General features: G+C 38.5%; 1 non-coding gene and 1 pseudogene across 1 annotated transcript; both read right to left on the reverse strand.

The window, feature by feature from the left end:
- Positions 1 to 21096: 21096 nt before the first annotated feature.
- Positions 21097 to 21202, reverse strand: LOC129070046 (U6 spliceosomal RNA). Its single transcript, XR_008529065.1, has one exon. It is a non-coding gene; the product is annotated as a U6 spliceosomal RNA (small nuclear RNA).
- Positions 21203 to 22493: 1291 nt separating this feature from the next.
- On the reverse strand, positions 22494 to 23404 carry LOC129069793 (proteasome subunit alpha type-2-like; annotated as a pseudogene).
- Between the last annotated feature and the right edge of the window lie 48685 nt (positions 23405 to 72089).

Below are 72089 nucleotides of genomic sequence, written 5' to 3' on the forward strand. Positions count from 1 at the left end.
CTTCTGTGTAGCACCATGGATCCTGGTAATCACAGATTAAGGAGCAACATAGTTAATAGGAAGGCCTGATTCTCTGCTAAGTGAACACAAATTAAAAAATAATAACACAGTAGTTGTTGTCTCTGGAGCTATGCGATATGCCATCTTACCTTCTGAGAAGAGAGACCAAAATTTATAAGTAGGATTGACAAAGAGTAGGCTTCATTTTGCTCATTTTTAACTTGGTGAATAAATTCTGCAGTCACATGAGAGTATTGTTAGAATAGCTAATAGCTAATAACAAAAGCCACATTGAACATGGAAATTGGAGACTTGGGTCTTAGTTCCAGTTTCCTGATTTTTGGCTTTTGATCTTTCTCAAACATCTAATCTCTTTGGGCCCCAGTACCTTCAGATGTAAACTGGGTGGATTAAAGTAACCTTATGTCTAAGGGTATTTCCATGTCTAATGCTGAATGATACTCTGATTTTAACAGTTTCAGTATTACTGCTCTGAAATATTCTTTGCTATTTCTGTTTAATTGACTTGTTTTTGTGTGTCTGGGGGGTCAGCTCAATGTGGTCCAATTGGCACTGCTTGGTTTCATGTCCACAGATGTGACTCCTCACTGGGACAGAATTTTTTTTGAATTGAGAAGTGTTATTCATGGCAGTAGATTTTATACAGATAAGGGCACACCAGTTGTCACAATTGAGAGAAAATGTCTCACAATACACGTCCTATTCAGTGTTAATCTCATGTAGGAAGTGCGGAGGTAAACAAGTACTACCTTTGCTGATTCCAAAGTTTTGTGCTGAGATTAGGTTTTGCCAAAAGTGAGGGTTGGGAGTGGAGGGCTGTGCATGAACCCTGAAGGCTGAATGGGTGAGGTGGAGTTTCATGGGAAGTAAAAGCTAAGAAACCAACTTAACCATAATCTCAAGACCTGAAGGCAGGAGTTGCACACAAGTTTTCTGTTTTATTAATTTTTTTTTTTTAGCCCACACAATGTTACTTGGAACAGCCTTTCCTAAAAAAAGCCACCCACCAAACACAACAATAACAACAAAAACAGAGTAAGTTGCCAATGTGGGAAAGTACAGATTTTTGGCTTCTTTTGAAACATCAGACAGTTTGGCAATCCTGAGCGCTGAATTTCAGCATGTCAGTAATGGGCTGGAGGTGCAGTGGCTACCACCTTTAGATGGGGGATCGTGCTCCTGTTTTCCACAATCTTACTACCACACTGAGGCCTAGTGTCATTTGCCATTACTGTTGCCTTGGAATGTTATTTTCATGTAGTAGAGTTAAGGTAAAAAAAAAAAATCCAAACAAACAAAGAAAATCTATTTCTTATATCCATGTCACAACTCAAAGTGAAAAACTAAAGCTAGATTGAGTAGAAAGTGTGTTTCTTATCCCCCGTCTGCTTTATGGGTTGATGCTATATGCCTTTCTCTTACAAATAACTGAGTTTCGAAGCCCTCTTCTAACTTAAGCTTTGTCCTTGACTTAATGGGTGAAGAAAAAAGACCCCCAGCTAAACTAGAGAAGGACAAAGTGTAAAATATTAGTCTAAATGCTCTTCCCACCCCATTATGTGTTCCAGTTGACTATGATGCCTGAATCAGTTTGAAGCAATCAGGGCTAGAATTTTGTGGTTCTTCCCTGTTTTATGGGTGGACGTTGAGGAAGAAAGTAATGTGGGAGTGAAGATTCTTCCTCTGGCCTCTTTTGCCTGGAAGCCAACCCACCAAGTATGCCAAGGAATGCCCTTGTGGTGAATTTGCCAGAGTAGTTACTGTCTACAAGTTAGCTTGCTCTAATGATTTGTGGTTCCCGGTTTAACCTGGAAATCTCTCCAGAGAAATCCTCTGGGGTTTGAGGTTTGCTGTGTCAAATTGTGAGAGCACTGGGAAAACCTGGAAAGATTGCCGCAGTGACTTTTATTTGTTGCTTCTTAGATTAGATCCACAGTAGCTGGTCTGGAGTGATTTTTCACTTCAGGAAGGAAAACCTTAATGATAAACCTAATTAAATATCCAAGTCTTGAGCTATGCTTTTGTTCTTGCATGACCTCTTTACTCTCACCTTTTATGTTCCTCAATTCTTTAATTAATGAGACCATGAAAATTTCAAAGGAACTACACAAATGTGGCACCATTAAAATGCTAGTATAGACATGAAATTGCATTATGAAATTGGGAATAAAGGAAAGTCATAGCACTTACATTGTAAGTGCAATTTTTATCTATTTTATTTTCAACTGCTCATTTATTTTCTCAATAGAAAACAAAATCTGGAGATATCAGGGGTGATATTGTTAAATGGCTATAGAAATTGGCTTGTTTTCTCTGACTCTTGTGCAGGCATGGAAACAGTTCTTGTGTGTGTACATACTGGTAAGAACATGATGGAGCATTTAGGTAGGAAAAAGTCAAGCTCAAGACTCAGATAAACATGCCGACATTTCAGTGCTCAGCTAGTGCTTAGCCTTCTTTGGTTGGGAAACAACATGAGAACAGTCTTTGTTTTTATATTCCAGTTCATTACTGGTGGGACCTCAGCCAACAAGAAAATGCTGCCGGAACAGCTTTAGAATTCAGGCAAAAAAATCACGTCAGTTCTTATTTTAGATGAACTGGTTCAGCCATTTCTCCTTCAGAGGAGCAGGGTGGGTTTCCCCTGGTGAGTGTAATTGAAAGGACTTGCTTCCACTTGAAAGATGTGGTAAACATCTGGCAAAGTGAGGAGAGTTTGGAACTATGTAGAAATCTTGGAAGAGACCAGGAGCCGGAGGCATAACTAACTAGATTCAGGGCCAGGGTCACTAGTTTCATGTCTGCCTCTTCTATTCATTTGACTTTGACCTTAGATGTGACTTGGTTATGTGTTTCCCCGCTGCTGAATTGGAGTGTTGAGGTGATGAGTCACATTTACCACTGGGACAATTCATTGTAAATAACTAAAAAGCACTTTGCAAGCACAGGGTTCTACAGGGACCACATTATGTTAAAAAATCTGGAGAAAGTTTGGAAACGTACAAATTTCAAGGCAGTAGCAACGAACTATAGATTTTGCTACTTAGGAAAACATGTTCTTCCAAATTCCAGGATAACTCCAAGCTTTGGTTATTAAAGTCATTCCATGGCAGCATAAGGAGTGCAGAAGCAGTAGCTAAGACAAAAAATATTAAAAGAAATTTTCACTTATTGATTTGTTCACTTAACATATATTTACTGAGTTCTTTCTATGATCTATGCACTGGATTGGAAATGGTAAATACTTTATTTATTTATTTAAAATCTTTCATAGTAATTAAATAGTAATTAAAGATTTTGTTTATTTATTTAATGTATTTATTAAAGGGAGGGAAAAAGAGAAGGAGAGAAACATTGATTGGTTTTGTCTCACACACCTCCAGCTGGGGACCTGGCCCCCAACCCAGGCAGGTGCCCTGACCGGGAACCAAACCTGCAATTTTTCAGTTTGTGGGAGGATGCCCAACACCCTGAGACACACTGGTCAGAGTGGAAACAATAATTAAATACATATATTCCTTGCCTTTATGAAGCTCCCTCTTTAGTTGACAGAAAATGGTATCCCAATGATATGGGCAAGTAACTTCTTGTGTCTCAATTTTTACGTTTGAAAATTAAGGATCATACTCACTCCCTGAGTTCATTCTGGCATTAAAAGAGGATTTCACATAAAGTACTTAGCACAGTGCCTGAGAACAACGATATATTTGTGGTACTAGAGAGTATCTTTATCGCAAGTATATATTTTTTAAAAAAATCTAGGTCTTTGTACAATTAATTATTGGAGGAATCATTTTTAACGGTTGGAAGACTTCCATAGATAGAGGCAGGTTTGTAAAAAAAAAAAAAAAGAACTAAAAAAAGAGAATTAGACATTTCAGTAGCCTCACACGTATTAAACAATGATAGCCTCACACACAATGTCCAAAGGGGCATTACAGTAAGCTTAAAAACAGAAGCAGAAGAAAGAGAGCTGGGTTCTAGTCTTGGCTGTGCTACAATTAATTAGTGAAGCTTTTGGAAACTCACAATTTGATGGGCTTCAGCTACTTCATCTATAAAATGGACTGGTGGTTATACTTATATTTACAGTCTTTTCTAATTTTAGATTTAATGATTGTAATACATATTTTTAACATTAATACTCAACAAAATACAGAGTTAGTGCTAATTTATTTATTTATTTTTATATCAGTCTTGGCTGTAAGACCTGGCTGTTCCTGACTTTGAATATTTCTTGTCAATCCCTTCTAGTCTGCAGTTTCCTTTGAGAAATCAGCTGACAGTCTTATGGAATCACCCTTATAGGTAACTAACTGCTTTTCTCTTGCTGCTTGTAAGACTCTCTTTATCTTTAGCCTTTGGCCTTTTATTATGATGTTTCTTGGAGTGGGCCTCTTTGCATTCATCTTGTTGGGATTCTTGTGTTTCTTGAACTTTTATGTCTATTTCCTTCACCAAATTAGGGAAGTTTTCTTTCAATATTTTTTCAAATAGATTTCCAATTTCCTGTTCTCTCTCTTCTCCTTCTGGCACCCTTACAATGCCAATGTTGGACCTCTGGCAGTTGTCCCAGAGGCTGCTTTCACTATCCTCATTTTCTTTTTTTTTTTGGATTCTTTTTTTTTCTTCTTATTGTTCTGACTAGATATTTTTTGCTTCCTTATGTTCCAAATCATTGGTTTGATTCTCGGCTTCATCCACTCTACTGTTGTTTCCCTGTAAATTGTTCTTTATTTCGATTAGTGTATCCTTCATTTCTGACTGGGTCTGCTTTATGCTGTTGAGATCCTCATTAAGTTCCTTGAGCATCCTAATAACTAATTGTTTTGAACTCTACATCTAATAGATTGCTTATCTCCATTTCATTTAGCTCTTTTTCTGGAGTTTTGATCTGTTCTATCATTTGGGCCATGTTTGTCTCCTTCTTTTGGCAGCCTCCCTGTGTTTGTTTCTATGTAGTAGTTAGAGTTACTATGACTACATTAAGTTTTTAATTATGACTTCTTTAATTCCACGGTTGTCAGACTTTTATTCAACTCGACTTCTGATGGTTCTGAGTGATGGTTGTTCTATATTTTAGTTGTAATCTTTTTAAAGATTTTATTTATTTATTTTTAGAGAGAGGGGAAGGGCAGGAGAAAGAAAGGGAGAGAAACATCAATGTGTGGTTGCCTCTCACGCACCCCGTCCTGGGGACCTGGCCCACAACCCAGGCATATGCCCTGACTGGGAATCAAACGTGGCAACCCTTTGGTTTGCAGGATGGTGCTCAATCCACTGAACCACACCAGCCAGGGTTAGTTGTAATTTTGATGTGATTGTGCAAGGAGGTGAGTTGTGTTTACCTATGCTGCCATCTTGACTGGAAGTTGCTAATTTCTTTTGGGGGGGGACTAAGACATGGGCCTATGCTAATAAACATCATTTGTGTATATAGGAGAGAATAATTGGAGAAATGAGGAAAAATATTCTAGATTAGACTTATTCCTTGAAAGCAAGTTTAATGTATATCTATATGTGCGTGTATATATGTACATATAACACACATATATAATCAGTGCTGCAGATTACCATGAATGGTGTTACTTATGAAAACTGGTGAGCAAATCAGGCCACTGATTAAGAGTATGTCCAAGCATAGTGGTAAAGTATGAGTAGAATTCTTTAGTAACTGAAATCAATTTTTTAAAAAAGACTTGTCCTCGTGTACTCCTTGGATAAGGAAGACCAGTGGTTTTCACAGAGCAGTTCCTAGACCAGAAACATCAGCATCACTTGGGAACTTGTTACAAATGCAAATTATCAGGCTACACCCTGGACCTATTAAATGAGAAACTCTGAGTGTGGGACCCAGCAATCTGCTTAACAAATCCTCCAAGTGATTCTGATGCATGCTCAAGTTTGAGGCCCACCGAGCAATCTTTTTTTCCAGATAAGTGGCAAAAACTGAGTAAAGAGTAGTAAGAGAAAAATAGGTTGGGGATTAAATCATTCATGTATTTATTAAGCATCTACGACGTGTAAAGTACTCTGCTTGATTCTGTAGGGAGATATTAATATACACTCCGAAATAAAATGAGACAATGTCATAGTTGATATACAGGAGCCTTGTGGAAAAAAGGGGTTGTCAAAGTTAAAATTTGAAAGACATTGCCACTCTTCTTCCTCCAGTCAGCAATGGAGGTACATACTACCTCCAATCTCTGAATCAGAATTTCTGCTGCTTAACCCAACTCAAGACTTCTCATCCAGGAATTAGAAGGTAGTACGCATTTCAGAATTATCCAGAATGTTTTGTTAAAACAAGAAAGCTTCTACCACACCTTGTCTTTTTTTAAAAAATTTAATCTTTATTGTATTTTTCCATTATCATTTAGTCCCCTTATTCCTCCCTTCCCCCAAGCAATCACCACACTGTTGTCCATGTCCATGAGTCCTTTTTCATTTTTGCTCAATCCCTCCATCCTCTAACCTACCCCCACCCAACCAATTAGCTGTCATTTGCTCTCTATGTATGAGTCTGTTTCTGTTTTGTTTTTTTGTTCAGTTTGTTCATTAGATTCCACATATGAGTGAGATCATATGGTATTTGTCTTTCTCTGACTGACTTATTTCACTTAGCATAATGTTCTCCAGGTATATCCATACTGTTGCAAAGGGTAGAATTTTCTTCATTTTTTACAACCAAGTAGAATTCCATTGAGTAAATGTCCCATAGTTGCTTTATTCACCTTGTCTTTGAGAAAGTCTCCTTCCCTTGCGCTGGGATAAGGAAAACAAAAGACAGCTGGACTTGGTAACTTTTAAGTGCCTTAGACCAGGATCAAGTGTGACCTAGGAAAGCAAACTGGAAGGAGAGTTAGGGGTGAAGAGTTTTAAAAGGTAGGTGAAGTGATCTGGGGAATGAGTCCACCTATAGATGAGCATAAACCTCATAGTTCTCAACAATGAAGAAGTAGCCTCTCAGGAACTTTGGCTTGATGGTTAATGTGAATGAGATCTGACTATACATACTACTTTTCTTGCAATGATCTGATCTCTATTGTCTTTTGCTCTCTTGGCCTCTCCGTGAGATAGGTGTGGGTGGGTGCTATTTCCCCATCTCATTCTTAAACAAGAGCACCAGGAAAACCAGCGCCTTTGATTGTAGCAAGCTCAGTGAGTCAACAAATATTAAGTATCTGACATTGCTTTCTGGTATCCTTTTTTGAGGTATGTGTAGGGATGCTCTATCATTTTGTCCAAGAAAACCCAATGAATTAAGGGAAAATTAAGCTTCCATAGCTTGTCTAATATCACTTCGAGGGGTAGTATGAATACAGGTTCACATACTTCTTCTCCTAAGTCCAGTTTACCACCACGACTCATTCTTGCTTTTCTAGGCAGCTCAACCTGCAGCCTGTTAGTGACTGGTTTTGAGGTTGGCGTGTGGTAAGGTAAACCTTCCATTAACCAGGAAAGTTGGTTAAATCAACTTATTAACTGCAGTTCAATCAGAAAAAAAGTTTCAACCCTGCTGTTTAAGTAAGTAAATAGAAAACACTAAGAACAATACAGAGTGCAAATGGTTTTAGAACAAGGGGTAGGAGAGCTGTGCTCTAGCCCTGCCTCTGCCCTCCAGTGACTTTATGATGTGTGACATATCACTTGGACTCTTTTGGCCCCAACTTTCTAATCTAAAAGCAAGAGGGCAATTCCAAGTGATCGTCATGGCTCCTCTAAATGTACTTTTGAGGTTCTGTACTTTCTCTGTGATGACCAGGACATTGCCATCCCAAAGTTAGTTTATGTACAGGTCAGCAGCAATAGATGGAGAAAGAGAAAGAAAATGGGTCAATGTGCTCTGGAAATAAGAGAAACTCAGTGTTACCTTTTGAGGGAAAAGTTGGTATCAGCTTGTTTAAATATATTTTTAGTGTTTAATGTAGTTCAGTATATTTGGTGCAGGTTCACTTTGGTATATTTGCAAATAAGTACATATTTAATATATTTGTAAGACCAGTTATCTTGAGTAGTAAGATAACAGGTGATTCTAATTTTACTCTTTATTGTATGTTTGTGATAACTACATGATGAACATATATTGCTTATATAAGAAAAATAGTTATAAAAAATGAACATTGTGAAAATAAAATCACAGAACTTAAAAGCTGAAAAAGTTCATAGGTCTAGTCTAGGGGTGTCTAACCTGTGGCCCATGGGCTGCATGTGGCCAAAGATGACTTTGAATGCAGCCCAACACAAAATCATAAATTTACTTAAAATGTTATGAGATTTTTTTGTGTGTGATTATGTGTCATAATGTAAGTAATATGTGACCCAAGACAACTCTTCTTCCAGTGTGGTCCAGAGACATCAAAAGGTTGGACATCTCTGGTCCGACCTACTCATTTCAGATCGGAAAAACGAAGGATCAGAGAGTTAAGTGACTTGCTTAAACTCGCTGACTTTTTAAGATGCAGTCCTGGGGCTACCAACAAAGTTCCTAGTTTCTTGGCCTAGTACTTCTTTTATTATAGCACACTTTCATTGTGCTTTTTCTACTTTCTTCTCAAAAAAGAGACAGACAATACAGATAATTGAGCACTCTTGTCATTTAGATTTTGTTAATTATGCCCTGGTAAGCTCCGTGGCTTAGCAGCAGTGATGTTCTGCCCTTCGGGGATGATGTATTGGAACAGAAACTTCCCCAGTAGACTGTGACCACAGTTCATCTGCTGTGCGGTGTGGCAAGGACAACTGCCATGCAGTGTGTCTCTGCTTTGCTGTGCACCTCATAAGAGTTTGTAACATAAAATACCCTCATGATCATAATAGAGATCACTACTAATAAGTTTAGGAGACTCAAGAGGGCAGAAGAACAAGGACAAAGGATCCATGGAAGCCGAGGAGGAAAAAAGAGTAATACCCTAGGTTTGGTACTCCAGGAGTGTTAGCGCCCAGCATGCTCCTTTATAGTTAGCAGTGCCTGTGTGTGAAAATGCAACATCCTCTTTATATTGACCTCATTAATTGTCTTGCCCTGGATTCTGGTGATTTCAGAATAAAGAGAGACTTATTTTTGTCAGTTTGGAGTTAGCTGATTTGTATAAACAATCTAATGGTGTTATTACCCAAAACAAGAATTTCTTTTAGATAATGAATGATAAGTAAATGTCCTACAGAATGATGGATGTTTGCAAGTGGATATGATGGTGACTTTCTTTACATGGAAACTAAGCCCAATACTTTTGGCTTATATTGTGAACAAGGTGCCTAAAAAACAAACCTAGTTTTTCCTAATCTTCCTATGTAATTTCTACAAATAAATATTTCTTATGCTTTACATCTGCATGGAAAAATTGCCTCCTACACAAGCCCCACCTTCCAGCCAGGTCCAAACCTCTCACCACCACTGTTATCATTATACTTGGGATTCCAGCTGCCTTTGGTTATGAGGATTTCATGCAAATATGAACCAAAGGGAGCAACACACAAAACACTGCCATTTTTTCCTTCCCAGTTTCCCCAAGTTAAATAACAGTTTATTCTGTAGGCTTTCAAATCACTCCCACAAAATTGGCAATCCAATACAATCAACACATTCATGTTAATCCACTCAAAAGTAAATACACTGTGATAAAAAACTGACATTTGCAAAGACCATCGCTGCCCAATGACTGAAGCATTAACTGGAGATACAATGAGGGAGGGCCCAGGGTGATTCAGCGTGGAGGGAAGCGGCCTTACCATTCTGTATCTTATCTTCAAGTGGAAACTTTCTATACATTTGAGAACTTAAAAGAGAAGTGTGGCTCACCTTGACTATTATTTTCAGTAGAAACATTGCACCACATTTTCTCAGTTTCACCTATGAACTACTAAAATGCCCCTAGGAGTTGCTGGCTTCAGGGTTTTTCTGGACTTAGCTAATACTGGGATATGCTCAAGCCCTTGCAGGAATGTTTGTGTCATGAAACCACAATCCTTTGGGTTCAGTATTTATTGGGTGTTCGTGAAAAGAAAAGGGAATTCAGTCTGTTTAGCTTTTCTTGTGTCCTGGAATGGGAGTCAGCAAACCTGGGTTTGAGTCTCAGATTTACCCTGTGACTAATAATGGCACTAGGAAGAACAATTCAGCACTGTAAAAATTACTGGAGTTTTTATATGCATTTTTGCCTCACATTGATCCTGTGAAGCAATGAGGGCACTAGTCAGTCATTCCCATTTTAGAATTGAGAACCAAGGCTCACAAAGTTGTTAGTTGCATGTTACCTCATAGCAGCCACTTTCCTCAAGTAACAAACAAGAGCAGGCAGAGGTCCAGAGAAGGTAAGTGCTTCACCTGACATCACACAGCAAGTTTGATGCTGAAAAGAGCATAATTAGTCTGGAATTTCCAGGCCATTGCTCAGGTCACTGGACCATGCCATCTCAGTGTGTCCAGCCTGGCCTGGGAGGTGAATCACGTTTTGTCCCCTAGGCCAGGAAACTGTTTCTGTGCCCCGACCGGGTCAACATGAGCACAATGACCATAGACAGGTAGTTGGGAGAGGAAATAAAATGCTAATGATGTTCTTCTCAGTTCCAAAAGCATCTCTTGTCCCTATAAATGGATGGCTTGGATAGACTACTCTGTAGCTGTAATAAATAAAGACTTGCCACCACTTTAATCTCTGATCCCAGTCCACCCACAGTCTTCAGGATAATGCCTGACTGAGCAGACAGCCTCACAGATTTCGGTCTGTGTCCGATCAGGAGGAGAACATTCTGGAGGTGTGGGCCTTCCTGGAGAAGGCTTAGTCTGCTCTTACATTGCTCCTAGATTACATGTAGGCAGCCTGGAGAGCATTACATGCAGGCTTTGCCTAGAGAGCATTGGACATTGAAACACTATAGTGATGACACAGGAACATTTTTCTCTCTTTTACCAGACACTTGAGTATAATCAAGTAAATTTTATTGAGCACATACTATGTGCAGTGCCAAATCCAAATATCTAACAAGTGCTAACAATCAGTGGTGCAAAACTTTTTGTGCTTGAATCTTCGTCTCCCCATATACAAAAATTATTTAAAAATTTTAATCAGTGGGAAAAGAAATTTATTTTTTGAAGGAAAGGAGAGAAGAGAAAGAAAGATTGTAGAAAATAGTTATTGATGTTATACTTCTTAAATGCACCATTTATAAATTTGAAATCACTTTGTTTAGGAACAAAAGGCACCTTTTGTGCAATTAGATTTATTTATAAATCGTCATGTTTTGTGTGTCCTGGACACAAAAACCAAAAGTAAAAAAATCCAGAAAAATATGTGACAAAGAGCTTTTCCCAGAAAAGTTTTTAGAAAGAACCATCTTTTTCTGATTTTTAAAATTTTACTCCAAGAATTTAATTTATAAATGTATTTTTGCATTTACTAATTAACTGTAACAAAGACTGTTGAGAGTAAAAATATCATTGTTAGGAAAAATGAACAAAACACAACAAAAACACATACACACAAAAATGAACAAATTCCATGAAGATTTCCCCAAATCCATCAAATTAAAGGTATCTGATGTTATTCTTTCATTTTTGGTATTTATATTTGGTTTTCCTTTACTTAAATATAATTTATCTATGACTTAGTAATTTCTAAGATGTTCTTCCCCAATAGATAATTTTTTATTTGACCATGACTATTTATTGTCTTCAGTTGCCTTCAGGGGGACCTAAGTTGATTTTGGACCTCCCATTTCCCCTACAGAGAGCAGCTCAGCGAGGGGAGCCTCAGGCTTTCCCATCTTAAGCAAACTCACACCTGTGGTACACAGGTATGTCCCCAGTCTTCCTCAGGTGTCCCTTGGGGCAGTAGGAGGATGTGGGAGGAGGAGAGAAGAGGAACTGGATCTCCATACTAGGGTAAGTTCAAATGTTTACTTTCTGCTGCTCACTAATGAATGATGCCTGATATTTGACTTGTCTTTTGGGTGGCTATGGGAAGTAAGAGATAATGAAAGATAAAATAATTTAAATATAAAAGATAAAAATAAGAAAACCAAAGTGGTCATAATTTACAGAATTAAAAACTTTGAATCATGTGTGCATGTATTTTATCCCTCTCTGTGTCTGATCACTTTTCATTCAATATTAAGGAAGCATTTACTATTATAAGTCAGGTCCAAGGCTTTATACTGGGGATTCAGAAATGAATGGCCCTATCTTTGCAGTATCTGAGCCAAACATTTCTCACACATGGTTTCATTTAATTGGTTTTTTTTTTCAATAATGCTCTAAGGTATATATCTTTACCCTTGTTTCAGAGAAGTAGGAATGGTTTTAGAAGTTCAAGCAACCTGCTCCAAGTCACAGAGTGAGTGAATGAAGACTTTGGAATGGCTTGATAGTCCTTGTTCCCTCACCCTGGCTATGGCTGGTTACAGCCTCAGGAAGCATCTGATGCAAGATAGTAAGGTTTTATTCAGCAGAAGAGAGGGAGCTCCAGAGAGGGGTGGTAGGTTATGAGAAGAAGAGACTGTGTAAATAGGAGAGGAAAAGGAGGCCAGGCTTCTTGAGGCACAAAGGCAAAGGTAGAACCAAACATGGTGAATGGTGTGTGTATGTGCATGTGTGTGCGCGTGCACGTGCGTGCGCACTGGGGGAGGGTTAGTTAAGCAGGCAGTGTGGGGAAGGAGGTCAGCTGGGGACACGGGCTTGAGAGCGAGACCAAAGACTGAACTGAAGCTTAGTTTTGAATATGAGATTAAAATCTTCAGCTGTTGGAGGGTGGTAGAAATTGGGTTTTGGGGAGAAAAATTGATTCTTCCCCTCCTCTCCCTCCCCTCCCCTCCCCTCTCCTCCCCTCTCCTCTCCTCTCCTCTCCTCTCCTCTCTCTCACTTACACACTCTCACACACACAAAGAAGAAAGAAATCCCCTTAAATTTGCTTTAAAAGCAATGCAATATTTGTAAGTGGTGAAAAGGGGATTGTTCATTGACTATTTCAAGGTCCATCTGTAATCATCCATTCCTAGATTTCTCTGCTGTAAGATAATTGCTTACTCAGGTCTTAATGTGACTTACTCATGCCTGAGAACTCCCCTTGGGAAGGATTTTGAAAACCTCATATATAAGATCTGGTGTTGGTTGAGTCTAATAAAAAGAACCAAAATTAAAGTCATTTAACAGACATTTGCTGAGCACCTACAAGGTGCAAAACATTGTTTTAGGTGTTGCTGAGAACAAGGCAACCACAAATGTCAAAGACAATGTGAAAAAAATGCATAGTAATGTAGAAAATGTTGATACATGATGTCATAGCCAGTGGAATACTTTCCGTTGATATAAATTAATATGGAAAGATGTCCATGAAACAAGACAGAATTGACAAGTATCAGAGAGTGTTGTGTGTGCAGAGGGGGCACTGGTTGAGGGTATCTGTTTAAGTTAGGACCAATGGAAAGATGTGTACGAAACTCTTGTGAATTTAAAGTTTTCTGTTTTACAGAAAAAAAAAACTGGTGAAAGTGATCATGATGAGGAAGATGATGATATTAATGATGGCTGAGAGATAATGAGTCTGACCAGTAATTGCTCTTTTCATTTGAGCATGGAAGGTCTGAAAGCTGATGGTATCTGAAGGGCATTAAGCCAGCGGCAAACCAATATTTCATTTACTACAAATCTTTTTCATGTTAATAAACTTTGGCTAGTAGGAATCCTTGGGGCAGGGAGTACATATCCTGAAAAGAAATATTGAAAAATTAGAGAAACATTCTTATTGCTAATGACTTGGTCAACTGAGAGCAGGTAATCGACCTCATTTCTGTTTGTTATTAGGCATAACATGTTTTATTCCTTAGTGTAGAAAATACGAGCTTTTGATATTACTGCTTAGTATAATTGACTCTTCTGAGCCCTGCTTGAACTTAGTGATTCATCATTTTTCAAATTAGTAGGGACACGGGTAGGGTAATCTGAGGCTGTAATCAGTAAAACATTCTGAATCCCTTCCACAATAATGGATTAGGCTGTCATTTGTAGTGTCTCTTATTTCTGTTATCGTCTGAGCCTGGGATGTCAATTTAAGCTTATTAGTTTAATTTTTAAGACGTTTCTCCTTGCTTCTGACAGCCATAGGAAGCATGTCCATTTGGTGCGTACTGCCTTATTGGTTAAATTTGGCAGAAGTAACCCCTCTTGTAAAAGACAAGATACTTAAGTGTCAAGCGCTTACAGGGTCATCCATCTTCTCGGCCCTTCCACCCACTGGGGCAGGACCACATGCACCCACTGTTCAGGCCCCGTCTCTGCTTTCTCTTTGTCATTATGCTGTTGTCAATTCCACCGTTTATTCAGTGATTAATCATTATTTGGAAGGTTCTGCTGGGAGCCAACAGAAAGGGGAGTATTCCTGCAGGTGGTTACTCTCTGATTAGTCAAAGTGATAATAACTTGCTGCTGGGGCTTTGTCATAAGGAGGGGAAGGTGGTGAATTCTTTTTCTTTTGCGGAAATACAATCGAATTTTATAATTCAATTTTATAAACCTGGGGAAATAAACTTAATTGTACAAAGAACATTAGAATGGGCCTTTTAAAAGTGTTCCCTGGAGTAATTGTTCTTACAGCACATTTAGAATCACAACCTGCTTACACTTTTACCCTTAATTTTTTTTTTTTTTTTTTACTTTGGAGCATGAAGATGCACATTCATGCCAACTTTAGTGCCTAAAAATAACTCCATGGAAAATGAGATATCTGATAGTTTATCAGCAATCACTCTCACAGAAGTAATATACCTAATATTTTTACCTTTGACAGCCACAAAGATGGATGATGTTGGTATTTAACTTGGTGCAGTATTACGTTTTCATACTATTTATTTAGAAAATAATATCTCTGACAACAAAGTTATCAGTTATATGACTTAAAGATGACTACGTCCATTAAAAAAAGGGGGGGCAAGAAAGAAGGACACCCGGGAAGATTTTCTCAGGAGTCTCAGGCTCTACAGAAAGCTGGTGCCTTGTTTGCGGGGGTGAGTCCAGAAGAGAAGTGTGTCTGCACCTTTGGGTGGTGGAAGGAAGTAAGAGAACCAGGGAGGCTGGGGAGGAGCAAGGGAATGTCAGCCTGTTTCCAGCCCAACCAGTCCCTCCACCAATTGTTATGAATGTGTTTTCTCAGTGAGCAGGCAGGGTTTCCAGAACAAGGAAAATAAGTTCTGTGGAAAGTGAGAAAGAGTATGAGTGTGAGCATACGTGCACATTTTTTTACATCTTACTTGATTAATGTGAAAGGATGAACGGGTTTGGAGAGAATTACTCATTTCAGTCTTTCTCCTTTGGGCAAATTCAGAGGTCCTGGATACTGCACTGTGGATTTATTTATCATGTTCACTCTCTCTGAAAATGAAGTTTCTCTCAATTGGCATGTGGTTAAAAGAGACTAAAGACATCAAGATTCCAGAACAAAATAACTGTGGCTGGCATTTATCTTAAGTAGTGAATTACTTCTTCTCCACACCTTCCCTCTTTTTTGCCACACTTTGCAGGTGACTCAAGTTTTTCCTCCAAACTTCACTCCCTGGTCTGAGGCTGAGTGTGGCATTTGAAGCCCAGGAGCAATCTCTAAGGGATCCTCGTGTAGGTGGCCACTTGAAGCATTCTGCTGGTGGTCATGGCTGGTGAGTGTGTGCTGTGTGTGTGTAAAGTAGAAAGGGGGGCCCCTCCCTCAGGACAGCTGACTCTTAGGCAGGGAGGTTGGGCTGGTACTAGGGAGATTTGCAATTCACAGCCTCAGCCAGTCACTCCTTGACAGGCAAGTTTCCCCAGGACTGGGAGCAGCTGTTGCCTGACAGGGAGATGGGCAGGAGTGATAGCTGAGCTGCCAGCCTGGGAGGTGGCTGGGAGTTCTGTGGTGGAAGGAGGGCTCTTTTAGACCAGCCGAGAGTAAGGGATTTGGGGGGATGTGTGAGCCGTGGGGGAAGGTTTGGGGAGCAGCTCCAAGGCCCTCTCCTGGGAAAAACAGCAAAGCACTGAACATAAGCCTCAGTATTCCCTCCAGAACTCCAAGCCCCACCCCTGCCACTAGTCTGACATTGGTCTTGGAGCCCTTCTCCATCTTTGGGTGTAAGAGGCTGAAGACGGCTTGAGTGTAATCTGTCCCGGGAGGAGACTGATTTTGAGTGGACATCGTGGCCTACAGCCTTGCTTCCCAAATTGTGGTCCCTCGACCAGTAGAGTTAGCATCACTTGGCAATTTGTTAGAAATGCATATTTTGGGGCCCCACAACAGGCCTACTGAAGCAGAAACGCTAGGGACTTCATAACCACTACCTAGTTTAACAAGCCCTCCCGGTGTTTCTGATGTGTGCTAGAGTTTGAGAATCACTGACCTAGAGTGACCAAGCTATTTGGGGCATTTGTCAATGAGTTGAGGCAAAAGGGCACACTAAGGAGAACAGAGTCTTGTGAGACCTCTTATCACTCCTCCTGAGAGACATTCTCTGCCTGTAACGAAAGCCATTCCACCCATAGATCTCAAGCTGCTGAATGCAAGAGAGCGAAAACAGCGCTTACCATTTAACTAGCCAGAGTATTTCAACTTTGGCATGAAAACTGTTGAAAAACTTGAGCAAATGTGGCTTCCCCTTCTTTTTTCTAGTACTCAGGTTAGGCTTCCCATTTATTCTACTAGAGTCAAACCATTGCCCTTTGGTGAACTATTCTCCAAGGTCTCAGTGAGGGGAAAAAGGGGGATCTGCATTTATTGAGATCTGGCAAGTACATTGTGTTAATAAAGAACATTAGATAACAGAAACATCCCAGTGGTTTGCAAACTCTGTCTCTAACCCGGCCTCCTGCCTCAGAGGTGGATATTTGATGGAAGAGAATAGTACATTCAGAAAATTAGGAATGTGTCCAAAGTCATAGTCAGTACATAGCAGCAGCTCCTTAGTGGATTCTTGTTGGATTGAAACATGATTGACTTCACCCCAAGAGACTGTTTGTTACTCTTCATTCATACATTTACCTCAACCTTCCTGAACCTAATTTTAATGTTGGTTTATGCAGGCTCTTGCAGTAACAAGTTCCAGATGAGGTAATGAATTTACTATCCACAGTGTAAAGGAGTGTGTCCCTTTATTTATCCTAAATCAACCTCTTCCAAGTTTCTAGGGTGCTTATCTGAAATCTTAACTCTCGGGCTTGGGTGCTTCCGACTTTGTCTGAGATAGTCTCTGTGATTGGGCAAAGATGAGTCAGTAGTATTGATAGCGCTGCTACACCACACCAGGTGAGAAGCTCTCCAAGGAGAGGAATGCCACCTGACTCCATGCCAGGGTCCAGCTTACCTGTGCTAGAGCTGTGCTTGTCTCTGCAGTGTGGTTTAGGAATGCTCAAAGACCCTGCCACATTCCTCCTCAATCAGTGTCTGATATTTTACCTGGGAACTCATGTCTTTGGGTAAACACATTTTCTCCTACTAGCTTTAACTTCCATGAAGGCAAGGAGCAAGGCTCAACTGTTTTTTTGTTAGCCCCTCCACCTGTCATAGAGTCCGAGATAATCGGCTTGCCATAACTCTTTGTGTATTTACGTGTATGCGTTCTTAGGGAGGGATAACAAGTTACTTATTTATTAATTTGAATGAGATATGAGGGTGGATAAGGCTTTAAATTTGGAGACAAACAACTGAGACACGTTCTTCGCCTTTATGAAGGTTAAATCAAGTAGAACATACTTATAAAGGAATTGTTTTACCTAGAGAAATGTGTTTCCAGTTGTAGAAGGTTAGGCATTTTTGATCTGGTCAATTGATCTGGCCAGATAGGAGTCCCCTTCCTCTCACTCCTCTGTGTCGTTTCCAGGAGGGATCTCATCTTAGCGAAGAAGTTTTACATATTCATGGAGAGACAGGAAGAAAAGGACAGCATGAGTGTTTTGGTGACTGAGAACAAGAGACAAGGATACATCAAAATAATAGCTAACATTTATTGAGCATTTATACGTACCAGGAATTCTTGAATGTACTAAACAGCTATCAATTCAGCTGATTCTCATAATAAACCTATGAAGTGGGCACTCTTAGTGCCCCCATTTCATAGAAGAGAAAACCAAGGTCAGAAAAATTAAGTAACTTGCCAAAGGAGACTCAGCTAGTAAGTGGAAGAGCTAGAATTCAAATCCAGACAATCTGATTTCAAAACCTGGCTCTGTAACGATGTGCTCTACTCACTCCCCTGAAGAGGAAAAGGAACACTGAAAAGCAAAATCAAGGTTGAAGACTATTACTATTTTAAGATTTTTGCCAAAGATGAACCCAATATCGCATGAAGCAGGGAACCAAGACTATACATTGCTAAGATTTTGGGAGGGTATGCGTGAAACAAATGCTCTATGAGAACCGTGCTTTGTCAGATTGGGGAAGGAAAGGGTTATTTAGAAGGAGATCAGAAGCTTCCTTTCAGCTCTTGCAGTGGTCCTCCCCTCTCCCGTTCACCTCTCCTTAAAATTTGATCAGTTCTCTGTGGAAAGCACTTAGTTGCTATGGTAATGAGTACTCTATAAATATTAATAGAATAAAGCCAAACAGAATATTGCCCCATTAATGCAGAGGCTCATGGAATTAGCCTTGAACATCATGGTCTAATGATGTGCCACACGGTCATTTTATTCTAAATCCCATTAAACATGTGTGCTAGCTCTGGACCTCAGAGTGAAAGCAACAAAGATGTGGAGCATGCTGTCGTGTGGCTTTCGATGCCCAACCCACCTCTTCTCAATTGCTGTGCATATCATATATGTTCATTGTTTTGATGTTTTTAGTGGAACTTAATAAAAAACAACTGTTATTCTGACTACTTGATATTATATTTGGTAACTTAACTCATGGGATTTGAGCGTTGAAGAAGTACAGATTCATCCAATTTAGAGCAGGAAAGGATCTTAGGGATTGTTTAGACGAAGAGCCTCAAACTTAAATGCCTGCAGGATCGAGGCAGGTAGGGTAAATGAGGGAAGCAGGCTGTGCACAAGACAATGTGAGTGGTAGGCACTGTGCCATGCCTGGAGCTGGGGATCTTATTCTAGAAGCAATGTGCTTGTTTACTGATTTTTCCTCCATCTTCGGATTTTAAGGTGCTACAAAGAAATACAATAAAAAATAAGGAGTAAGACAAAGGGGACATAACAATAATCAAAAGAAAACTAAGGGTAAGATTGATGAACATAAGGACTTTAAAGTTCCATGCAGTTGCTGGATGTAGGTCACAGATCTCTGAGCTTCCTAGCAGCCAGTAAAAAAGAAAGGAATGTGAGCCAAATATTCAGGAGGAGCTCAGACTACTTTTAGCTCTGAAGCCTGAAGACTCTGTGTGGACTTCCTTCTTTAAACTCTGTCCTTCTTTTCCTCTCTCTTTGTTTTCCTCTGCATGGTTTCTCTCATAATTCTTCCTTTGTTGATGTTGTGAACATCTTTCCTTCACTGATCCTTCTGGCCCTCTGACCTATATTCATCCTAGCCTGCTCACCCACTGCTGAGGTTCAACCACCCTCAGGCAAATGTTGACCACTCATACCTTTGTGCCTAGGTCAGAGCTCTCTTCTAACTTCCACATCTATCCATTCAATTCCATATGCTCAGCATAGTTCTCATCACACTTGCCCCTCGGGTCATCATATCCGTCTACCTAACTCCTAACCCCTTTTACTCTTAGACTGGCCCCTCCTTCTGTTTTTCTTGTCTGGTAAATTATACTACCAGTTCTTAGTCATATAAACAGAAATCTAGGATTCATGTCTGAGCCTTTCCTTCTCTCATTTCATATGCAGCTAAGAAGGTGTACTAGTCATTATTTTTCTTTCATTTTTTCTTTTCTTTCTTTCTTTCTTTATTTCTTTTTTTTTTAAAAAGAGTCTTTGGATCTTAGGAGAAAGAGAGAGGCAAGGAAACTTCACTGGGGCGGAGGACAGGGGTGGGGAAAGATGCAGGCTTGCTTTGTAGACAGAGATGAGGAAAACGTATGCTAGCCTTGTATCTTCTGTATCACTCAAATCTCCAGAGCCCTCATGTAAAGCCCACATTTCTTTTTTTAAAAATTGTTTTTTATTGCAGTTGTCCCAGTTTTTTTCCCTTTTTCCCCCTCCCCCGATCCCACCCCTCTAACCAAAGTCAGTCTATGTTGACTCTGTTGTCCATGTCCATGTGTCATTCACACATGTTCTCTGACTAGCCCCTTTCCCTTCCCTCCACCATTCTCCCCACCCCTGGCAACCTACCTGCTCCATGTTTCCATATCTCTGGTTCTACTTTTCTCATTAGTTTATTTTGTTCATTAGATTCCAGTTATAGGTGAGGTTATATGGTATTTGTCTTTAGCATACTAGCTTATTTCATTTAGCATAATAGTCTCCAGTTTCATCCATGCTGTCGCAAAGGGCAGGACTTCCTTCTTTCTTTCTGCTGCATAGTGTTCCACTGTGTAAATGTACCACAGTTTATTAATCCACTCATCTACTGATGGACACTTGGGCTGTTCCCAACATTTAACTATTGTAAATAGAGCTGCTATGAACTTAGGGGTGTATACATTCTTTTGAATTGGTGTTTCAGATTCTTAGGGTATATTCCCGGGAATAGAATTGCTGGGTAATAAGGCAGTTCCATTTTTACTTTTTTGAGGAAATTCCATGCTGTTTTCCTCAGTGGCTGCACCAGTCTGCATTCCTACCAACAGTGTACTAGGATTACCATTTCTCCACATCCTCACCAGCACTTGCTGTTTTTTGACCTGTTTATCATGGCTGTTCTGACAGGTGTGAAGTGGTATCTCATTGTGGTTTTAATTTGCATCTCTCTGATGGCTAGTGACATTGAATGTTTTTTCGTATGACCATGGGCCCTCCGGATGTCCTCCTTGGAGAAGTGTCTATTCAGGTTCTTCGCCCATTTTTTAATTGGGTTGTTTGTCTTCCTGGTGTTGAGTCATATGAGTTCTTTTTATATTTTGGTGATTAAACCCTTGTCTGATGTATCATTGACAAATATGTTCTTCCATATAGTCTGTTCCCTTTTCATTTTGATGATGGTTCCCTTAGCTGTGCAGAAACTTAAAAATATGGAACGCTGCATGAATTTGTGTGTCATCCTTGCACAGGGGCATGCTAATCTTCTCTGTATTGTTCCAATTTTAGTAAATGTGCTGCTGAAGCAAGCACCCAGTTTTCTTTTTTAAAAAAAAAACCTTGTTTTATTTATTTATTTAAGAGAGCGAGAAGGAATGTGTGGGGGGGGTGGGGGGGAGAGCTATCAGTTTGTTGTGCTATTTATCTGTGCATTCACTGGTTGCTTCTTACATGTGCCTTGACCAAGGATCAAACCTGCAACCTGTGTGTATGGGGACAACACTCTAACCATCTGAGCTACCTGGGCAAGCCCAGGTTTCTTCCTAAGCCCACCCTTATGCCGGTCCCTCCCGCCAAGCCTTTTATGACCACCTCTCTCATACTCTTCGTCTCAGTCATATGGAAAACAACTCCACATCAGCCATGAACTATCTCTTTCACAAGGAATAATCCTTTGCTGAGAACATTTTCCCCACCATGCCTTCTATTATGTGACTATTTTCAATCACCCCCAGAATCGTGCTCATCTTTCAGAAAGCTTTTCTGAACCTCCTTCCCCAGGTTTAGGTTAGGAATCTTTCCTCTATGCTGCAATAACAGAGATTCTTGACCTGGTATCCAAGCGCTCCTGTATATTCCCAAGAAATTTTGGTTAAGGAATTTAATGGCGTATGAAACTCCAGGTGTAAATTAATTCAATGATCAGCTGCTTAAAAATAAATATTCAATAGTTGGCTCCCCCGCATTTGCTTGCTTTGATTCTCTCAGTTGAGTTCTTTATCCTGCAGCCTTTCCTGCACAGTGGCTCATAGCAGCTTCATGCCCACCTTACAACAAAGCAAAACAAAAACAAACCCACAAATACGCTCTCTGCCTTTTTAATGACTTCCCATTTCTCTTGCAATGGAAATGAAAATCCTTAACAGGGTGTACGAGGCCTTAAATAATAGCTTTTCCTACTTCACCAGCCACATTTTGTTTTGTTGCAGTCAATTGTCAATCTTTCATTGTTCCTTTGAAGCAATGTGACTTTTTTTCCTGGCAGTTTTTGAGAATATTTGTTAGTTTTTAGCAGTTTTAGTATAATATATTTAAGGGTTTTGTTGGTTGGTGTAGGTATTTAAACTGTTTGGGGTTCGTAGCACATCTTGAATACGTGCTTTTATGTCCTCTGTCAATTCTGAAAACCTCTGTGCTTACTTCTTCACATATTTCTTCTGCTTATTCTCTCTTCTTCTAGGGTTCAATTACACATTTGTTAGACTTTTCACTCTGTTCTACGTGTCTCAAGCTTTTAAATATATTCTATGCTTTTTCCTTTCTGTCATTCTGGACTTTTTATACTGATGTCACTCTGGATATTTTATACTGATCTATCTTCTTCTTTTTTTGGATTTAACAGTTTATTATGATTTATAAGTGTCATTCAAAAACATCAGTCCATTAAATCATGTAGAAATAGGTATGCAAAAAGTTTGAAAAAACAAAACATACTTTAAACATGTTTAAGTACAGCGATTATCAGAAATTCTGGATTTTTCAATCACTTCATTATTATGCTATGGCAGCTACGTAATCCTTAACTTCAGTTGGAGTGAGTCTCCTATATCCAGTTTCATTGCAGATTCCAGCTTCTATGTTATCTTCTGTCATTTGCCCTTCAAAGCTTTCCTTCAGGGTTAATATGGAAGTATGAATGGCATCTTCAAGTTCTAGATCTTCATTGTATCTTTTCTCAAGGAAAGTTTTCCCATTCACATAATTCTTTCCCATTGCTGTGGCTTTCCAGGCAAAGTAAGCTCCTGATGGATCTGACTGAAATAAATATGGTTGTCCCTCATTCCAATTGCAAATTAGTAAAGAAACTCCAAATGGACGGACACCACCTGACTTGCATCAGATATTCTTGCATCACAGAAGCTATTCTCTGTACAAGCTGAGCTGTAGGAATGAATTCTTGGTAAACAAGATAATATTGCTGAGCTAGTTTTCGAGTTCTGTGCACAAGTACTCTATAATCTGGGCCCATGCCACTATATACCAAGCCTATATGTTTGGTAATTGGTTCCACTTTGTGTACGCTTTGCTCATCATACAGAATAGATTTCTGTTTTTTCTCCATTGCTAATACCACACCATTTGCAGCTTTAATTCCCACTGAAGGGGCTCCACCAGCTACAGCAGCCAAAGCATATTCAATCTGGACAAGTTTACCAGAAGGGCTGAACATAGTCAACGAAAAGCTGTAACCACGCTCCTCCATCTTCACCCAGAGTCAAAGCACATCCACACACGTGCGCAATGCAGCCGCCTTCTTTTCCTATACTGATCTATCTTCTTATTCTCTTCTCTTCTCTTCATCTTTGTCTAAGTTTCTGTTTAAAACATCTGATAAGTTTTAATTTTGCTTACTGTGTTTTTAGTTCTAGGATGTCCCTTTTGTTATTTTTTGGTAGATTCTGGTTCTCTGTGAAAATTCTCCATCCTGACCTCTCTTCTACAGAATATATTGATCACTGTCATTTTAAAGTCTATGTATATTTGATAATGTTGATCCTGTATCACCAATGAAGTCTAGTTCGTTGACTATATATTTTTCTTTTTTGTTTGGTCTTGTCTCTGAAGCACCTGATAACTTTTGATTGAATGCTGAACATTTTTAATAAAATTCCCCCCAGGGAAGATTTAGTTTCTGGTAGTCATTTAGAGTAGGAGTAACTTGCATTAATTCAATTAGGGATTAAACTGGCTACAGGCTTGCTTTCAGTCTTCATGAGTTCTAGTCAACCCCGTAATTGCCCTTACTCCTGAAAAACTGTGCTTCAGCACTCTGATCTAAAAGCCTGAGATAATAAAGGATGCCCTTCTTCTTGGTGTCTCTGAACTCCATTTTTTGTCTCCCTAGTATCCTAAGCCAATCATTTATTCTGTTTAGCTCCTCAGCCTCTTTGCTGTTTTCTGCTCAGCTCTCTGCCTCCGAGCCCAGTCAGCAAAAGCCTCAAGGGGGAGGGTGGATCAAACACGAGGCTCACCCTCCCTCCTCCATGCTTCCTTTCAATCTGCCTTCTTGGTCCCTTATATCCTGAGCGACTTGGTGGTCATGAACCTCAATTTCTGTCCCCTAGTCCTGGAAGACTATCAAAATCTCCACTAATCAACTCTCTTTTCCTTGGCTTTTGGCTTGGTTCTCAGCTTCTCTGCCCAAACTCTGTCAATCAGCAAATCCAGAGTGTGGAATAAGGTAGAAATTGGGCGTATCTCACAGATATCCCTTTTCTCTGGGACCTCGGCCCCTCTGGTCCTTGCTACCTTCATTGCTATCCAGTGTCTTCAAAAGAGGTGTTTTTTTCTTTTTCCTATATTATCCATCTTTTCTAAATGTTCCTGGTTGGGAGGGTTTGTCTGCTCAGTTGATCTTTGTTTATGGAGAAAGTCAAGGAAGACAACTAGATTTCACTCAATAATAACATTAACAATGTATCAAGACTGACTTCTTCCTTCCAAGAGTTTTAATCTCCTGGGGGGTCTTTGTGAGAGTGAATGCCTTTTATAATTGTGGAACCACTGGGCACACATTTCAGAGGAGTGTTTTTGGGGGGAAATTCTGATCCTTAACTAATTAATTAGCTAGCTAACTGACTAATTTTCAACAACTAACAGTTGTTGAGCCCTTATTATGTGCCAGAGACTGATCTAAGACTTCTACATATACCATTTCATTTATTCCTCATAATAATTTTGAGAGATGGGTTCTTTTATTATTATTCTTTTTCAGATGAGAAAACTAATGCACAGAGATGTTAAGTGATGTCATAAAATTACTCACCTCATAAGTAGCAAAAGCAGAGTTTTCAGTCAGAAAGTCTGAATCCAAAGTCCTTATTCCTAACCACTAAATTATTTGCCTTTTTCCAACATCAAACTACAGAATGCCCCTTTCTTTATTGCAAAATATTTTATAACAAAGTCACAAGCATGTACTTGTGTAACATAACAATATCACACTCAAGTGCACCACGTGACATTTTAGGTGAAATATTCAAATTACTGTCCATCTCGTGTGAGACATTCACGTATCCTACCAACCACCCCAAGCAAGCCTTGCTTCTACTGGACTCTGTATCACTACTTTTAGTGCTGGCAAAAGAAAAAGAAAGAGTTCTGCAAACTGAACTAACAAGCAAAAGAGAGACAGACTCATAGATAGAGAGCAGGTTGACAGCTCTCGGGGGCAGGCAGAGGTTAGGAGATGGAGGGGAGGAGCCAAAAGGAAAAAGGACTCATGGACACGGGCAACAGACTGGTGATTGTGGGGTGAGGGGATATAAGGAGGATAAATAGTAATGGAAAAAATACAATACAAAATAAATTAAAAAATAAAAAATAAAAAGGGGCTTTTCAGAAAAAATGAGGAGTTCTGAAAGCATTTTGAGTTATGATGACATCTTAGGAATAAGTTTATGAACTCAGTATAGGAGGCAAACCTTATTTATATGCATAAACTCAGTTATTTATGTTAGAATGCAGCAATAGTTCTTTGTAAATGAAATTTTTGTGAAAACGAATACATGCAACGCATGTATGTATACATATATGCACATATATGCTAAAATGTGTACTATCTTTATAAAGGATTAATTTGTGGTGAATTTGCTAGATAGAATCAAATTTATGTTCTATTATCTGTCAAAAAGAAACAAACAAACAAAATCCCACAGTCATTTAGACTTAACATTCAGATCGTCTTGGTTTAGTAAAATTATGACTCAGAAAAAATACCATACTTTGATTTTTCTAAGCACATACGACTCACATACTTTTTGTAATTACTTAGCAGAACTTTCCTTAGTCAGTATTAATTTAAAATCACAATTAGCCTTCATAGGATGGTACAAAGTGTTTTTAAAGCTGTTTTCATAGATAAATCAAAACATTCTGAATAAATCTTCTAATTGTAGCTATTTCCATGCTTTAAGTTCAGTCTTAGCATGATTTAAGCATCCAGTACAGTCTTAGATACTGAGACCATATTTACTTTTTTCAGACACTATCTCTGAATTCTCTAGGATCATCTTGGTTTCAAATATTCTAGTCCATTGTCTATAAAGGTCAGGAAAAGGGATTGAGAAGTACAGATTAATACTTACAAAATAGTCATGGGATGTAAAGTACAGCTCGGGGAATATAGTCCATAATATTATAATAACTAAGTATGGTGCCAAGTGTGTCAGATGGGAACTAGAAATGTAGGGGGCATCACTAGGTAAAGGAAATGTAGGGGGTGATCATCTAACCACTATTTAGTAGACATGAAACTAATAGGAAATAATATTGAATGTAAACTGTAATTGAAAAAATAAGTAAAAGAAGTCACCCATATTTTCTAAATTGGAGTTCAAAAACCCTGGTGACCATACCTTTAATCTTTTTTCTAACTTTTTTCAGAAGACTTCTCTATGAGAAATCCACCCTGTTCTTCTCACATTAGCTAAGTATCTAAAAAGGTACTGTATTTATTAAGTATTTGACATGTTAAGAGTTCAGCTGGTACTGTATGCAAATCTTTATTTTTGTCTTTATCCTCTAAGCAAAATTAAGTAATCATATATTGGAATGGCTTTGTTTATAGAAACTGTTTCTTCAAGGAAACAAATAAATTTGTCACCTCATCTTTCATTTTTATAGTTTAAATAAAAGTGGGGTTTGTGTTTCTCCTGGGATGGAACCTATTTTGTTGTATTAGTTATCTATTGCTGGGTATCAAATTACCACCAAAATTAGAGTCTTAGAACAACAACAAAATTTATTACCTCATAGTTTCTGCGTGTCAAAAACTTGAAAGTGGCTTAGCTGAATGATCCTGGCTCAGGGTTTCTTGTGAGGTTAAAGTCAAAATGTTCCCAGAGCACCTGTCACCTGAAGCCTTACTGGGCCTGGAGGACTCAGTTCTGAGATGGCTCACAATGGTGACTAAATGCTGGCTGTAGGCAGAAGGTTCAATTTTGTACTGAGCAGAGCTCTCTGTAAAGCTACTAGAGTGTCTTCATGATGCAGTGACTGACTTCTCCCAGAGTGATCTAAGAGAGAGTAAGGCAAGAACTCAACTGTCTTTTATGGATCTAGCTTTAGAAGTCATAAACCTCCATTTACATAATATCCTATTAGATATACAAGTCAGACCTATTCACTGTGATAGAGGACAATACAAAGGCATGAACACCAAAAGGTGAGGATTAATGGAGGCATCTTGGACACTGGTTTTTATAGTTCTTCATTTAACAATTCTTAACTGAGTATTCATGTGTCAGAGTGAAAGACAGGAAGAAATACTAAGAATGGCCCTGGATTCATAGGCCCTTATAGTCTTGGAAAATACACGAGCAGTAAAAGACAATGCATGTTAAATAAATTGTGGTCATTTCAGGCAACAGTATTTGTTTATGTGACTCTACATGGAAACTTCGGTGAATTAAGACTTCAAGGACAGGTGTGACTGGTGCTGGGGTTGAAAGAATGGTTGAGAAATTGGAAAAAAGAAAGCTCTGGCTCTTTTTAATTTTCTCTCAGAGCCACTGTTCTTTCCTAAAATAAAATATCAAACTATATTAGATGCGGTTTTTTGGTCAAGCAAAGATGACAACGGTAGAGAGAGTGAGTTATCAGGAGAATGCTGAAATTTCTCCTAGGATCAAGGATAGATGAATAACAAAGTCAGTGGATGCCCTGACTGGCATGGCTCAGCAGTCGGGTATCATCCTGCAAACCAAAAGGTCACTAGTTCGATTCCTGGTCAGGGCATATGCCTGGGTTGCAGGCCAGGTCCCTGGTTAGGGCTTGTGCAAGAGGCAACTGATTGATGTTTCTCTCACACATGGATGTTTCTCTTCCTCTCTCTATAAAATAAATAAATAGAATTTTTAAGAAAGTGAAAAACAAGATTGATGGAAAACAAGTGTCTCAGAATTCCTGGGAATCATGGTGGCAGGAATACATGGACAAGTTCTCTAAGATTTGACATTAAATGAACATGCTTCATTGACCTTTGACTTTCCTTCTGAGTGCCCAGAAGACAGTCTGATTGGTCCAGCTTGTGTCATGTGGCTACTCCTGTGGAGGAGATAAGAAGGCCTATGATCAGCAGTCTCTCAGAATCACAAGGACTGGGGAAGGACTGATTCCTCCTAGAAAAGGAGGATCTTTTTACAAACCCAAATAGTTTTCTATTTTTAAAAAATTGTCTTTGAATTTTAAAGAAAATGGTATTCTCATCGAGTCTCAAACACTATCTTATTTATTTTTAATTTCTTTATGTTGGAGGTGATGCTTGTGTCAGAGGGAAAAGAGCAGAACAATTTCTTAGGCACTAAATTTTTTCTTTCCCCTGTAAGGACATCTAATTTATCCTGGGTTTCTGGAGTGTTTGGGTTTGTAATTAATTTGCCTAAATTTTCCAGAATGCTCTTCTCTGGAAATGACCAGTTATTCTTTCTTGCTCAGAAGCAATAAGGCATCCAGAATTTCCCAACATTTTTTTATGGTATTTCTCATTTTTTCCATGGTACTTACCACAGTTTATACTATTATTTATTATTGTCTATAATGATTAATCTATTTGTTCACTTATTTGAAACATCTGATCACATTACTAAACCAAAATCTTTACTACTGTTTGTAATAAAGCAAAGTTGTGCACCATCCGTACTACTGACATTTTGGGCGGGATTATTCTTTGTTTTGGGGGGCTTCCCTGTGCACTGCAGGATGTTTAACAGCATCCTAGGCTTCTTACTAGATGCCAGCAGTACTTACTAGTTGTGACAACCAAAAAACATCTCCAGATATCCCCTGGGGACAAAACCATCCCTAGTTGAGGAACATGCGCACACACACAATTCATGTATGAAGGAATGTATGCATGAATGAATGAATGAACAGATTCACTCAAGAGTGTGATGGGATTTCCAAATCTTGACTCCTTGTGATATTCCAATCCTTGAGTGAATGCTTGTTCTTTCCTTATTCAAATTCAGTCATTTTTCCATCTCTTTGTTCATATTTACTGAGGATCTGTTATGGAAAGAGGTTAGGGTGCTGTAGATTGTTTACTCTCTATAAAGCTGAGGGGCCTGGGCTAGGCATTATGGGGTCAAGAGTGGAAAAAAATGTGAATAACCTTCAGCTTATTGTGATCCAGAGCATAGGGTAGTTCAATCAGCACATTTTGAATCAAACTTACCCTACCTGCAATGGTTTCCTCATTCTTCCCTGCTTTTCTGTGTCTTAACGATCCTTCTCAGCCAGTTTAGATTCACCTTCTCCTTGAAGCCTGTGCAGAGAGGGTCCAGATCTATTTGGCCTCTGCACGTATCACATTGCATTGGTGTTCTAGAAATCTTATAAATATGACTGGATTTCTTAAATAAGACTTTTGAAGAAGTTTATCAGAGTGGAAAAATCCTTAGCTATAAATGCAGTTTGAACCTGACGTCTGCCATGGGTCTAGCTTCATGACCTGGGGCAGTTTGCCTAATTGCTGAGGCTCAAGTAATCTATAAAGTGGAAATGGTTTTACCTGTTAAACTTGCTTTATAAGGATATTGAGGATAATATTGAAAATATTAACTGAAATAATGGATATTAGTATATTTGGTTAATTTAAAAACACTACACAAATGCAACATGCTGGCATTATCAACATTAAGAATAATATAACAAAGTTCTTGAGGTAGGCACTGTATTTTATAAGCATTTGTATCTATGTAACCTGCCATAAGGCTGCATATATAGTAGGGAGCTCCACAAATGATAGTTGGTGATGCTAATCTGGTGTCTTGTGAAGTGTGGATCTCATTCATTATAAAAATTTGTTATCTGTGATTATACAGTAGCCAATAAATAGTTGTAGAGCCAAATTGAATTTCAGATAATCACCCAAGAAGTCTGTGTTATTGCTCATGCATATGTATGTTGACACCTTCTGAAGTTATGAGTTGTAAATATTTCATATGAAACATATTTTAAGGACCTAATGGTGTCTTATGGATTTTTATTGAGAACTTTAAAGAATATTTTATTTTATACAGAAACACATTAAATAAGGTAGAAATTCTGGTAATATTTCACTCTGAAGTATATTAAGATTAAAAGTAATGTATTTCAGCCCTTGGATAGATTCATTTTCTCTTTTGGTTTTATTATAAAAGAAAGTGACAAATCCTCTAGAATATAGTAAGAGATTAATTAATCTATCTAAAATACTCACCTTCCCCAGCTTTTCCTTGAGTTTTAAAAATTGTTTTAACCAATGTATAAACTCAATTAACAAAAATTTGTTATTGCAAAACTCACAGTTAGTTTTGCCTTCCTGATATTGGCCCATTTCATGGTAATGCTAAAACTGAACACCATAGTAACAAATCTGTTTTACTAAAAATATTGAGATAACACAAATAAGACATTAAGCAAACCCTTGCATTAGCTGAGTTGACCTTTCTGAAAAATAAACACTAAGAAAATATTTTAAGGGAGTTCTTTTTTCTTTCTCAACTTAGGGTTCACTTCCAGTCAAATATTGCTTTTGTTTACAAAGAATTAGGTTAATACCTGTTAAATGTGGCAGTAAAGGTTTACTACATATAATTAAGTTGTAAAACTAAATGGACTTTATGGGTATAATTTCCAATACAAGCTTTTATATTTTTGAATGAAAAATAACTGACTAGTTCAAAGTACTAATTACTATACAAGTTATATAAATTTAAAAAAATTTAGATTGTTTTTCTAAAATGGGATATTCAGAATGAGGTTTTTAAAAAGTCCATTAAAAAAGAGCTATGTGCACTGTGTTTAATGGATATAGCACAGAACTTTTTCTCTCTATAAATTCAGATTGAAAGAACCTTTACTGACTGTCTTTTGTGGACCAAACATAGTGCTAGCTTTTTCCTCATATGTGGCCACTTAATCTTCAAACAACCCAGTGATGATATCTTCATTAGAGAGAAGAAAAATCCAAGACTCTTGGGGATGAAGAAATTTGCCTACAGTCATGAAGTTTAAAAAGTGCTAAAGCTGGTTTCCAAACCCAAATTTTCTTCACATGAAGCCAGTCGTCTCACCACTCCGTGTAGTCGGGGGGATGTGAACTCAGGTGCCATGACTGTAGCAGGCTCACCTTTCCCAAGTCTGGTACACTAAGAACTGTTGACTTCATGCAGGACCAGCAGACACATTTATGACCTCTGAACTTCTATAAAATTTCCTTGGACTTGACAAAATAACTATTACTCATAGTACACACACTTATTTAAAAATGTTCATTGGCTACTATTTTATTTTAAGATGGCGGGCTGAACTTGGGATTTTTACTGGCCAAAACTGGTGAGTTTCTTCCTACATTATCATGCAGAAGACAAGTATAAAATGTCCAGGAGTTGAGTTGCAGCCCAAACCTCACTTATTCAATCATTCTTTGATATGCTTCTGTTTCCAGATGCAAATGCATCTAATTCTGTCAAAAGGCCAATTTAAAAAAGAGGTACTTTCATTAGACTATCTCTAGTTCATGATGAGAAATGAGTAAAAAAAAATTTTAAAGTAACCAACAATCTTGTTTCTTTGTTAAAACTGGCCAAGCCTGCAATATAAAATGTCCTGGGAGCTCTTAGACAAGATAAGGGAAGGAGAGGAGATCGTCAGGATGGGATGACTGGCCAGCTCTAGGGATCAGAGCTATGATAGAGCCTATCAACCAAAGCAAGCCTCAGCATGAGTGCAATTAGGGAGGTTATGGTAGGTGTTATTATTTGCTCATCCAATGTTCATTCTGTCTTTCTTACAAATGGTGACAAATTGGTCCTTGTCTCTAGCATGGATTTTCCCATCTTCCAGAATTAGAATTCCCAAATATTATCTGACCATCCAAATTTTACTTCTCAGCCTTCCTTTCAGCTAAGCGTGGCCATATGACTAATGGGAGGCAAGCAGAGTGATACATGGAGTTTCAGGAAGTATCTTTAATATCTCCAAGTTTTTTTTTTTTTCTGGCTAGTTAGATTACAGATGTGAAGGCTGGAACAGAACCAGCCCTTATAAACTAAGAAATGTGTTATGGACTGAATATTTGTGTGCCCTGTTCCCCCCACCCCCCACCGCCCCTCAATTCATATGTTGAAGCCTCTTTTAATGTGATGGTATTAGGAGGAGGGGCCTTTGAAAGGTAATTAAGTCTAAATAACCTAACGAGAGTGTCCTTATAAGAAGAAGACAAGAAACCAGAACTCTCTTTGTACACAAACAAAGAAGAGGTCATTTGAGCACACAGTGAGATGGTGGTTGTCTGCAAGCCAGGGGGAATCCTCACTAAGAAACATATCTGCTAGCACATTGATCTTGGACTTCCCAGCTTCTAGAACTGTGAGAAACAAATGACTGTTGTTTAAGCAATCCCTTGAATGGTATTCTGTTATAGCAATCCAAACTGATTAAAACAATATACAAGTCCCATGATGAGGACAGTAAAGCTACAAGGTTAAAGGAACCACCAAATCAGCCCTGGACTGCCTTTATTAATATGAACTTAATTCTAACTGATACATAGAGTTCCTATATTATTAGGGGTGGTAATATATCCAACAATAAACCTATGTCTCCCAGCCTCTCTTGAAGTGAAAATTATGATGGAATTCTGGAAAGTTTTCCTTTAAAAATCTACAGAGAGCTGGAGAAAGTCCCTGTGTCTTCCCGCCTTCTCCCTTCCTACTTCTTGAAATGTGTGGACGTGGTAGATGCAGCTGTTTCGGATCATGGAATTGCTTGAGGTACAGAATAATAGGAGTTTTTCTCCTGTTTTTCCCAAAGTTCCTTCATGACTTTTATCAGTATCGAGCCACTTGCTTTTGGACTTCTTTTACACAAAGAAACAAACCTTTTGGTTTTAAGCTTTTTTATTCTGGGTTTTCTATTAGGTACAGCCAAATGTAACAAGAAGGTATAGGATAATGGGTCAACCCTAGAGACATGGGTCATGGGGCCTGTGTCTCATCTAGCTAGGAAACTGGAGCGGAAGTAGCAAATTCCTGGCAACAACCTGGTTAACTAGCTCTCTAGCCCAGTGTCTGCGTGTAGACCATCTGGGCCTTGCTCGTTGGTGGGTAGAAGTAGCTAGTGTGCTGCCTGACTAGGTATTCACTGTGTTGTGCACAGCTGGGCCTGCAAGGGTCAGGCTTTTAGTACCTGACATGGGCTTGGTTGAGGCAGAAGCAGGAAGGAGCTGATGTAGCCTCTTTTAGACACTGTTAAGGCAGAACCAATAGGCTGACCCTCTCTTTCTCCTTGGAGCTATAAGCAGCTGGCTGACTCTCTAACATCCAGGCCTGTGAGACTCAGTTTTACTCCTCTCTCTGTGTCATGTGTGGGCCAGCTGCATCCCTACTGGTCCTAATTTCCCCTACATTGAGCTCTTTTTCTCTCTGGGGATTAATTTGACTGTGAATACTCTGGACTCTGAAGTGTGGGAAAACTGAAGACACAAACAACAGAGCCTTAATGCTACAGGGGCAGAGAATCACATGGTTTCTCTTGGTTAGCATCACGTAAGACCCAGCATGTGGCTTTGTGCTGGTGACATTTCTAGTCAGAGACACTTCTAGGCAGTGGCTCAGGGAGGCAGTCTGCTGCTGAGCAGAGCAGGTCTGCCCGTTGGAGTGCAGAGAGCCCCTGGCTCATATGAGAACTGTCGCCCTAGAGCTTTGGCTATCAAAGAGATGAGGTGTGTGGAAATGCGCTTGAAATATAAAGTGTCCTACAGAGTATTTTAATTATATCAGTGGAGAGAATAACAACAAAATCACCGTCTTACCCACTGTTACTGAGACCATAAGGCACTGACTCCTTTCAACGTGCCCGGAGATGGCAGGTTGCCATCTTGTTAATTTCTTCTCATTAAGGCTGCTCTTGGGAATTATTTTAACCAAAATTCATGTAGATTATTTTAAAAAATGGGCAAATAGGAACATTTAGAGTGACTTGCCTCAGAACCTATCCTTCCTTGTGGGGTGACATGCTCAAAATACTATTGCAAACCTGAATGACAGTTCAGTATACTTTCAAAATTAACCATGCTACTAATAGGACATACTAATTTTGTGTGATGCATATTGATCATGTACCTTATATACATGTTAATCATGTACCCCATTTACCATTATTTACCTGGGAGCTACTTCATGTCCTCTTTTGTGACCCCCTTTTCTCCTTAGGATAGGCAGAGTTCATCTTACTGCCTGCAGCCAAGGATGTGGACTAAGGCAGAACTGACATATTTCTTTACTTCTGGGCTCTCAGAAAATTTGATGGACTAGTTTGCATTGCGATTCTTCAAAAGGTGGTCAAGAAATCAAGAATGTGGAGTTTTCCAAAAATATTTGCTCCAGAAGCTCTGCTTCCACACCACCTTCCAAATCCCCCCAACATCTCTTAGGGTTGGCATTCCATGGAACACACAGGTGGAAATACTAATTTAGTAAGTCACCGCTGAGCTAAATCAGAAGACATCTTGGTGGTATAGGAGAGTTAATTTAACTGAAAAATGTTAGCAATTTTCTTCCTGCTTTATAATAAATCCAGGATCTCATAATTGATTTTGTTCTTATCATGGATTCATAGTTGATCCTTCCCTAGAGGACCATCATTGGCTTCGTGTACATTGTATATGTCCTCTGAGCTGGCAATGAGATTCTGGGACTACAGTGGATACTTGTGGAGCATTTTGTAGAAGCCAAAATACATCTTATTTTTACCCGATCCATTACATCTACTAATGACTTAGGTCAAGGGGGTAAGCAATGTGGTCATCCATAATTAATTTTGCTATTTGTTATAGCCAATTATTTTAACCACTGGATCATTTGTATTTTTATACAATCTGCAGTCTTCCAGGAACATACAAAAGCTTAATGGGTTGTATAATGTGCAATCCCTGATCCATGATTAACATGCTGTTTAATGAGTACAATTTTAAGAATGCTGAAACTTTAGATCCCCAGCTTCTTCTACAAAGCCAGATACTGGAATGAAAAGTTTGCAACAGTAATGGGTTTTGAATGTTTTAAATGGAAGTTAGTCTCACATAAATGAGATTTGCCCTGCAAGCTGGGAGCATCCCCCATTCCCCACCCTTAGACAGCATGTTGAGATGTTAATGAACAGGGGCAACACTGGGAACTTGTTAACAATACCGATTTTTGGCTTCCAACCCTTGATGTTCCAATTTAGTAGGTCCAGGCTTGGTGACGCATGAGCTTTTCCAACAAATGTACCAGGAAATTTTGACATAAGCGTTGATGGCTCGCACTTTTGGAAATATTAGACTAAAAATTTTTTTTTTTTTACTATTTAATTTTTTCATTTTATTTTTATTTACAATAAAGTAAAACATACATTTGTTTGTTAAGTTCTTCAGTTATATTTTTTGCTTAAAAACTGCCTAAAATTGTGTGGCTGCAGAGTAAATTTCAAGAAGTCGAAATTTAATTTTGAGTCATGAACATGTAAAGCTTTAAATATTGCTCATTTGTAACTGATTTTCCAGAGGGGAGAAACAGGTGAAGGAAGAAAGGAAGTCACATCTGTCAGTCACTTTCCTAAAAATCTATTTGAATCAGTAAATTAGGAGATGGCTTGGTCTATTATGCAGTTTAGGATCTGAAGGCAAGACATCTGGTACCCTAATTCGGCTCTGCTAGACTAAAAATTTAATTGAAGTTTATTGAGTGAGCAAGCTACTGGCTTCCTCAGCTGGGGACTGGAGGCCAAGAGATTGTTCAGGGACACCTGAGCATGGTGTTTTTCTCTGGTTGTTCTAACTGGTTTATCTTTCTGGAGAAGCATGTGGCCTCATAAAGGCTGAGTGTGATTGAAGAACAAGAGGACTCCAATATTTGTAAACATTTCCTTAACTCAGGCACACAGCTTGTTAGAGGAAGTTTGTCTGGAGTGGGAAGTTTGTCTGATATCCTGGGTATGGAAGGCTGTAGTGTAGCCCAGTTTGGGCTTTCCCAGTTCTGTTAGCTTTTACTTTCTGTAGATACTGTTTCCAACACCTGGCTGTGACCCCCACCCCTCCTTTAGTAGTTTCAAAAGCCATGAGTAGCTATACTGAGATACGCTATACGTGCTCCTGTCTCTTGGCTGGGCTGCCAAACTTCCAATATTTTTCTGTATCTGTGGCTGAATACACTAAGCACTTAATCCAATCTGATAGGCAGATGAATGTGTAAGCCTGAAATGTGATGGAGTACAATGATGGATTCCAGTTTTTGACCTGACCCACTGAAGTACCAAGGGAAAGGTGACGGTTAGTGATAGGATCATTTATTCAATCCTCTACCAATTTATGAGTATTTGGCTTTGCTTCTTACTGGTTGCTCTGGGCAGTTACGTGACCTTTGCAATTTTCTCAGCTGGAAAATAACATCGTAATATGCTTCCCTTTTAGATTGTTGGTAGGGTTAAGTGAGATAAGGCATCTAAAGTATTTGACATGATTCTAGGCACAAGGACCTCCAAAACGCTAACCATCTTTCTCCTTCTCTCTCTCTTTCTCTCCTAAATCTCCTCTCCTACCTGGCCCCTTCCTGTTCCCTTCTCCAAAGTGACAAGCTGTTCTAGAATTTCTATTTAACAAGGAGGCTTGGGTTATACAATCAGGTTGGAGGGTGAAGAGGAGTGGGCTAGAAAAATTGTTTTAAGATTGAATTTTCCAAGTGTAGTTTTCCTTGGGTTATCTATTTATTTGGGATGACTGAGGATGGGACACTGCAGTATCCACAAACTGTTCCTTGACACCACCAGGTACAATGTCAAGGACCTTGGGAGATACAAAGATGATGGAGACACTCGCTTCCCAAGGAGAATAATCTTGGGAGACATTTGTTGTTTGATTAGCTACTCCATAAATAAGGCAACTTATATTACTCATGTTAGAACAGAGATACCCTTGGCCAGGAGAGCATAAAAGATGGAGCAATTAATTCTTGGACAATGTGTTACCTCTATATTTAGGATCAGGAAAAAAAAGGATCTGCCTGTCTGCTAAAAATAACAATACAGTTGTGTGTATATTGCATCAAGTAGATTATTAGGAAGAATATAAGCAAAGGCAATACTGTATATATCAGAGAATATCTATAGGATCAGAAAGAAAGCAGTAGCAGAAGGATCTGAAGGACTTTTTCCCTACAGCAGAGTTCTGATTTCACATACCAACCTTGTTAAAGAAGTTCTGCTTTTTTGCAGAAGTAGTGAAGGTAAAGTTGAGAGATATACTAGGAAAAACCAGTGTTTGCCTTTAGTTGTAGGCAATAAATTGTGTGGGAAATGCCAATTTCAAAATTCCTCTTTTCTACATGATTCAATGTAAGACAGAATCATTGTCGTTGACTATCAAATCCATCTCAAAGACTCAAAAATCATTAATGTCCAATAATACTGATTTGTTTTCTGTTAAATCTGAGTCTTGCAGGTTCTATAAGTCTTTCTTTTGGCAGAAAATTCAATAATTTGTTATCACTGAAGGTAAAGTAGTCTCAAAAATGTTTAGTTTGGTTTTGGTGTTATACACCTTTAGTCCATAAAATGTTTGTTGTGTCTCTATAATTCTTTCCTGGAGAATTAATTAAGCTTCTTGTTTCTGAAATTTACAACATGACTATGTTTTTGTTAGAGGTCTGGTGGGAATTCTCATTTATTTTTGGTCTTCACTTTATGGGAAAAATTTCTATGTTAAAAATTGCAGAATGGAGAACCATAAGCCAATAATGTTTTGATATGACAAGTTTTTCTAACTTATTTGTTCTGATGATATAAGATTGGCAACATCAAAAACTGACAGAAATATTTTTTAAAATCTGCTTCTTGGAAGTTTTCATCTTTAAAAAAATGCCGATTTTCAAACATTAAACTCATATCTCAAAGTATTCTTTATTGAATGACAAATACTGTGTTGTCCAGCTGTGAAAAATCCCATAATATAAAGATATTCACTGGGAAAGCTCATGGAATACAAATACATGAAAGCCTTTGGAGAGAAGCAGAAGAGATTGCATTTTTAATGGCCTCAAAATACAAATAATAGAACACAAAGCTTAGCTTGAGAGTATCCCAATTTAGATGCAAAGTTTGAGTCTGTTTAAAGTTAGGGGATTTTTTTTTTTTTTTTTTTTTTTTTTTACAGGACTGATACAAGAAGCTTCTTTGAGGAAGACCCTGGTGCTGTCAGTTTTGACTGATCAGGCACACTCAGTCTAACCCAGGTGGGTTCCAGGTTTCTGATTTCCTTCTGTCCATGCACTTTGACATTAGGAGTACTTTTTGAGAAAATAGTGTATTTGGAAACCAGAAGAGGTTACATTGAAGGAGCCGATAGTCCATTTTTTGCCCCCTAGATTTTATTTATTTGTTTAGAGGGGAAGGGAGGGAGAAAAAATGGGGGAGAAACCAATGTGAGAAAGGAACATCCATCCATCGTCTCTTGAAGGCACCTGGACCTGGACAAACCTGCAATCCATGCATGTGCCCTGACCACGAATCTCACTGGCTATGTTTTGCTTTGCTGCATGATGTCCAACCAACCAAGCCACACGGGTCAGGGCAATGACACATTTTTAATGTGTTGTAAGTAATAACAAATGTTCTAGAGAGACCAGTCCTTGACAGTCATCACACCTCCTTCGTAAGATTCCTTCCCCCGGATTCTACAGGTTGGTCTGTTTGTATGACATTCCTCCTTCTTCGCTGTTGGACACCTGATAGAAGGGAAACCCAGCCAGGAATGAGCTGAGCCAATCAGTTTCTCTTTCTTAAGATTTGAATGAAGGGACCTGGAATGGCGAGTAGTCCCATGCTGAACTGAAACATTTCTCAGCATTTAGGGCTGAGGGAAGAGGCATGTGTCCAAATAACCTTCTGATGATATAAGGGAGCTGAGAAGTCATGTGGAAACAGAAAGAGGGACTCAGAGAGTCCCCAGGGAATGGAACTGCCCTGGCCTGAAAAGCAGATTTTATGACCCTCTGGGAAGTGCTGGAGGTAGTCTCAGTCTGCACTTGTACTTCCCATTCTGAGGAGGTTTTGGGGTCACTTCACTTGCTGCTCCTGTGCTCCCCTGAATGTTTAAAACACCCCTGCTACAGGGTTCTGGTGTGACTATGCTTCTGTTGTTCACAACCCCAAAAACCTGAACAGGACAGAAATGAGATCATTAGTGCCATGGCTTCTCCTTTTAAAACACTGTTTTATACATATTCATGAATTTATAGCAGTTATGTGCAGCATTGACTCTGAAGGTGGGGTTGGACTTTCAAGACAGAAAGAGAAACTTGTCTTCTGTTGGAATTAAGGATGAGTGGACTCATTGCATGACCTCACAGTATAGTTTGCCAAAAACCAATCAGGCCATCTGCTTTTATTTAGAAGTGTAAGACCCAGTCCATTGCCACGATGACCCTGCAACTCGGAGACAAGAAGAACTCCTGAAACAACCAGAGAACAATTGAAAGCAGAGAATGACTACATGCTACATCATGGGGTACTGACTAGATGTGAATTAGATCTGAGGAGGGGAGGTCAGGCCAGAATGGATCCTTGAGAGAGGCAGGAAGTAAGAGAGGCAGGATGTGAGCTGCAAAAAGAAGGCTCAGTCTCTGAAGGGACATCTGAGCTAGAGTGGAGGAGGGTGTCAGCAAGTGTAGGGGGGTAGAAGAGAGCCCTGCGTGAGGATCCCATGTGTAAGTGAGTGGTGAATGTCTCCCTACAGGTGAGGTTCCCTCCTCACCCTCTGGTTTACTTGGGCAGACAAGACATATAGCAATGAAAATGCATTAGAAATGGACTGCAAGAGAAGGAGTGAAAGAAATGTTCTAAGAAGGAAGTCAGAGAAGGAGAAGTTCTTTATGACCTGGAAGGAGTAGAAACAGCATGCATGAACTGAGAAGTGGTAGGCAGGAGAGTGGTTTGGAAATGAAACTGGTAAAGCTGGTGGGTCAGATGTTGAGAAGTATGAACACAGGCCGAAAGAAACATACAACAATGGCTCTCACCGAAAGCTTTTTCTTAATAAATCTGAAGTGGAAGCTCAGTGAACAAACAGGTGAAAATGATTAGCTGTGGGTGAAGGGAAGAATGGGTCTGGGATCCACCTCTCCAATGCCATGCCCCCTACCTTACCCCAGAGGCTTGTCCACAGGACTTAGGGGCTCCTCTAGAAGTTGCTTGAGAATGCAAAGCAGTAGGAAGTAGGGAGTGATCACAGGGTTGGGTTCGTGAAAGAGCAGTACAGCTGCACTGGAAGCTTCCTGCTGGGTGAACCCAAATAGGGAGAGAGTAAGGAAAGGAGAACAAAACAGGTGACTGTGAAGGAACTCAAGTGTGAGGGGCTGAGGGCTCCATCTGGGAGTGGGAGTGGGGGGAGCAGAGGGAATGGAAAGGAGACACCTGTCCTGCTTCTCATGTCTATCAAAACTGATCATTATACCTTCTACCGTCCCTTGACTTTCATTTCTAGTGCTGGTGCGCATAATCTCCTTCAGAATATTGAGTAAGGAGTTTTCAACATGTCCCTAAGCTGCAATCCTTATGCTGGGAATAAAGAAATGTTAATAGATGAGCCGTGCCAATTGCTTAATTCTCAGAGTTCAACTCATAGGTGTTCCTTCTAGAAGCATACCTGTCTCTCCTCTTCCAGATGTAAGCTGTCTTTTATGTATTTCTGACATTTTTACGGTTTCCTGCTTAGGAAGAAAGTGTGCTTCCCAGGGGTTTATATTAAATTGAATTGATTGTCAGGCAGCATTGAAGAGTTACAACAAAAAAGAAAGCAGGCCACATTCATCTCTCTAGCTCTTTATGTTCGTGCACAATTTTTTCCTGCTTCCAAATTAAGTTTTTATTGGTTTTGTCCAGTTATCCCAATTTTCCATCCTAAAACACTGAGCCATTTAAGCTGATTTCAGTAAGTGGTAAGGTTACAATGACACAGGCCCTAAGTGAGGACACTGATGGACTCACCCATTCATCAACATCCATATTCTTCATTAACCAAGCTGAGCTAATTGAAATGCCTTTGCAACCAATCCACATTGCCTGTATTGAAGCAATCTGGAGAATGGGAAAATCGCATCCATCATGAAAGACTAATGTGTGAGGCACAGACCTTGAGTTCCCAAATGGTCAGATTTCTATTGTAGTTAAGAACCTGAGGAAATCCACATACTAAAAAAGTAGAAAAGAACAAAACCCCGCCCCTGGCTTTTCAAGATGGTTATTATCTGCTAATTAAATATTAAAACTCCCTTATGGAATTAAAAGAGGGGGGGAAACGCAACTGGACCAAGCATTTCTAAGTAAACATGGTGAGCACAATTCTGTCTGTGCTGTTCCTCTGCTGAAGAACTCTGTAAGATAAGAATCAGACCTCTCTGTGGCGTGGCTCAAGCCTGCCTTGCCAGCCACATCTCTACCTGCTGCCTCCAGGCACCCCACAGATACAGCCCCATGGTCCCACCTCTGTGCCTTTGCTCCGGCTGCTGTGAAGCCCTGGAACGTCCGTGCTGCCATAGTGCCGGAATCCTGTGGAAGCCCCACCACCTGGTTTACGTGCCGCTGTTCCCTTCAGTGAATACTTTGCTCCAGTGACTCTGGAAGAGGCACTCTCTTTCCTTTGCCTTCCTTTAAAGGTTTGAACTGTGTTTATAGGGCATTCCCCCTCCTTTTTTTTTCTTTTTTAAAATAACTGGATGGATGACTTATAAATCCTATGTGTGACTTGTAAACCTTGATTGATAAATGGACAAATAGTGGGGAAAACATGGGCTTTGGGATCAAGCTGATCTGAAGTTCAAATTTGGGGTCCACCACCAGGTATATGGACTTCAGCAAATTCTATTTCTGCTCGGTGCCTGCATGTCAGCTGTTAAACAGGAATCATGTTAACTCCCTCCCAGGGTGATTGAGATCAGTAACATGAAGTCCAAACCGGCCCCTGACTTCTAGTAGACACTTACTGAATGTTATTTTGCCTTTGGCATACTCCACATCATTTAGTATAGTTAGTTCCCTGCAGTGGTAAGGGGCTCAGCAACATTTTCCAAATGGAATAAAATTGAATAAAGGAGTAGATTTGGGACTTTGCCAGCAACGTTAACTCTTTTCAGGCCTCTTAGTACTACTTAGTACATCAAAATAATAATTTGCAAAACAGACCAGAAAGCAAAACACGTCGTTTAACACTTTTTTGGGAGAGGGGTGGGTAAGGAGAAGGCCCATTTACTGGGGTGGGCAGCAGCCAAATAGAAAACATAATGAAGACTTTTTCTCTTGCACCTTCTGCCTCAGTCCTAAAAGTTGAGTTCTTTTCGGGGCAAAGATTTTGCTGGTTTATAGGCCTCTGGGATAGAGAAGCCATGAATGGTGTGCCAGACTTCGTGGTGGTGAGGGGCAGCAGACATGGAGGATAGGCTCTGGCCTGTGTGCGGGCCCTGGGGTGATATAAAGCCCCTGCTGCAGTAGTTCTGGCTTTCTGGCGTGGTTCAGATGATTAAGCGGTGTGCTTCATAAAGGGTCCTAATAGAAATTCGATAACGTGCCTGGGCCTACACAGTGTAAAGCATCTTATTGACGTCTAAAGAACTGTTTTCATCAGAAGTCTGATATTTTATCATTAGTGGTTTCCATACTGAGATTAAAAATCATAAATTCATACTTGTCTTGGATAGATTTTTCTAATCTTAAAAAGGTACTATTTGTTCATTGTAGACAATTTGAAAAGTATGAAAAGCACATGACATACCTAAAAGTTAACATAGTTTGTATTTTCAAAAATGATTACACACTATAAATGCTGTTTTGTAAACTGTTTTTGTATCTGAAGAATTTATTGTGTTCATTTTCCTATGTCAATACCTTTTCTTCTATAATACCAAGTTAACAGCTGCCTAGTATTTTATCACATAGAAGTTCTGAGTTTTACTTATCCAATTGCCTAGAGTTGGACATTTTTAATAATACCAAAATAGATATTCTTTTATATATACCATTTCACATATTCTTTTTGGATAAATTCCTATAAAAAAAGGATTGTTGGGTAGAGTGCATGCATAAATGTTCCCAAATTGCAACATTTGTGCCAATTTTTACTATTCTATTATTTGACAATTACATTACTTCCAATTTTATTACTATTGCAAGTTATACTGCGAAAACATCTTTGAACATAATCTTTTGCAGATCTATTGTTTTCTAAGGGTAAAATCCTTAGAAATACAAGTGTAGTATCAAACGTATATTTTTTGGAGCTTTTCACCTATATTGTCAAATTTTCTTCTATAAAAGTTGTTTACTCTCACCTTTAGTGATTAAAAATTATTTATTTCTCAGGATGCTTGCCAGCAGGTAGCTTATCATAAAAAAAATTGTTAACAAGATAACCCAAGAACAGTAGTTTAGTAATTTATTTTATTTTTTCAAATTAACAAACTAATTATTTTCCTAAAGATACATTTTTTCATACACATCCATCATACCCTGTAACCAAAAAAAGCAGTGTACATGATATAAAAGAAAATAAATTTAAAATCGATAGCATAGGTATGGAGTCTAGTGCACAGATGAGTTTCCAGCAATATAAAGAGGCTCATACATTTTTTTAGAAGAATGTCTGCTAGCAAGGGTTCCAGACAGGTGGTTCGTTGGTCTGTAAGTCAGTCTTGAGTACTTAAATTTGAAAATTTGTTTATCTTTGTTTGTTAATGAGGTTGAACATATTTTTATGTGTTGTTTTTAACCTTAAGATTTATTAATATAATGGCTCAGCTTTACAAGTAGTTTAAAAAATATTAGATTTAGACCACAAGACTTTTATTTTTAGCTGAATTAATTAGCTTTGATATTATTAGTCAAAAACTATTTATTGAGCACTGACTACCTGCAGGTCCCTGTGACAGCCATAGAGAGGATGCAATAAATGAGAAAAGGTGAGTTCCTGTCTCTAAGGAAATGACTTGCTGGAGAGAAAATACAGATACATACAAATAGATCATTGAAAGGGGGAAACCTTGTGTTTTATTTATTGTTTGTAATATCTAAAAGAATATTTGATAATATTAAACTGATATGACTATTAACAACAATTAGCACAGATCCAATAAAACTATTAAGACAAATTAAAGAATGGAATTTACCTTGAACTTAAAATAAAGAAATTACTAAATTGCTAATGACAATGCATGACACTTAACTCTGAGCTTCTTGGCAGCCAGAGAGAAATGTGAAGGGTCATGTAGCTGTCATTAGCTAATGAAAGGATGTGTGCAAGTGTGTTACAGAGGATAAAATCTTTCTAGTACTGTACTAGCATAAGAATTCTCACAGAGGTCTCTCTATAAGAAGCACTGAACTACATAATGAACAGTGTCTTTGAAAATTCAGTCCCCACATGACTATTTCTTATAGTAACCAGAAAAAAAAAGGCATAGTGTTACATTGTAGTCCTTAGTCTAGAGATACTACGAGGAATCAATGTATGTCTTTTTGATCATCTGATTTAGTACAGGAACCGAGCTTTGAGAATATAGAGTCAGCATGAATAGCATAAATCTTTGGCCAACTTATTTCAGTCATTTATTTCAATTGGTATTTTGATGGCTCTACAAATGACTGAAGATGATTAAAGATGACTAAAACATAAAGCTGTTTGTTAATGTCCAGCAAACCAAAGTGTAAGTATTTAATTACTGATCAACACTAGTTTTCTGTGTTTCATTTATTCATTTTCACATTCAACAAATGCTTAATAAGTCTGAGGTACTGAGCTAGGTACTGCTCTTCAGGAGATCATAATTTGTTAAAAGGAGACAAATAGTTAAAATGTAATGTGTATAACTATTATAATAGCAATAAATGCAAAGTACAAGAGAGCACAGAAGAAAAAATAAATCTGTGTGTCTCTGTATATGATGTCAGGAATGGCTTCTGAAGGGAAGTAACATTTGATCTAGGTTTGCAAAAAGCTGAATGGGAGTTCATCAGATAGAGTAAGTGAGAAAGGCTTTCTAGGAAAAAGACATATCATACCCAAAAACATGAATGTATAAAAGTACAAGGCATGTCAGCAAAAGGTAAGTAGACTGCTGTGGTCAGGGTGTAGGGTGTTAGGGGTAGGGAATGTATGGTGTGCCAGGCCAGTTCGGGTGGTCTCTATCCTCTAAATCTGTGCTGTCCAACATGGTAGCCATCAGTTATATGAGGCTGTTTATGTTTAAAGTAATTAGAATTAAACATAATTAAAAATTCATTTCCTCAGTTGTGCTACCTACATTTCAAGTGCTCAACAATCACATGTGGCTAGTGACAACCATATCAAGAGCATAGAACCCCACAGTCTAAGGGAAAGGAGGAATACACACAAAGAGAACTAAATGAAATAGAGGCAAGTAAACTATCAGATATTGAGTTCCAAACAATGGTTCTAAGGAAGCTCAATGAGCTCAGTGAGCTCAGAGAGAATTACAAAAAACTACAAGGAAACTACGAGGAACTTACTGAAAACTATACCAGCATGAGAAAGGACATAGAAACTATCAATAAGAGGCAAGAGGAAATGAAGAATACAATATCTGAAATGAAGAACACAGTAGAAGGAATAAAAAGCAGGCTAGATGAAGCTGAGGACTGATTCAGCAAGCTGGAAGACAAGGTAGAAAAAAGCTCCCAAACAGAGCAAGAAAATGAAAAAAGACTCAAAAAGCATGAAGAGGCATTTAGGGAAATGCAGGACAACCTGAAATGTAATAATATCCATACAATAGGGATACCAGAAGGAGAAGAGGATAAGGAAGGGGTAGAGAACCTGTTTGAAAAAGTAATGATAGAAAACTTCCCTAATTGGAGGAGAGAAAAAGTCACACAAGTCCAGGAAGTACAGAGGGTCCCATTCAAGAGGAACCCGATGAGGCCCACTCCAAGACACATCATAATTAAAATGGCAAATAGCAAACACAAAGAGAGAATCCTAAAAGCAGTAAGGGAGAAACAGGTAGTAATATATAAGGGAGCCCCAATACGGCTAGCAGCTGACTTCTCAACAGAGAATTCTACAAATGAATTTTCTGCAAGCCAGAAGGGACTGGCAAAAAATATTCCAAGTTATGAAAAGCAAAGGCCTGCAACCAAGACTGTTCTACCCAGCAAGGCTCCCAATTAAAATGGAGGGCTAAATAAGGAGTTTCCCAGACAAAAGAAGGCTAAAAGAATACACCTCCACCAAACCCACACTGCATGATATGCTAAAGGGACTGCTTTAAGATGAAGGAAAAGAGTCTATGAATACCCAGTTCCTTGCAGACTTGCCAATACTTGATATTACCAATATTTTTTAATATGTATTAATCTGATTGTGACAATGATGTGTTATTTTAATTGTTCCTTTATTATTTGTTGAAACTAAACCTGTTTTTGTATATTTCTTGCCTATTTCTATTATTTTAAAAAAAGCTTTAAGTGACTTTTTGGTACTTTTTATCCATTTTTTGATTAAACATTTGTAGAATTTTTTCCCTAAAAAAACCTATTAACCCTTTTTTGATGTGTGGCAAATACTTTCCCATCCTATTACTTGTCCTTTAACTTTTTTATATGTATATTACTATATACATAATTAACATAGTCATATTATCAATATTTTACTTTATAGCTTTTGGGTTTGAATATTTTACTTCAGGGTACAAAAAATATTAGTTTGTATTTTCTCCTAAAACTCCTTAGATTCTACATATTGATTTTTAATTCACCTGAATATTTCTTGTATAACATGTGAAATAGGGCTCTATATTTGTTTTATTTCAAGTAATAGTGGTCCATGCACCTTATATGTTGAAAAAGCCTTATTTTCCCCATTGATTTGAAATATCAATTTAATCATATATTACATTGATTAAACAGATATAAATGTTTGTTTCTAGAATGCTCATTATATATCATTTATCTACTTGATTATTTCTGTGCTGGTGTCATGTTGTTTTAATTGCTGAGACTTTATAATGGTTTTAAATTTTTTAATATTTTATAATCGAATTTGACATTAAAAATACAATCAATTTGTATTTATAAAAAGAAAGAAAAGAAAGAAAGGAAATAAAGAAAGGAAGAGAAAGAAAGAAGGAAAGAAAGAAAGAAAAAGAGAGAAAGAGAGAGAGAAAGAGAGAGAAAGAAAGAGCTCCTACCTTTTGTGACACCATGGATGGAACTGGAGAATATTATGCTAAGGGAAATAAGCCAGTTAATGAAAGACAAATGCCATTAGATCTCACCTATGAGTGGAATCTATTCAGCAAAATAAACTAACGAACAAAAGAAACCACAGGCATGGAAACATGGAGCAGACTGAATGTGATCAGAGGGGATGGGGAAAGAGGACAATGGTGGAAAGAAGGGGAAGGGACTAGACAAAGAACATGTATGAATGACCCATGGACATGGACAACAGAGTGGGAATTGACTGTGGGAGAGGGGGGTGGGGTGGAATGGGTGGGGGGTCATAATTGCAGAAAACTCTAGTACATAGCGTGGCTATAAACAATAGAGGACCTTGAAAGTCTGTTGAACAGTGGAATAATGCAACCAGACTGATGTCTTAGAAATAAGTGGATTTGGAAAAGAAGTGAGGGTCAAGCTGAGAGAAGATGAATTACAATGATAGTGGAGGAATCTAAAACATTTGGAACATAGAAACAGCACAACTGATTGGATGGCTGAGGGCATGTAGTTAAAACCACCAATGACAGTTCATGTCTGGGTGGAGAGTGATATGCGATACCACTCATGGAAACAGGGATTTGAGGAGGAGGTCTTTTGGAAAAAGCAACAAGTTCAGTGTTGGATATTTTGTAATTGAGGTATCTATGGGATTTCTCTATGAACAGGTAGTTTAATGCTCACAAAACAGGATACATCTTTCAGAGAGTTGGAGTCTTCAGTATATAAGTTGATCATGTGAAATAATATCAGCTAGCAGGAATATAGGATTTATAGCGCTGGGCACTGTTTCAAGTGCTTTACATACAATTTAGCTCTTACAGCTTTCCCTGAAAATATGTGAGGTAGGACTTACTATTATTAACCCCATTTTATAGGATGAGGAAACTGAAGTGCAAAGCGGTTATATAATTTATTGCCCAAGTTCACACTAGTATGTGCAGGAGTTGCAATCTGAATTCAGACAAATTACTTAACCAAAAATCTGTATATAGAGAATGGTGTGACAGGCTACAAAGGCAGGTGGGTTTGAATATTTATAGAAAAAAATCTTAGAACAGTATAAAAATTAAATCACATTTAATTACATAATAGAAGTAATTTTTACAGAAAAAATAAAGTAGAATAATTTGGAACTCATTAGAAAACTTAGAACCCATGCTTGCTTGTTGTGTAGCATTTGTTGGAACCATGGGAGTCAATGTGCTTGCAAAGAGGAGTGTGAAGGTTGGAAGGAAACAGGGCACAGAAGAGAACCCTGGAGAACACAGATATTCAAGAAGTGGTTGGAGGTAGAGGGGTCAGCAAATGAGACCAAGGTCCAGGTGGGAATGACATGCCAGAAGGCAAAAGAAGAAAATAACCATCAGAGAGGAAATGATCAGTGGCAACAGTTCAGATATAATAAAGCCTGAAAAAGTTTCAAGTGGCTTTCCCAAGCAGGAGTGTGTTGCAGGCCTTTGTCAGAATAGTTTTCATGGTATTGAGGGTCCTGGAGCTGGAAGGTAGCAGGTTATAAAATGCATAGGAAGTGAAGAGTGTAGACAATTCTTCTGGAAATTTCATGGAGAGAAAAAGGGTAGGGTTCTAGACATAAAAGTCTTAATAGTAATGCATAGATGGAAAAGGTCCACTCCATCTGCCTGATAAAATGAGCCACTAGAATTCCTGCAGACTCGTTTACAGCTTTTCTCAAAAACAGCTTCACAGTAGCTCAAATGCTTGAATAAGGACTTCATTGAAACGATGGAGTCCTGAAACTTAAAGAAGGTGTAGACAACTTATAATTACCATATATACAACATTCATACTTTGGTGGCAAATGACAATAGGGTCATGGTGTACAATTTAACACTTTGCTGAAGTAGGAATTCTGGGGCTAGGCTGCTGAGGCTGCTGAGGTGATGTCCAGCACTTAGCTGTTCAGGAACTTAGCCGACAGCTGAGCATTTACCCTATTCCCATGACATGTGAAGTCTTTTTTTTCAATTGTATTTTTTCCATTACCATTTATCTACCCATATCCTCTTCTACCTCTACCCACTTTCCTCACTCCCGCCATCACTACACTGTTGTCCATATCCGTGAGTTCTTTCTTTTTTTCTTGATCTCTGTACCCCGCACCCCTGCAGTCCTTCCCCCAGAGCTGTCAGGCTGCTCTCCATCCATGAGTCTGTCTCTGTTTTGCTTGTTAGTTCAGTTTTTTCATTAGATCCCAGATATGAGTGAAATCATATGTTATTTGACTTTCTCTAACTGGCTTATTTCACTTAGCATGTTTTCCAGGTCTGTCCATGCTGTCACAAAGAATAAAATTTTCCTTTTTTTCTTATAGCCGAGTAGTGTTCTATTGTGTAAGTAAGTGTACCATAGCTGTTTTATCCACTTATCCACTGATGGATGCTTGGACTAATTCCAAATCTTGGTTATTGTAAATAATGCTGTAATAAACATAGGTGTATATATATTCTTTCAAATTAACGTTTTGGGTTTCTTCATATAAATTCCCAGATGTGGAATAAGGCAATTTTATTCTTAATTTTTTCAAAGTAACTCTGTACTGCTTCCCACAGTGGCTGCATCAGTCTGCATTCCCACCAACCGTGCATGAGGGTTCCTCTTTCTTCTCATGTGAAATCTTTAAAGGCATTATTTCTTTGTGAAAAAAAAGTCCTTCAAGTGAGAGATAAAACTCAAAAAAGGCCATTTTGTCTCAGTGTATAGGTGGTATCCAGACATACATGTGTCTAAATGCAAATGGGATTTAGGAGACAGCCAGGACCTGAAAGCACTTTAACGATTTTGACCTTCTAGAAGTTATGGGAATGTATCCTTCGTGGTGTCAGAGGCCTACGGAACAAAGTAGGGCAACTGTGCATTCTGAGTTGCCTAGAATGTTCCTGACTGACTCCTGGTGAGCTGGGTAGACTGTAAAGTCATGATATACACAAATAATAACAATAAATTTAAACATAGTATGAGGAAGAAGAGAGGGGTGGGCAGAAGATTTCAGGAAAGGTTTGTAGGTGTGGCCTTGAAAAATGGACAAGTTTCTAACAGAGCAGAGAAGGGAGGGAAGGCATCCAGAGAAGGGGGCATAGCAAAAGCACAGAAGTGACCAAATTTGGCAATTTTTGTCACCCAGTAGGACATATAGATTTTGGGGGTTTTGAATGAAAGGGAAACAGCCATTAAGATTCAAAGCAGCCTTGAAGTACTTACTTTGGAACCACATATACCACAACTGAAAAAAAGGGAAAAAAAGATCAATATGGACCTTGTCCAAGAGGGACATGCAAATTCATGAAACAGTTCATATTTCTCAACGAAGCTTCACAGAAAACCTAGACTTTGAATTCTTCCTCAAGCCACACTCCTGTAAAAACCAGTCAAACCTAAAGAAGTTAAAATGAAAAACATAACACAGTCAGATCCTTTTTGAGATCCATTGCTTACTTTCAATTATCCAGTTCTGACCACCTGAAAGGTGATTGTTAATACTTGCATATTTTTATTAGGTTGTTTTCTGTAGAGAACACTGTTGGGCAGTTGTATTGCATCATGATGGCACCAAAAACAGCTTCCTCAACCCATTCTTAGGTTCCAATCTTTTAGGAGTTGAAGGAATTATTGTTTCTTTATGCAGCCAAAGGGTTTGGATAGAGGAGGTAAATTTAATTTCTTCCCCATTGTAATTATAAGAATTATATTTAATATTTATGTAACAGATATTCACATCTTTTTGGGAAAACAACTCCCTTCACATAAGGTGAAAAAAATACTGCGAATATTTCATTATGTCAGTTGTTTATTCTCTCTGAAACCCCAGCAGTATCATTTTCCTCAAAATTAATCCTGATTATCACTAAATGTTCTTTACTTACTTGATTCCCGACTGTTTGGCACTACTTTTTTTCTTTTTCTTTTTAGTCTTTGCATGTTTGTGAATGTGAGGGTTTAGATACACTAATGAATTTTGAACCTTTTTTGGATGAGGATATTTGCAAGATCACTGTCAGAAACCCTATTAGCACATAATATCTGGTTATATATCAATGCATAAAAAGTCATTATAACAAATATAATTATATGTGGGAAATTGGATCTAGACCTGTAGTACAAAGACAGCCTAAAAATCTTCTTGCTTTAAGGTGACACTTGAATAAAAATGGGCCCCATTCTGTTATTTCTAGAAAGTCTGACATTCCTCTGACTTTCATGATATATTGGTATTGCTTACCCATATTTGAGAACATTAAAGACACTGATGATAGCATACACAGAGGATTTCAATTCTATTTAGGATGGCAATGTAGCTTACCTAAAAAAAAAAACAACTACATTTCCCAGATTCCCTTGTAAGTGAAAGGAGTAGCCATGTAATCTCACTCTGGCCAATGAGACATAAATTAAATTCACCTGGTAAGGCATCTAGGAAAAAAATTATTTTTTTTTGTAGAAGGAGATCAAATAAGCAGACCAAATAAAAAGCCAGTAAACATTCCTGCCTTTGTATATTCCTTTTTTCCTGCTTGGACTGCAGATGTGATGATAGCGATGATGCTGCCATCTTGAACCATGAAGCAATAAGCATGAAGACATACAAAGGATGGCTCAGTGGAAAGATAGGAGTCCGATGGCACAGTAGAGTCTCTGTGCCAGCTCTGAAATGTCTTTCAGTGGAATTTTTGCTGCATAGAAAACTTCATTTGTTCAAGCCACTATTTATTAACTATTAGGTTATGAACAGTAAAACCTTTTTGAAACTGATAAATTCCTGATTGATAAATCAAGGAATGACCCAAATTTAGTAACATCTATCCATGCGATCCCTCTCTTTCTCTTTTGAGAAACAATTCTCAGCTTCTGAGGGCAGCTGTGCAGATTAAATGAGTTAGTACAGATGTGCTGTTTGAAATGTTTTTGGAGTACCAGTTAGGTGTAAGGTTGGTGTTGGTCCTGTGATCTGGGGCACTTTTTGTCATCCAGTAGAACATATAGATTTTTAGAGTTTTGAATGAAAGGGAAACAGCTATTAAGAGTCAAAGCAGCCTTGAAGTACTTACTTTGGAAGCACCCATACCACAACTGAAAAAAGAAATGAAAAGCTCAATATGGACCTTGTCCAAGAAAGACTTGCAAATTCATGAAACAGTTCATATTTCTCAACTAAGCAAATTAAAAAAATGAAGGAATTGTTAACTCCAGGAAAGACAAAAAAATTACACAAGAATGTAATTAATCATAGTATAACATGTGGGTTAGAAGCAAACAATATTTACTTAGTCATAACTAAAATACTCAAAATGAATTAACCCCCAATTATGATGTAAGTAATTGGGAAGATCAGGGAGGGAAAGGATATGGGAGAGAGATAAAATCTTCCTTTGCTATAATAAAGAGTTCAGTAGATATGTTTATACTTGATGAGTTAAGAGGTAACCATATGTTCATATTATGTAAAGATATGGGGGTAAATTAGAGGAAAAAAATCACTAAAAGTGATATAGTTTCATATGGATGGGACAGGAAAGAAAAGGAGCTCGTCCTCTTAATGATCAACCTCTTAACCTATTTGACTTTTGAACTTTGATAAACTTTTAGCAAAAAAAAATAATAAAAATTACACTTTTGACAGAACAAAAAAAATAGGACTGAATAGTGAAAGATCAAGAGGGAATAAGGATTCCTGGGGAGCAGCAGTTGACAAAGCAAATTACAGAATATACTCAATGAGAATCAGATGAAACACGGGAGATAAAAGGCTCAGGACCAAGAGGTCCCAGTGAGGCATTCAGAGGAGAAAGGCTGCAACCAGGAAGTCCACATACTCACAGCTGCTTCCAGGCCCCAGTGCTCACCCAGTAACAAAGCCACTTCTGTCTGGGAAAACCACAGCAAGGCAAGGCAGGGAGCAAAATGCCTTTAATTGGGGTAGCGAATGAGACGCCCTGTGAACTCCAAATGCCTTCAGCAGGCTGGGGCATGCTTTTCCTTTCCTCCCTTCTTTGCCCACCAGTGGCCTTGCTTTCAGGGCTTCTCACCAGGCATTGTTGCTCTTTTGGCTTGTCCTTCTTACTCTTGGTCCTGAGCTATCTTTCTTCCTCTTTGCTCCCATCCTGTGTTCTCACATCACTCTCCTTCCCACCAAAATGCTTTCATGTGGGTTTCACTTCCTCAGAACCAACTAGATGACTGGCAATTACTCTCATAATTCAGTAATAAAATCAGGAGAGTATTATGCTAAGTGAAGCTATTCAGAGAAAGACAAATATCATATGATTTCACTTACATATGGAATCTAATGAACAAAATGAACCAATAAGCAAAATAGAGACAGACTCATAGGCAGAGAGCAGGCTGACGGCTGTTGGGGGTGGTGAGGGTGGAGAGATTGAGAAAAAAAGAAAAAAAATTTCATGTACATGGACAACAGTGTGGTGATTGCCAAGGGGAGGGAGGTGGGGGGATGTGGAGGAGCTGAAGGGGAGACAAATGGTGAGGGAGGGAGATTTGACAATACAGTGTACAGATGATACGTTGTGGAATTGTGCACCTGAAACCTGTATAATTTTGTGAACTCCCAATGAGTTCAATAAAAAGAATAAATAAATAAAGCACACTGTCAGAAAAAATAATAAATAAAATCAGTGGTAACAAAAGACTGATAACAGTCTAATACATTAATCCTCTCTATTAACATTTCCGATTGATAGTAGCCTTTGGAGCTTCAACTCAAGAGTTATTTACCTGAGAAAGTTGGGCAGTCAGCATCTGGTGGAGAGGGACTTGGGGTGAATATCTCCCATGTCCCTGAAGTTGCTGTGTGGAAGAACCACCTGTGTAAGGCCGGTTTTGATATTCCCAGTTGAAGTTTTTTGGTATTGATCCCGTCCCACCTTTATCTTGTCTCCCTCAGCATTTTGAAAATCCAGTCCATTCTGCACTATCTTTTGGTTGCTGGTCCCATTATGTCCTTGAGGGCTGGCATCCCGTTATCAAATGACATGATGTCTTTATTATCTTCTGTTATAGATACATGTCCTCATTAACTCATTTCTGAGACCGTGACTAAAATGGTAGCAGAATCCTTTGGGAAACTTGTTGTAGGCATGAAACAAAGCCCAGATGGGAAAGGAAGATACGAGTCTGTTCTGTACAAAAGAGAGCTGAGAGAAAGGATGAGGATCTCCTCTGGAGCTAGAGAGGAGGAGGAGGCAGCCCAAGGGGGCCAAGGACAGGGGTGCTTTAAAGTAGACCCCAAGCAAGAAGGACTTTCTCCAAGGAGGCGATCATACTGTGTTTCTGGGGTCCACTGAACAGTTGCCCACACATGACCTTTCTAACAATATAAAAGATCAATTGATTCAAAATTTGAAAAATTGCAAGTTTTTTTTTAGTTTTAATGTGGCCAGGCCACATTAGAGATATTGCCCAATTACTGGTAATACTTTAGTTATATTTTGTCTCAAAGGACTTTCACATCTACAAAGAAATGTCAAATTGTGACCTATATTAAACTCACATAGAAGAGAGGGTAAAACAACTGTGGGACGTTCACACAATGGAATACTACTCGGCCATAAAAAGAAGAATATTTTATCCTTTGCAGCAGTATGAATGGAGCTGGAGAACATTATGCTAAGTGAAATAAGCCAGTCAGAGAATGATAAATACCATATGATTTCACTTATATTTGGAATCTAATGAAAAAACTAAACTCACAAGGAAAATGGGGACAGACTCATAAATGGAAAGCAGGATAACAGCTAGTGGGGGGGGGGAGGTGAGGGAGTGGAGGGATTGAGCGAAACGGAAAAAGGACCCTTGGACATGGACAACAGTGTGATGACTGCTGGGGAGAGGGAAGTATTAGGGGACTAAATGGTAATGGAAAAAATGCAATAAAGATTAGATGAAGAAAAATAAATGAATTCACAGTGTATACATTTTTTTAGTGTTTTACATCTGTCAAAGAAGAATTTCAGCTAGATTTGGAAAAAAGTACTTTTTGTCATAGTGGATGGTGCTCCATCCAACTGTGTCAGGTCAAAAATTAAAATTTATTGGAATTTTAAAACAAGTGCTTAATGTTTTCTTTAAATGACATGTATGAAATATATTGAAAATATTTGTGTTTAGTTTGCTGAGGTAGACTCTATGAAAGTATTATGGATATAATCATTAAAATCCTTTAATATATATATGCAAATGCTATGAATCTTTGGCAGTTTATGTAACTGCTGAGAGAAACAGAAGATAATGAACTTAACAATCTTGTGTTCTTTGCTAATGTTTATCGGTTGAGTTGTGTAAGAACTTTATAGGTTACTGAATTGTTAACTCTGATTTTTTGGAACAAAAGGAATGCTTGCCAAATAGTCAATTATCAAAGGTAAAACCAGCAGTGCGATTTACATTTTCTTACTGATATTGCACTGAGCTAAATTTGAAGGTCCAAGGAAAGAGAAAACTTATTCGTGACCTAGCTAGACAGATAGAACAATTATTTTAAAAGAAAGCTTTTTATAATACAAATTAATAATAATTGTTTTACACATTTTTATAAGGTGAATCAATATGAAGAATATTTTCATGAAAATTGGTTGCCATAACTGCAAGAAAAAAAATTAAACATGGATACTGATAAATTTAGAGTTGTATTTCAATTTATTAAGTACTCTTTTGAATTTGATGTTAATAATCTTGAATGGACACAAAATAGGCTGAATTTATTTAATTTGTGCAGATGTAGTTTTGAAACTGACATGCTTTGGGTTCAAAGTCATAGCAAATCTTTTAAAAAGAACAGTTTTGTCAATGTGGGTGAAAATATTAAAGGAAATTGAATTTTGGAAAATTAATTCAATTTTGGTAAAACTTTTAAGTATGTTTGGAACAACTTAGGCTCCTATTGAATCTATTTTATAACTGTAAATTTTGTTAAATCTAAAAGTATTTCTGAGCATGTATATTGAGATATTCTGTAAATATAATATCTACACTAGAGTTTGAAGACTTAGTATCAACAAAAGAATATATATGACTTTCAATGGTGGGCACAAAATGCAACATACAGATAATGCATTGCAGAAATGTACACTTGAAGCCTTATAATCTTATTAACCAATGTCACCCCACTATATTTAATAAAAAAGAATATATCTCATTAATACTTTTTACGTTGAAAGAATAGTATTTTGGATATGTTGAGTTAAATAAAATGTATTATTAAAATTAATTTTAGCCTTCCTTTTTTACTCTTTTTAATGTGGTAAGTAGCGAATTTAAAATTACATATATTGCTCATATTATATTTCTGTTGCATAGCACTTGTCTCAATGTCCCACCACTGTGAATTTTGTCATATTGTTTACAAATCCCGAAGGTATCAGTATCTGGTTATATATTATCACCCTGATCAATGTCAATTGTCATGTAATACCAAGTTGTTAGTAAGTCACTGACCCATTACATCCTCTCCCCATTGTAAACTAGGGCTTCTGTTTGTGAGACTCCTGGTCAGAGTTCAAGGTCTAGTCTGTGGCCCTGGAACTAAATTTCCCTGAGAACTTCTGTCCATGAAGAAACTGCACTAATGACCCTGGACTGGTTATCATTTACTTTAATCGACTGAAGTAAACACTGACTGGGAGGATAACCAGAAATCAAACCCTATAGGATTATGTCATTCAATATTGATATTCTCACCTGTGCCTGAAAACAAATAGACTCATCGTGCTAAGGCCTTTAAGAAATATGACAACAACTCCAATCATTGTGAAAGTTCCTGAAGGAGAACAAAGACCAGCAAGAATCAATACATTCCTGAGCCTGCTTAAGAGAGATTGCCACAGAGGGAAAATAACCTGGAAGTCTCTCCCTATGTCTCCTACTTACCATTTCCATACTGTCTTCATGTCTGGATTCATGCCAGATTCAGGGTATTTGCAGTAATGACATGTGTTTTAAGAAAGCAATTATTGGACTTAAGTCAGAAGATCTGAGTTGAGAGGTCCCCTCTTGTTTACTGAATAAATGACTCAGAGTATATTACAAAATCTCTCAATTTTCTCTTCTGGGTTAGATCACATGATCTATAAGAAACCTTCTAGAGCCAAGGTTTGCGTTTCTAACTTGTTCTGGCACTAGCAGAGACACGAAGCTCAAACAATGTAAAACTCACTTCAACTCTCAATATCATTCTAAGAATAGGAATTGAAAAGCCACCATTTTCTTTCTTCTTCTTTAGAGGAAGAAGAGTAGAATAATATCCTTGTGCAATTTTCTGTTTGTAGTCATGATTACATTGTTTTCTAAGAGCTACTTGATGTTTTTTCCTTACCAAAAATAAAATAGCAAAAAGGAAGATATAGGAATTCTCTTAAATTTCTAATCCTCTTTATAAGCATGGGACCCTAACAATGAAAGATTGTATAAAATGGCATTGTAAAAGAAAATGGCCAAAGAATCATTTCTTTTTCTCACTTGATGAAGGCTTCAAATGCTAGTCTGAACTGAATGTTCATGATTTTAGAAGTGGAAAGTAGCTCTCCAGGGTAGATAATTTTTATGCTAATTTCCTGTACCTCAATGTACACAATTATTATAGGGCATGTGACTGAACCATTCACTGAATGAAGAAAAATTATTCCAAATGATTATTGATGAGTTAATCAAGATAACCATGTTAACTTTCTTTATCCATTAGTGGTAACATCTATAGTATTTCACAATCATAACAATAAAAGAGCCAAATGCTAATGGGCGAGGTAATCAGACCTTAATGAAGAACAGTGAAAAATCTGCTTTTTAAGATAGTTTACAGTTTTCATAATCACTGAAGTGGTCAGTTAGTCCCAAGATTCTTCATATTTCATAATGTGTTTGCGATTTTTTTAAAATTTCAAGAATAGTTTGATTCTCCTAATGTAAAGAAGAGTGGAAATAAGTGGAGAGGGGTTCCTATTTTTTAATGAACATATATTAAAGAGCTATTCATGTTACAATGATGACAAAATGGGAGAAATCTCTATCGATTTAAAAACTCACACTTTTATGCTTTCTCTCCCATCTTTATTCTGTCACTCAAATTTGTTAATTTTATTAATATAAGCTTAATAAATTTGGACTTGCAACTTTATTATAATTATTATTATATATTGTGATTTAAATTTATATTTATTGATTGATTTAATACCCCAATGTACTGTTATGATGATCTGAGGACCTGTCATCCTCAATCCAGTTTTGAAAAAATAACTTAAAGTAGTTCCTTATGACTATGTCACTATACTTTATTAATGACCTCATTACCCTGGCACCATTAACAAAATATTCTAGGGAGTAGCACCTGACTCAAAGATACTCAGATACTATGCTTGACCAATGCCCCATAAGATAGCTTAACACAAGATCTCTCCCCCAAAAAACACACTGTACTGAATGTTGACTGGGCAACACAATCAGATTCTTTGAGCCTCTGAATGAAGGAGATATCAAAAAATATAGGAGACAATAGAAAGCTACAGAGAAGAAGCAGCACACATAATCCACTGGTAGGAGTCCTCTGTAAGCAGAAACCATGAGGTGCCTATGGGGTGGGGCAAATAGCAAGCAGGAGAAGCAAATCTTTAAATTAATCCATGAGTATGACAGTGTGGCTTTTCTGATGGCATCTCTCAGAGCTGCTTTTGGGTCAGGAGTGCTGCTATTGGATGATGAGATCTACTGTTACATCTGAGGGAATTTCTGGTTCTCTGCAGGTTTTGGTTATGTCAGTGGTTTTCAGAACGTTTCCTGTGATTTCCAGATGTTGTTTAGGAGCCCCCAAAAGGGTGGGAAGGATATCAAACAGACAGGACACTCCCTTGCCCCCAACATCAACTACAATAGTGCTCTTTGTTCTATTTTGCATATATTTTTTCCATGTGAGATTTCATGAAAAGGAAGTGTTCTGCTTCAGTTAAAAAATCCTTGTCTTTTCAAAGATCCACAATTTACATATTTAAGAAGACTCACTTTATTGTTAAATATCCTCTTAAAATATAAGACTAACAGGCTTCTTTTTTCTTTCTTCTTTTCTTCCTCCTCTATGCAGGGTTTTTTGTTTTTGTTTTTGTTTTTTTTAACCACTAACATTTTGTGATGAAATGTCAATTGCAAACATCTATAATTTTTTTTATCATTTCCTCCCATCAGGTAACTTTTAAAGCTACTCTTTGTCATTTATTTTTCAGTGCAATTGGTCAATAGTTCCCAAATCTGGCTTCTAATGAGAATCATCTAGAAAGCTTTATAAGTAGGAGATACCTATATTTATAAAAGCTTCTCAGAAAATTCTGATTATTTTTATCATATTTCCATTTAATTCATAGATGAATTGTGGGAAAATTTATCTCAACAATATTGAGATTTCTGATCTATGCACAAGATGTATTTCACTGTCTTTATAAATTTCTCTCAAATTAAATGTATTGTTTTTATTTTTATTTTTAATAAAGCTTTTTTATTTTTGCTGTTGCATTTTCATTTTCATTTTTATTTTTTATTGTTGTTCAATTACAGTTGTCCCCATCCCCCCATTACTCTCCTCTGCCCTAACCACCCTCCTGCCTCCCACATTCAATCCTCCCCACTGTTGTCTTAAGTGTATTGTAGTTTTGAATGCACGGGTGTTATAATTCTTTTATCAGACTTAACTTGAAGTATATCATATTTTTGATGTTACTGTAAATAATACTGTTTTATTAGATACACTTTCTGATTGGTTATTTCTAGTTTATAGAAATACAATTGATTCTTCTATATGCATCTTGTATCTGACAACCTTGCAATACTTCTTTATTCTAGTAGTTCGTTTATAGATATCAGATTTTCAGTATACATGATCATGTCATTATGAATTAATACAGTTTTACTCCTTTTTCAATATAAATGCCTTTTATTTCTTTTTCTTGCTTTATTGCTGGCTAAACCCTCCAGTACAATACTGTAAAGAAGTGGACAGCCTTGACTTGTTCTTGACTTCAGGGGAAAGCATTCAGTCCTTTCCTTTACCATTTAGTATGGTGTTAGCTGTATGCAGATTATCATAAATTGTCACGGGGAGTGACGTTTTGCGGGAAGCGCCGCAGTGGAGCGCGGGGCTCCTGGATCTGAGGGTTACTGTCCGGAGCCCGCTGAGGAGGGAGCGGGGCTCTGAATCCCGCAGAGCCCGTCCTGGGGTTGTCACAGATGTGGGGAATAAACACGAGTTGTTGCAAACTCTTCTCTGTTTGCCAGGAGAGGGGACATGGCTCTTCTCTCTAGGGGAGAGAAGGCCCTGAACCCCCGTGTCCAAAGGCTTTTATTGAGAACCACATGCACAGGAGTGTGGATGCAAAACTTATCAATCAATGTCAAAAGGCTATGTTTAGAGAAAACAAATAGAGATCGTGGATAACAATTGGAGGAACACAAGAGATCTGCCTCAAGTCAGGGTCTATGAATAATGTAAATCTGCTTCCCAGTATGAGTCCGTTATCATCGCTTTTGAGGGAAGAACAAAGCATGCCTAGAGGAATTTACCTCTGGCGGGTCCCTGGGAACCGCCCGACCCAGTTTAGAGCTGTACCTGCCTTTAGTGTTGTTTCAAGCTGAGCCAGGCAGGCGGGGCAGAGCCACCAAGAGATAAGGAGACTTCTTTCTGATAGAATGAGGACTGGGCCATGTCTAAACCAAGCCAATGGGTGTGGGCCTTTTAGCCCTTTCTCCGTGTCCCTCGAGTCCTTATTTGCTGCCCATACTGGCTGTGTCTGGCTTAGGTGGTCCCTCCTCTTGAGGAATCTTACCTGTCTTTGATAAACTGACGATCACAGGGCTAAGCAGAGTGATGTCAGGTGCAGCTCCTGACAAGGGGACACCTTTCATCTCCTCAGTGGCCTGTTTTCCCAAGGCCTCCTTGATTAGCTCCAGCCTTGGGGCCCTCTTGCCTGTTAGCGAGGCTACGGTCCTTGAAACCAGACAGGATGGTTCCCACCAATAAATGCCCTTTATAAGACTGGGGAAGTTTTCTTCTATTCTTAGTTTGCCAATTTTTTATTAGAAATGTACATTGAATTCCGTCAAATTCTTTTTCTTCATCTATTGAGATGATCATCTAGTTTACTTGACACAGGTGACATGTCAAGTAAACTAGACAAGAATTTGCATGTTAAAACAGCCTTGCATTCCTGGGTAAACTCCACTTGGTATTATCCTTCTTGTATATCATTATATTTAATTTATTAAAAATTTGTTTAGAAATTTTGCATCTATGTTCATGAAGGATATCAGTCCATAGTTTTATTTTCTTACAATGTTATTGTCTGACTTTGTTACTGGAGTAATGTTAGTCTTGTAGAATGAGTTAAGAAATATTGCTTCCTCTTCAATTCTCTGGAAGAGCTTATATAGAATTGGTCTTAGTTCTTTCTTAAATGTTTGATAGAATTCACCAGTAAAGCCACCTGAGGTTGGAGTTTTCTTTGTGGAAAAATTTTAGATTAACAAATCTGATTTTTAATAGATTTGGGGATATTCAGATTGTGTTTCTGGATTATGTTGTGGCAGTTTGTGTCTTTCTAGAAATTTGTACATTTTACTTAAGTTGTTGAATTTATAGGCATAAAGTTAATCGTAATATTCTCTTACTACCTTTTTTAAGAGCTAGAAAAAAGGATAAATTGAAACTAAAGCATAAAAAATAATAAGAGCAGAAATTAAGTAGAAAACAAAACAAAACACCCAAACAACCAAAGAAAAAAATGAAAGCTAGTTCTTTGAGAAAAAATCAGTAAAATTGATTAACTGCTTATGAAAGATGAGGTCTTTGATAAGACCTTTTAAAATATCTAAAATAGACATTTCGTACTATATTTTCCCTCCTAAGTACTGTGTCAGCAGAGGCCCACACATTTTATTTTATTTTCATATAATTCAAAATGTGTTCTAATTTTCATTTTAATTTATTCTGTAACTCATGAGATAAAGTGAATTCTTTTTTTCCAGAGGTTTTTCTGTAATTGATTTCTAATTTAATTTCATTATGGTCAGTGAATATGCTTTGTATATTTGAATTCTTTAAGATTTATTGAGCCTTGTTTTATGGTCCAAATATGGTCTATTTTGGTTAGTGTTCTATGTGCACCAAAAAAAAAATATGTTCTCTTGTACCATGGAGTGGTCTATGTTGATTGTGTCAAGTTGGTTGATAATGTTGTCAAATCTTGTATTATTGGGGTCTAGAGGTTCATAAAGTTTTTTTTGTAAAAAGCCAGATAGTAGTAAATATTTTCAGTTTTGTGGGCCATATATTCTATGTAGCAACTACTCAAAACTGCAGTTGTAGCAGGATGATACATAAATGGGTGTGGCTGTTTTGAACTATAATGAGGTGGATTTGACAAAGGCTGTGTTTTGCTGACACTTGTTCTATAGCTTTACTGATATTTGGTCTACTTGTTCTATCAATTATTATGAGATGAGAGTTGTAGTTCCTGATTCCAATTGTAGATTTATCTGTTTCTCCATTAGTTCTATGAGTGTTTTCTTCATGTGATTTGGAATTCTGTAACTAGGTGCATATATCTTTAGGATTGTTTTATCTTCTTGATGACTGACCCCTTCAAAATTATGTAAGATGTTCTTTATCCTTGGTAATACTCTTTGATTTGAAATATCCTGTGCCTGATAAGAATACAGTCATTCCAACTTTTTTTTATTAAGGTGAACGTGGCATATCTTTTTTCCACACTTTCTCTCAGCAGTCTGTTCTCGGGTCAAGCTCACTTCTTACTCTGCCATGAAGTGAGCCACCTCTGCCTGCCTGGAAATAGGCCTGAGGTTGTCTAGCTTCACCAGTGCCTGGTTGGGTAAGTCTGATTAACTCAGGCATGAATTAGGAAACTATTGTGGCTCCACAATTAACTCACAATCCCGAGACTAACTTTTATCCATAATAAAACATATAGACTCCACTGTCCATATTTGTATCGACTCAAAATTTGGGAGGAGAAGAGAGAGCTGTTTTTAATCGGCCAGCTGAAACTCCTGCAGGAGGGGATGTTGTCTGGACACTGGCTTTTCTTGTCTCATAAAGCTCTGATTCTGAACATTGTATTTACACTTCAAGTCAGCAAAAAAGCAGAGCATCTTAATGCTGTTCATTTGGATGTAGCAAAGATGTAAAAATGATGTGTTTTATTAGCGAGTTATTTTTGCAAGGGACATTTCTGGTTTTTGTTACCAAATAAAACAACATCTCCCTGTCCCCACAATTACAGTCTGTCTGTGAGTCTCACCACACTCCAGCCTCACCCAGAGATCCAGGAAGGCTGTGTAGGACATAGTCTGAGGCTCAGAGAGGGGGTGAGCCTGAGGAATGGGTGAGGAGTACGGTTCATCTTTCCTGGAAAGGAGAAACACCAGAAAGTTTAGTGGTTTATTTTTGTAGTCATGTTTAAATGAATAGTCTTTTAATCCAGAAGCCAAAACAGCTCTGTCAGATTTGTCACATGCCTTTAAGCGCAAGCTGGCTGGACCACTTTCTTCATATCATGGTCAGGTCCTTTCACTTGGCCCCAAGGGCACATCTTGGAGCCTGGGTGATCATGCACACTTGATGTTTCCTAGGAATTATTCTAAAAACTATTTTGGGGCAAAACAGACCAAATGTCCAAAGATGGTGACAAAACCCCACACCTTCTGGAGAGCACCAGTAGCATGAAGCCAGCTCTCCCCTCATGACCTAGATTCCAAAAGACAGCCATAACTTATACAGTAAGTATTTATTGAGGTCCATTTCCTCATACACTTCTAAGGAGTTTCTTAGAATCTGTGTAAAATTATAGGATTTCTCATGTGGGTGCTTTATCTCAGCCTCATCACCCAAGTGGCCATTCTAGGTCTTGTGTTTCTACTTCTTGGAGATTATTTAAATATCTAGCCAAGTGGAAATTCAAATATATCTTAATGAGGCAATCCGTATGGACTTCTAAGCAGAGACTTCAGTTCAGTGTTACCTTCCGATTGCAAATGATGTGAAAGCTTCACCTAACAAGTGACTGGTTGGATGGAAGATGTCAGCTCTAAGTTCCCTAAAAAGGAAAGTCTTCCAAGCTTGTCCAAGGCCAAGAGCACTCCACATCTTTACAGCATGAGAGGTATCAACCTGTTCAATATACTTAAAGAGAAAACAGTGAAATATAGGTTGACAAGAGGAGAGGAATATCTGCAAAGGGGGAATGAGCAGAGAAAGAAATCAGTCACAACCTCAGAGGAAGGAGCTGTGCTGGGTGTCACACTTTGTAAATGTTAACTAGCTCTTCTTCTGACATTACCAATCTGATATGATTTGGAGAGACAGTAGGGCAAAATGGACAGAAAACTTATCCTAGCCTAAAATTCTTACAATTCCATATAACAAGTGGCTTATTATGAAAAATTTATTTCTTTTCCAAGTTTCTATATGGACAATTAGTTTTGTTTTGTCCCATGGTTCCACCCTGGCTCTTAATCTTATCCTGCTACCTGGCACTTGGGGATGAGAAGAATGGTTGGTTCCAGCAAACAAGAGTAAGTCGGTTCCAGTAAAAACAGTTCAAAGAAGTCTCTTGTGAAAAATGGGTCTATAGAGGGTTCGTCTTTATGTTGGCTACTGGTATTTTCCAGAGACAAATGGCAAAATGAGGCTATTAAAGGACAATGCTGAACTAAACTCCTTATCAAGGTCAGTGTCAGGGAGGTGAGACATTTGTAAAGAATAGAAAGAAGATTATATTGTCCAAGGCTGTTGACTGCTCCTTCTCTCCTCTCAGAGGAGTAAGCTGGTGCCCTTTGGCCAGGTGGTATCTGCAGAGAGTTTCTTGGGGACAGAGAGTTTTCAAATGAGGGAAGCAGATAAAGTTTTTAGATGCACCTAGGAAAGAGACATGATGGGTTACTTGAGGATCTTTGGTTCTTGTTCTAGTGCATTCTGCATTAGAGAGCTGATGAGGACTTCAGGCAGAAGTATAAATCAAGAATCGAATTTGTATATTTGACCCAAATTTGCCTGTGCCAAACCTCTTAGGAATTATGTACACACACACACACACACACACAGGGTCCAGCAAAAGTAATGCCTGCTTGAGCATGGTTGGTAAGGTAACAATATGGGTGCAATAATTTATAGTTTTAATTTGAACATTTCACCTAAAATGTCATATAGTGTGCTTGAGTGTGTTATTGTTCTGTTACAGAATTATATGCTTATGATTTTGTAATAAAAAGGAGGGTTATTTCTGCTGGACTATATATATACACCTACACACACACACATATATGTATACACACACACACACATATATACACACACACATTCAATGAAAGAGAATCCATCCCATATAATTAAGAGTTATAACACCAATAAATGAGAATTCCCAATATGGGATATCTAAAAGTACTCCTAAATCTGAATTCCCTCCCTTCCACTCCCCCTGCAAGACTTGGCCCCAGGAAAACAGCAAGGTGCTAAGGTGTTGACTATAGGCAGTTAACAAATCCACCAGTGTTTCTATGTTACTCACTCTTAGTCATCAGGCATTCACTAAGCGTCCACTGTGAGCATGAACAAGACTATGGGCTGTTAGTTTGTGTCATTCCCTGATGTGCCTGCCCTCTTCAACTGCTCCTGTTTCCAATGTCTATGTCATGTTCTTGTAGCTCCTAACAATGCAGCTGGGTTGGGTACTAACAAAGAAGGCCAGAATGAGCTCAAGGGTATTGCATTATTGCTTGACGAGTGTTCCCATTAATAAAAGCAGGCATTGTGTAATGTCATTCATACATTACTGTACATGAGATGATGCAATGTAATACTGGCCCTTGATTCACCCAGAGCTTAATGGGAGAAATGAGACTGGTCATTCCAATCCTTGCATTTTTACCACTGAGAATCATAAAATATTAGAGCTTGAAGGTACCTCAGAGAATATCTCACCCAGTCTCCTTTGTTTTGCCAATCTGGGTATCTGAGGCTTATGTTATTCTTCATTGAACCTACCAACTGGAATCTGTCCAAAGTGCCTGTTTATACTCACAAATGCAATGTTTGAAAACAGATTGGGTCCTGTGCTGTCTGCTACGACCCTTGGTGGATTGGAAGACTAAGAATCTAGAATAGTTCCAAGCCATCTAACACACTTTGTCTACCTTATTAGTATCTTAGTTCCAGAAATTCCTTGAGGGTAGAGTGATGTGAGATAAAGGTAGGAAAAATAAAAATCATTCTTGTTATTGTATAATTTCATCTGATTCATTGCCGCATCATAGTACATTTTCTAATCTTAGATCTCAGATCTTTAGGGCACAGGCCCAGCCCTTTATGCTTCATACAGAGCTATGAAGGTTGTCCAGCTTTGGTAGCAATCTCAAAGGCATGTTTGTGTTGGACCATTTTTAAAATGACATAGTCTTTACTGAAGCTTGCACCTGTGTGTTTATTACCTTTTGTCATATCTTTTCAACAGGGGAGGCAGGTACAAATAGTCTACCACTTAGTATTAGTTCAGGCTACACAGTCTATACAACATCAAGACACAGATGATGTAGTTCTCATCATGATGAATGAAGCCAGTTTTTTTGCTTGAATTATTTGTGTAATTGTAAATAGGTTACAAAAAGCTTCCTTTAATAATTATTTTTGGCTTTAAGAGGCTTTATTCAATGGAAACATGTTTGGCTTTGTGTGAATTGGACCAACAGAAAAGTCATGGACATCATTTTTCTCTAGGAAAGTTTCAAATAAGGAGTACTACAAATATGTTGGGTACACAGGTCAAATAGATCTACTGACCCAGGGCTGGCCATTACAAGTGACTTGTAGTCAAAGACATATTTTCCTGGGATCAAGCTGCTTAGCAGGACTCCTGAGAATGCCAGAAAGGAGGCTGGAAATTAGCAGAGCTTGCTTCTGTTTTTGAGAAGAGCCCTTCTATGTTTACATAATACAAAGTTTTGGAAATAGAAAACTTTGGCCAGAAAGTTAGAGGCCAAGAGAAGAAGTTGAAATTAAATGAAATGCTTCCTCTTGCCTCCCCCTCAGTTCTGTAAAAATAGACAGAGACTTCCTTTTCCACTTACAGATGGGGAGAGTGTTGCTCCGCAGTTAGAGCTGAGTTGCAAGGTGGAGGCAAGCGGGGTGAGTGTTGACAGCTCTGAGTTATAGTCTCCCTGAATTTAAGCCCCATCCCTAAGAGGGTGTTTGGCTCAGGAAATAGTATGACCTCCTGGGCCATACGCAAGAGTAGGAGGTACTCGACTTAACACTAAAACATCATTTTTGGCAAGCCACAGAATTTAGTTAGACTCTTCTACTCACCAAAGAAGCGGGGTATTGGAACTCATCACTGCCACTAACCACAGAGAGAGTAAAGCATGTAAGAATGGTCTTTTGAAGGAGCCGTAGCTTCAAGAGAGAAGAATGCAGTTTTGCTTCATTTATTCATTTACTTAATAAACATTTTATCCAGCCTCTCCTAATCTTTGTAATTTGTCATGTTTATAAAGAGTAGAATATAAAATGACCAAGTCTTGGTCTTCAGTGATCTTTTATACTACTCAGGGAGATAAAACAGACCCACAAATAATGATAGTAAGAAGTGGAAAGTAACAAGCTTTTTTAGAAAGATAGGAATAAAAAGTCATAGGAATTCAGAGTAGAGGAGGGTCTGGCTAAGCTGGGGAGACCAGGGAAGGCTTCGTGGTGGAGGTGACAGCAAGAATGGTGAAAAGTCGCATTTCAGGTGGTGCACACCATGTGCAAAGACCTAAAATCTTGGGGTATGTTTGGAAAATAGTGAGTCCTCTAGTTGGAGGCAATGTAAAGGATGAGATGACAGTAACAGAAGCTAAAGCTGAATGGAAATTTTTAAATGCCAGGCAAGGCGTCTGAACTGTAAGGCAATGAGAAACCACTGCAGAAATAAACCATGCTGTAGAAAAATTTATCTGGCAGATGGGTTTAGGGATGAAAGACAGGAAAGTGATTCAGGAAGCTATTAAAACTGTCCAGGCCACAGAAAATGAAAGCCCTTGTTGGGGAGTGGGGGTAGGGGTGGGACATGGAAGCGGGGGGAGAGAGAGGCTTAAAATAAATAAATCAAGAAATAGCATTGGTAGCATATTGTTTATAAATACAGGTGCCTGGGAGAGGCAAGAGCAGAATGACTTGGTGGGGGGGTTGCCTCTGGGGAGCAAGAGGAGGGAGTTGCAGTGGGGCAGAAGACCATTAATTCTCATTATACTATGCACATTTAAAAACTCTACAGGTACAGTGTCATAGTTTTTGACAAAAAAACTAAAAGTTAAAATTCCTTATACTCATTCTGGAGAACAGGCCAGTGGGTGATAATTTGAGTGACTAAGACAGGACACTTTGATCCATTTTGCTGTCTTTGCTGAGGACCAAGTGTGGCTTGCTGGAAAGCCCATGAGGTTGAGTCTCAGCCAGGCTGGCTCCTTACATTCTCTTTTTCCACCTTCCTGCTTGTCCCCAAAGAGCCTGCCCACATTCCTCCCCTGTTAAACACTGCATTGGTCTTCCATTTGGGGTTCTTCTCTCCACCTGGTCTTGAGTTGCTTGGGAAACAGTGTTTCCAGCTCCTCGTTCTGTTGATGACCCCAAGGAAAGAAGCTCCAGACCTTTTTCATTTCTTCTCACTGCAAATCACTACCAGAAAGCAGCAAGGTGCTCGTCAAAAGGATAAGTGTGAGAAAGTGAAAGTTGAATTCATCTTTGAGAGTCCTTACATTCATGGCTTGGGTCTGTGGTTCCTAATTCTCTTGTCTGTTCCTACTGCTCTGGCCTGAACTTGATTGCTCCATTTTTATCCTACATGGGCCATCCAGTTAGAAAAAAGAGAAGAGGCAGAGCAGAACAGTTAAGTGCCACAAGCAGATGAGTTGCTTTTCTGGAGAGCTCCCAAATTGGGGAAACCTGTTTAAGTGAGCACTAGTTCTAGAAAAGAATGATCCTTCCTTCTTCAGACTAAAAATGATCATCAGAGTTTTGGGATTATTTTGAAGAAATCCTTCTCCACTTTCTTTCTTCTCCTCTACTCAACTTTCCTCCAAAATATGAAAAGGTCCATCACCTCTCCAGATCTGTGAGAGGACAATAGAAAAGGTACATCCAAGCCAGGTACTTGGAAATTCATATTCTGCTCTGCTAGATTCGTGTGCAGCCAGTCAGAAATGTGCTATTAGTCCAAGGAGGAAATCTGTAAAAGATGGGCTTCATCATTCCCAGACAGTTCTTTCCTTTAAAAAGTCCCTGCTCTCAATAAAAGTTTCTGCTGAGAAAACCAAAAGGTTTTCTTTTCCTTTTTTTCTCTCCCTCTTCCTTCTGCTTGCATCAACACAGCTCCAAGCCTGCGCTCTGGGGCACCGGAGTTTACAAAGGACCTTTGTCTCAGGCAGAAATGGGGCCTCTGGTAGGCTGGCTTGTTATTGATCAAAAGCCCCAGGCACTCAGGTGGCCAAATTTCTTTATCTGGCTTTTTCATAGCCAACAATCAGTAATAAGTGGGACATAAATATTCAGCAATAATTAATGAAAGCCCACACTTCTTTCTTAGTCCTTGGTGCCAATAGTTTAGGAACCAAACAGTTGTTGGAGCTCAGTCCTTACCCAGGGGCATTTCTCTGTCTCTGGTGTGTTATCCTGTGCCCCTCCTCACCCTGCATATGAAAGCTGGACAGGATGAGGACCTAGTTCTCTCATCTGTCCCAGGATGACAAGCGTTTTTGGTTTGTTTTATTTTCTGGTTCTTCAGCAGAGTGAGGGAAGGAGGAAGTGCAAAGGACCCCAGCCTTCCCGAGGCCTGTATCCCTGTGAAAGGGAGTGAATGTGTGGGGAAGTAGGTAGCAAAAGGGACGAGATGTCCAAGCCTAATTAGGTGCACCTTTCCTTCTTGTATCTTTTGATTCCGATTCTGGCAACACCCAGAGCAGAACAGTGGGTGCTTCCAGAAATATCCTCAGAAATTTCTGGCTGCCACATGCCTAGTCACCATGCATGCCAGTGGAGGAGGCTTCACGGAGAAGCTTCAGGGACTGGAGGAAACTATGGCGCAGACCCTGGCTGCCAGCACCTTCACCTTGCTGTGAAGACCACAGATTGAGGAAACGAGAAAGAGAGAGCAGCAATCTCCCTGCTGAGCTGCTTCTAAAATACGGGTCCATAGGCCAATGAGTATCTCTCTGGTTTTCTCTCTGACCATCCAGTAAGTTAGGCTGGGCTGATATTTCTTTAACATGCCTGCTCTGGGATAATTTAATGATGACTCAAGTTCATTGTGACCTCTGAGTCTGTCTCCACAAGAAGAGGGCTACTATTCACATGCAATACTTCTTCCATATCATGTTTTCCTAGTTTTGGTGGATTATCAAATGGCTCTCCTCTTTTCTGACCATATTTAAAGCCCTTCAGTGTGGGAACCTTGAAGGTGCTGGTTTTGGATGGATTTGATTAAGTGCAATTTCCTGGGGGCATTATGAATGAGTATGTATGTGTATACATACATACATACCCATATATATATATCAATGGGTCCAGTTCCTAGAAGGTAATGTGAAATAAATGGAATTCTAACTACTTATTATCACTATTCACTATTATTTATGTGGTAAATACATGCTTTTGGGGTAGATGGACGAACAGCCAGATGGATGGAAGGGTATCATTTTTCTGTAGCTTTAGCAAGCTGACATTGCAAAGAATTATGAAAGTGTTTCCCCAACAGTCTGGTCTGCCAGGTCTCCAGCTGGAGTTAGAAGTTGGAGATTTCCATATTTTTAAAGCCCTACCTCTACTCTCAGTTGTGTTCCAGTCTTCATCGTGATGCTTGAGGTTTGTTCTGAGAGCAGATACGTGAATCTCCCTGACTCTTTTCTAGAGTGAAAGCCCAACTTTTGCTGATAGATGATGGCCAATAGCAATATTATTTTTAGAAGGAGAACCCTTATCTTGATGGCTGCTTTCTAACATAAACAGAGAAAAGAAATGAAAAGAACACCATTTCCAAACAATGCCGTGGAGAAATAAACAAGAATGTGACCAGTGGCTACTGCAGAGGAGTGCTTTTGCACGCTCAATTACCTGGCTGAGCTGTTGGCCTGCTTCCTGGCTGCTTTCTTTGCATTGCTTGACCTTTAGACTAATGCCATTAAAATACATCCCCAGTACCACATAAATGGTTTTCAATGGCCTGGCTGCTTAGGGAAAACTCATTGACATGCAGCGCACAGTTCCTTATGCATGTGAAAAAAGAGATTAAGAGTCCTTTTTGACATCAGCTTGCTAGGATCACATTTTGTTATGGCCCCTCTATAGATTAGTGACCTCCCTATGGATTGTTGGCCTCAAATGACATTATAGCATCTGGCATCTCCTTCTCTAGCTACCAGGTAAGGAGATGTATCCATGGCTGAGGAGTTCTCTGCCCTGGGTTCAGTCTTGGGCTTGTGGCCAAAACACTGGTTCAGGGAAAGGGGGCATTCTAATCCTCTACACGTCTATGCTTGTCTGGATTCATCCATATTCTCGATTTCATTTGAATCTAGATACTGGAATTGTACACTTTAAGAACATGAAGTTCTCCATTCTCCTCTTATC

The sequence above is a fragment of the Pteronotus mesoamericanus genome, unplaced genomic scaffold (assembly GCF_021234165.1).
Source record: "Pteronotus mesoamericanus isolate MK-2021 breed Mesoamerican mustached bat unplaced genomic scaffold, CSHL_Meso_final contig_24, whole genome shotgun sequence".
Classification (NCBI taxonomy): Eukaryota; Metazoa; Chordata; class Mammalia; order Chiroptera; family Mormoopidae; genus Pteronotus; species Pteronotus mesoamericanus.